At 44.0% G+C, this 72,089-nt stretch overlaps 1 protein-coding gene and 1 non-coding gene across 2 annotated transcripts; both read left to right on the top strand.

Moving 5' to 3' along the window:
- Positions 1-49,233: 49,233 nt before the first annotated feature.
- LOC120991472 (dnaJ homolog subfamily A member 4-like) lies at positions 49,234-65,799 on the top strand. The gene is made up of 8 exons (XM_040420279.1): positions 49,234-49,377; positions 49,579-49,714; positions 52,357-52,537; positions 52,637-52,741; positions 58,053-58,280; positions 63,542-63,772; positions 64,694-64,794; positions 65,383-65,799. The coding sequence occupies exons 2-8, from the start codon at positions 49,583-49,585 to the stop codon at positions 65,593-65,595; spliced, it is 1,191 nt and encodes a 396-aa protein (XP_040276213.1). The 5' UTR covers positions 49,234-49,377; positions 49,579-49,582; the 3' UTR covers positions 65,596-65,799.
- Positions 65,800-70,488: 4,689 nt separating this feature from the next.
- TRNAP-UGG lies at positions 70,489-70,560 on the top strand. The gene has a single exon. It is a non-coding gene; the product is annotated as a tRNA-Pro (tRNA).
- The last annotated feature ends 1,529 nt before the right edge of the window (positions 70,561-72,089 follow it).

Genomic DNA, 72,089 nt, shown 5'->3' with positions numbered 1-72,089 from the left:
CGCCCCTGTAAGGCTTCATTCAGACGTCCGGATGCGTTTTGCGGATCCGATCCATCTATCAGTGCATCCGTAAAAATCATGCGGACATCTGAATGGAGCTTTACAGGGGGGTAATCAATGACAGGGGGGTGATCAGGGAGTCTATATGGGGTGATAACCACAGTCATTGATCACGCCCCTGTAAGGCTTCATTCAGACGTCCGGATGCATTTTGCGGATCCGATCCATCTATCAGTGCATCCGTAAAAATCATGCGGACATCTGAATGGAGCTTTACAGGGGGGTAATCAATGACAGGGGGGTAATCAATGACAGGGGGGTGATCAGGGAGTCTATATGGGGTGATAACCACAGTCATTGATCACGCCCCTGTAAGGCTTCATTCAGACGTCCGGATGCATTTTGCGGATCCGATCCATCTATCAGTGCATCCGTAAAAATCATGCGGACATCTGAATGGAGCTTTACAGGGGGGTAATCAATGACAGGGGGGTAATCAATGACAGGGGGGTAATCAATGACAGAGGGTGATCAGGGAGTCTATATGGGGTGATCACCACAGTCATTGATCACGCCCCTGTAAGGCTTCATTCAGACGCCCGTATGCGTTTTGCGGATCCGATCCATCCATCAGTGGATCCGTAAAAATCATGCGGACATCTGAATGGAGCTTTACAGGGGGTTGATCAATGACAGGGGTGTAATCAATGACAGGGGGGTGATCAGGGAGTCTATATGGGGTGATCAGGGGCTAATAAGGGGTTAATAAGTGACGGGGGGGGGGTGTAGTGTAGTGTAGTGGTGCTTGGTGGGACTTTACTGAGCTACCTGTGTCCTCTGGTGGTCGATCCAAACAAAGGGGACCACCAGAGGACCAGGTAGCAGGTATATTAGACGCTGTTATCAAAACAGCGTCTAATATACCTGTTAGGGGTTAAAAAAAACACATCTCCAGCCTGCCAGCGAACGATCGCCGCTGGCAGGCTGGAGATCAACTCTCTTACCTTCCGTTCCTGTGAGCGCGCGCGCCTGTGTGCGCGCGTTCACAGGAAATCTCGCGTCTCGCGAGAGGACGCACCGGCGCGTCCACCCAGAAGAGCAGGGCCGCCGCAAAGACGCAATCCTGCGTACGGCGGTCCTGAGGTGGTTAAACAAAGCTGTCAATACAATGAATCAGCAATGTCTTGAAGGCTTGCAACAGCAGAGTCAGCAAGGAGGAAGCTTAGCCTCTTAGCATGATTGCTTTTAGCTGCACTGGAAAAATGGGCTGGACCTTGCTTATGGAATCCCTGAGCAGGTAAGGTAGGTGTAACGGATCACCTGGCACCCCGACCGGGTACCTCCGTTGAATGGATGCTCCTAGTGCTTTCCGAGGACTCCAAGCACTCCACTTGACACCGTACGCACTGCAGACCCCACGAACCGCCGAAGCTTGGTTGAGGTCTCACCGTCTCCTACCCACCCTGGACCTACGACAAGGCTCCAGGCTCCAGTGGGTGGACCTCTCCTAAAACCAGAGAGCAGGAACAGCCCTTAAAAGAGCTAGTAGTTATAGCCAGGGGAGTATACACGTATAGCAATCCCCACACACATGAGACGAGGCTCTATGTTGAAGGTGAAACAGGAACTGACTGTACTTCACGTACAGCCTCTTTTATTCACAAACCAAAAACATAGTACTGCCCACAGGGGTTTGAAATACAACCAATCAATATGTTACAACACATACAATGTAAGTACAGCAACCAATCGTTCACGCCCCCAGAGGACCAGAAGGGAGACTGCTACACAGGACAGATACAACATATCCCCACAATGCATCATGGTTTCCTCCCCTCTGTCCCGGAGACAACTGAGGAGCAATCCAATTAGCTCTCAGGACAAAGGGAGATCGCCAATACACATGTAGATACAACAGGACAGACATCACCATTTAAACACACAATGGGACACAATGTCACACCCTCCCAGCAAACACAGACATTAACATATCCCAGATAGCTCCAGTCTGAGGGCATATCATTAGGTGAATGCCGCTCAGAATACACAAATACAATACAATTAGCTATCTGGGTCCCCTCACATAGCAATCATACTCTATAACTTTAAAACCATACATTCCATCTCCATAAAATTACATATTTAAACTCAGCATACATCAAATATAACCACTTCCAAAAATCACACAAGTCCCTCCAGCGGATCAAAAGTTAAGTGGAAGTCCTTTATGACCGACCGCAAGCACAATTTCCTGCCCAAAACAGTTCCATAGATTTGGGCTGTGCGGTCGGTCAATTTCATGCAGAAAAACGACTAAGTCCCATCTTCGAACGGGACTTAGTCTCTGGAGCTGAAAGTTCAGTATGGAAGAAGGTAAGGGTCAGCGGTGTTCGTGTATTTGCGCATCCGATTTTAGTTCCACAGAATCTTTAGTATACACTGCTGACCGCGTTCGGTCCTATTAACAGTCCAGACATGCGGCATAGTTCTGTTACACTGTTCTTGAAGGGTAATATGTCCCGGGCCCATAGTCGTAGGGCAAGAGGCTGGTAAACAGGCCTCTCCAAAACCCAGTGGCGAGGTTGGTTTCGCTACACATCTCCCCCTCCCAGGGAAGACTAACCAGATACCTGACCTCACGGTCAGTACCTGAGTTAGTCTGGCCGTCCAACCACAACCCAATACTGGACCTGTTGAATCTTGGGGCCTGGCTCTGTTCTGTATGTCCCCAGCTGTTGAGTGGGCATCTGCTACTCCTCGCTTCCTTGTGGTTCTCCAGCTTGGAGCTGTAGGTACTTGGTGGGCAGAGGCCGACTGCGCTCTGCCCAGATGCCAGCTCTTCCGCTGGGGTAGCCTGTGGAAAGTCAGCCCCTGGAGAAGAGGATAGAGGAGGGCAGAGGCCGACTGCGCTCTGCCCAGATGCCAGCTCTTCCGCTGGGATGTGGTCAGGGAATCCTATCCCCAGGACCTTGTTGCAGATCGGCTGTGGAGAGGAGGAATCGCTTACCTCCTCCTCCTGGCATTCCTGCAGGGTTGGTGGGGGATCTGAACCGGCCGTCCAGCATCCCGGTAGGCCTGGTGCAGAGACCGCGGTCCCATCTGCACCATCGGAGTTAGGGGTGCTGTCCCCCTGTGGTTGGGGAGAGAGATCAGTGGGTATCGCAGGCTCATCCCCTGCCCCCAGAACTCGGTTGGGAAGTACCTGGGAAGGGGAGGGCTCGCTTACCTCCTCCTCCTGGTATCCCTGCGGAGATGGCTGGAGATCTGGACCGACCGTCCAGCATCTCTGTAGGACTGGTAGAGAGACCTCGGTCCCATCTCCACCTGCCATTTGTGGGTTCTTCCAGGACCAGTCTGTGAGGTCCCTCAACATTTGCAAGTAAGGACCACCTGCGTCCACACCTGGCAACTCCGGCTGCTGTTGAGGGTCCGGGCCAGCTGCCCAGCATCCCGGTGGAGAGACCTCGGTCCCGTCTCCACCTGCCTGTTGTGGTTCCTCACAGGACCAGTCTATGAGGACCCCTACCTCTGTATCTGGTACTGAAGCAGGGGATACTTCAGTCGGGTCTTCCCAGCTGTAGGGTTGTAGGTCTGGGACTGCCACCCAGCTCTCTGGCAGTGTATATTGGGACCGAATTGAGCTGAAGAAGTATTGGTAGTCCTGCTCCAGCTCCCACTCCTTTGTCACTAGAGATGCCAGGTCTTGTCTCACCTCTCTCGCTGTAGCCCAATCATGCATAGCCTCCCTGTAGTCATAGATATCCCAGAACCGGGACCCTCCAGCATCTCCGAACTCCGGTTCTGCAAAGGCCTCAAACAACAGGCCAGAGCCATCATAATTCTCACCCTCGGGTCTGTCGTGCTCAGCCATCCAGGGGGAGTGCCGAATCACATACCACCAGAGTGCCTGGTAGGCGTCATCTAGCCAAAGCTCCTTCCATACCAGGCTTTCCAGTTCTGTCACCCACTCATTCAGGGGCTTCTCTCCCAGAAGGGGCATTCGCAGGGCCACTCGCATCCGCAACTGCTGTTCCTCACTGGGGAGACACTCGCCCCACCGCCGCTGGGCATTTTCCAGGGCATCATACCAGACGCCTTTCCGGACTGCATCCCTCCAGTCCGGGTCATCCTCATCCTCGTAGTGGAACGCTGTTCGAAGACTAGCCGATTCCATCCTGCTGTAGCCAGGGGCGCTGTACGGATACTAGCGTTACCCTCAATTTAGTAAATCCACGAACGGTGTCTCCGAGCTGCTTCTCCTCACACTAGGACGCCATCCCACTGCTTGCCACCAATGTAACTCTTTCAAAGTACTTCGTTTCAAAAGTGCATAATTCGTGCTCATTCACCGGCCGTTAGTGAGTTTCCACGTGTTCCCGGGTTCCGTTTTCACCCGAATGAGTAAACTCACGAATTGCTGCTTCCTTTCTTCTATTCGCTAGAATTCTGCCGAAAGTTGCTTTGCTGGGTAGTTGAAATCCCGTTGCTTGCCACCAATTGTAACGGATCACCTGGCACCCCGACTGAGTACCTCCGTTGACGATGCTCCTAGCGTTTTTCCTGAGGACTCCAAGCACTCCACTTGACACCGTACGCACTGCAGACCCCACGAACCGCCGAAGCTTGGTTGAGGTCTCACCGTCTCCTACCCACCCTGGACCTACGACAAGGCTCCAGTGGGTGGACCTCTCCTAAAACCAGAGAGCAGGAACAGCCCTTAGGCTGGGTTCACACGAGCGTGTCCGGATTAGTTCCGGATGCGTCCCGGTGTGTTGCGGCAAACCCGCGCGAGTAGGAATGCAATTGCAGTCAGTTTTGACTGCGATTGCGTTCCGATGTTCAGTTTTTATCGTGCGTGTGCAATGTGTTTTGCACGCGCGTGATAAAAAACCGACTGTGGTACCCAGACCCGAACTTCTTCACAGAAGTTCAGGTTTGGGTTCGGTGTTGTGTAGATGTTATTATTTTCCCTTATAACATGGTTATAAGGGAAAATAATAGCATTCTGAATACAGAATGCTTAGTAGGTGATCAGTTGAGGGTTAAAAAAAATAAAAAAAATTAACTCACCTTCTCCGTTTGTTCGCGTAAGTCCCGGTCTCTTCTTTACTTCTCAAAAGATGAACTATGGGCTAAAGGACCTTTGATGACGTCAGATCACATGCTCCAATCACAGGGTCCATCACCGCGGTGATGGACCATGTGATTGGAGCATGTGATCTTACGTCATCAAAGGTCCTTTAGCCCATAGTTTATCTTTTGAGAAGTAAAGAAGAGACCGGGACTTAGGCGAACAAACGGAGAAGGTGAGTTAATTTTTTTTATTTTTTTTAACCCTCAACTGATCACCTACTAAGCATTCTGTATTCAGAATGCTATTATTTTCCCTTATAACCATGTTATAAGGGAAAATAATACAGTGTATAGACAGTCACCTAGCTACCGTGAGTGAAAATCGCACCGCATCCGCACTTGCTTGCGGATGCATGCGATTTTCACGCAACCCCATTCACTTCTATGGGGCCTGCGTTGCGTGAAAAATGCAGAATATAGAGCATGCTGCGATTTTCACGCAACGCATAAGTGATGCGTGAAAATCATCGCTCATCTGAACAGCCCCATTGAAATGAATGGGTCCAGATTCAGTGCGGGTGCAATGCGTTCACCTACCGCATTGCACCCGCGCGGAAATCTCGCCCGTGTGAACGCAGCCTTAAAAGAGCTAGTAGTTATAGCCAGGGGAGTATACACGTATAGCAATCCCCACACACATGAGACGAGGCTCTATGTTGAAGGTGAAACAGGAACTGACTGTACTTCACGTACAGCCTCTTTTATTCACAAACCAAAAACATAGTACTGCCCACAGGGGTTTGAAATACAACCAATCAATATGTTACAACACATACAATGTAAGTACAGCAACCAATCGTTCACGCCCCCAGAGGACCAGAAGGGAGACTGCTACACAGGACAGATACAACATATCCCCACAATGCATCATGGTTTCCTCCCCTCCGTCCCAGAGACAACTGAGGAGCAATCCAATTAGCTCTCAGGACAAAGGGAGATCGCCAATACACATGTAGATACAACAGGACAGACATCACCATTTAAACACACAATGGGACACAATGTCACACCCTCCCAGCAAACACAGACATTAACATATCCCAGATAGCTCCAGTCTGAGGGCATATCATTAGGTGAATGCCGCTCAGAATACACAAATACAATACAATTAGCTATCTGGGTCCCCTCACATAGCAATCATACTCTATAACTTTAAAACCATACATTCCATCTCCATAAAATTACATATTTAAACTCAGCATACATCAAATATAACCACTTCCAAAAATCACACAAATCCCTCCAGCGGATCAAAAGTTAAGTGGAAGTCCTTTATGACCGACCGCAAGCACAATTTCCTGCCCAAAACAGTTCCATAGATTTGGGCTGTGCGGTCGGTCAATTTCATGCAGAAAAACGACTAAGTCCCATCTTCGAACGGGACTTAGTCTCTGGAGCTGAAAGTTCAATATGGAAGAAGGTAAGGGTCAGCGGTGTTCGTGTATTTGCGCATCCGATTTTAGTTCCACAGAATCTTTAGTATACACTGCTGACCGCGTTCGGTCCTATTAACAGTCCAGACATTCGGCATAGTTCTGTTACACTGTTCTTGAAGGGTAATATGTCCCGGGCCCATAGTCGTAGGGCAAGAGGCTGGTAAACAGGCCTCTCCAAAACCCAGTGGCGAGGTTGGTTTCGCCACAGTAGGTGCAGAGGTGCTAAGGAGATTCTGTACTAGCAGAGAGCGTTGATTGGACAGACAGGCGCATTCTAATTCTCCCTAGTCCAAAAATCCATAAAAGGTGACTCCCTCGGCTGACGCACACAAAAAATCTACCCTTACCTGTTGATGTGTACCCTTACCTGTTGGCGTGCACGGATCCACACCTGACTAAAGAATGAAGCAATATGGCTGCTGCCAGGGAGGAAAACAGCAAGGGCCCATTGTGATGTCATCATCCGTATGGGCTGAGGGGTTCCATTGTGACACGCTCATAGGGGCTGTGATATTGATTTTCTGGAGACTGCCATTTGCTAATGATGCACAGGATGATGCACAGTTGCTAATGAAATTCGGAACTAGCGCATTTTCATTTTCCTTAGTCCACAAAAATGAAAAAAGATATGGTATCCCATTGGAAATGGTGAGGTGCAGACACTAAACTGATCTGAACCTGCATTGCAGTGGCCAAAAAGCAACAACCAGAAACAGCTCAGCACCCTCTGTAGACGCTTCTTCCGACTCCTGTGTTAAGACAGCAGGTGCATAGGGGAACTTTCTAAGTTCAAATGGTTATACCATCACAAACAGGTAAGAAGGCTTGTGGACAGTGTTCCAATCTACACATAAGCGCCTTTATTAATCAAACACAAAAATGCACCCTTGCCTGTTGATATGCACATATCCACACCTGACTGAAGAATGAAGCAATATGGCAGCTGCCAGGGAGGAAAACTGCAAGGGTCCATTGTGATGCTATTATCTGTATATGCTGAGAGATTCTATCGTGACACGCTCAGGGTTTCCTCTATTGAAGTTTTCATGGGGGCTGTCATATTGATTTTCTGGAGGCTGCCATTTTGATTTGCAGTTATAGGGGATTAGCTCTGAACCCAGACCTACCCCTATTTTCTAGATCTGGCAAGTGTGGTAGTGTTATGGGATTTGGGCCGGAAAAAAGTCAGCAGCATGCTGCGGTATTTTTTCCAATCAAATACTGAATAAGGGACGGAACCAAAGAAATCCTGATGCATACTGAACCGATTGCTTTCCATTCAGAAAGCATTAGGACAAAACTGATGCGTTTTTTTTTCGGTATTGAGACCCTTTACCGGATTTCAATACCGGAAAAGAATAACGCTAGTGTGAAAGTACCCTTAGCTGTCTTGCTATATTGTGTTTCAGAGCACAGTCAGTTCAATGTATCTTTATTTCTGTTTGCTGTGATTTATCTGCTTTCATCCTGTATGCCATTACCATCTCGTGTGAGACTCCCATCTCTTTCCTCCATAACCATCATCATTTGATTACTGACACCCATTAGTGAGCTTATTTCCATACATTGTTGTCTGCCACTGTTGATATGTGCTTCTTATATGTTTCTTGCAACTGTCTGATTGTTGTGCTGTTTAGCATTACTGTTAGTCCTAAAGAGGTAGCTGAGAACCAAGAAACACTGTTAGAATTTTGGGAAAGGCAACAGCTACAGTTGAAGTTTAGTGCTGTGGTCTTGTGAACAAAAGGTGTCAAAAACATACAGTACATATGTTTAGTTGCCAGGTACTCAAAGAGACCTGCAAGCTAAGAGAAGTACCAAACTTATTGGCCCAGATTTACTAATGTGTCTGCACCAAATATCTTTCTAAAAAGTGGTGCAATTTAGCACATCTAGGGTTTATAGACTTTTTTGCGACATGTTTCAAATAGGGGTTGGACTTAGTGAAAAGTGGGCAGAGCTTCATGGGAAAGGGGGGCTTAAGATGTGAAATTTTGCACCAAAATTTAGTCACAATTCTGGTGTAAAAATCTGCCTCAAAGTAAGCCAACCAATAGCTGATACAGTCAGAGCAAAGTGACTATCCCTGCACCAGATGTATCATTCAGCCTGAGTCTAGGCAGCCTGTATAAGCTTCCACCATCTACAGATTTAGTAAATCTGAGCCACTGTACTGACGCTTTGTAGCAGACAAAAACACCAGGAGCACTGAAGCTGGTAATCTTTTAGCAGAAGTATTTGAACAGAAATAGAAATAACTGCTCAAATGAATGCAATAAAAATGAAAATTATGGCAGGTAGATAATCCTGTGTAATCCACGATATATAGTACCCTGTAAAGACCTTTAAATCAGACTACACATCTACCTGTCCGACCAACTATAGTGCAAAAACAAATAGGGGGTAGAGTTTGGCCACCTTACATAGTGTTCAGGTGTCAATTAAAATTTTTACCAGTCCATTTAGCTCACTGGACAAATGTCCCATCTCTGTAACGGTACCTTGAGCTGCATGTGAGAACAACATTACATTCTGTTTCCTCTTCAAAATGTGTTATGCTGCTGCAATTTTTGCGAATCCTTATATACTGACTTCGGGGTATATTGGTTAACCAAGTGCATAAGTGACAGCTATCTAAAGGTATATAGCTATTGCTATCTGTTGGTTTGTGGAACGTCTTAGTTTGTATTCTCCCATTTTCAATAAATATAGTTAAGTCTAAGAAATTAATCTCTTTTTGGCTCCAATTACAAGTAAAATGCAAATAAAAGTCATTTTTATTTAATTTGTCTAAAAATTGTATCAACGTGGTCTCTCCACCCTTCCAAATAAAAACAATATCATCTATGAATCTCCGCCAAAGGACCAGACCCGCACCGAGTTCACCAGATGGAAAGATGGTACACTCCTCCCATCTCCCAACATAAAGGTTAGCAAAACTTGCTGCGAATCGGGTCCCCATCGCGGTCCCCCATGTCTGGAGGTAAAAATAATTTTCGTATTTAAAATAGTTGTGTGTTAAAATAAATGTTATACACTGTCCTATAAAATCAATTTGTGTCTCAGGGAGGTCTCCCTCTTTTTTTAGGAAATACTCTGCCTCCTCCCGTCCTTTGGTGTTTTCTATAATCGTATATAATGATGTTACATCCATCGTTCCTATTACATATCCATCCTCCCACTGCACTTTCTCTAATAATTGGAGGATGTGTTTAGTATCTTTTATATGCGCCGGTAGTTTTAGTACACACTTCTGAAGTAGGACATCCACATATTTAGAGAGATTCGCGATTAGACCCTCTATTCCCGAGACTATTAGTCTCCCCGGGGGGTTGGCTTGACACTTATGGATCTTGGGCAAGTAATAGAACATCGGTATCCTTGGATTTTGGTTGTTTATATATTTAGATTCTTCAGGTGACAAAATTCCACTCTTTTTCCCTTTTTTCACAAGTATATCGAGTTTACTTCTATAACTTTCTGTTGGGTTGGGTTTTTTCATCTTTTAATAATATCATGGTTTCCTCGTGGTATGCTTCTTGATCCAAAATCACTATCCCCCTCCCTTGTCTGCGGGTCTATTGACAATTTCATTATTTTTCTGGAGAGTAGAAATAGCTGCTTTTTCTTTATTTGTTAAATTTTGGGGTCCCCTTTTCCTTTTCAAATTTATTTTCCTTAAGTCGCGTAAAACTAACATTTGGAATGTGGTGAAGGCCTCTGAGTATTCTCCTAAAGGGTTAAAATAAGATTTTGGTTTCAAAGTGGTGTGAGTATAGTTGTCCATTTCCTTGTCTATCTGTTTCATTGATCCACTTTGTCTAGTATCTTCCTCTTTATTTTTCTGTATTTTTCTTTTATTATTATTTTTTTGAGGTGTCTTTTTATTTTTTGTTTATTATTTTTGTCCTTTCCACGTTCCTTCTTTAAAAAATATCTCTTTAATGCTAGTTTGCGAATAAATTTTTTCAAACCTATAAAGGCATTAAAAGGGTTAAATTTTGATGTCGGGGCAAATTTGAGGCCTTTTTTCACTAACGAAACCTCATAACTTTTTAGGCTATATTTGCTTAAATTAAAAATGTCCTGCCCCACTATCTTTTTAATCGTATTTGTTGCTTTCTTTAAGAGTCCCCTACCCCTCCTGTCTCTCTTTGTTTTTTTCTTTTTTTGGACGTCTGTGGTTGAAATTTATTTTTATTTTTATTGTCTTTTTTATTATTGATCTCTTGGCGGTATCCCTTTTCCCATCCTTCATTGTTTGTTTCATCCCTATTTTAGTATTAATTTTTGCTTTTACTTCTTGCTTCTGAGGATTCATATTTCTTCTCATGGCTGAACTATAACTAATGTTATTTAACCCACTCTTTGATGTCTCTGTTGTGTCCATACACTCAGCCCTTTGTACCGAGGTATTTATGTCATTCACTATTGGGTTGTGATCATTGGGTTCTGGTTCTTCTGAGTCTATTGTTTCCTAATTGAGCGAGCACAATACTTCATATTTGTTCCTAGTCACTATACTTCCGTTTCTTTGAATTTGTATTAAAGGTGATAATGATATTGGATTTCGCTCATTTATCAATAGTGCTTCTGTGGTTGTACCCTCTATACTTTCTTCATATATTGATATTTCAAATGATCGGATCTCTGTTTCCTCACATATGGTATCATCTATAGTTTCATACTGGCTCTCCTGTATTCTGGATGTTGTTTCTTGGTCATGTGGGTTATGATGTATTTCTATGTTAATATTTTCCTGTGTTTCTTTTGTTTTTTGTATATTCTGATCCCTCTGAAATTTTTTATTTTTTGTACCTCTAATTTCTTCCTCTTTTATCCTAATCCTTCTTTTTATTGAATTTGAAATCCTAGTTATTTCGGGATGATCTTTATAGGGACGTATGATATGAAATAACCGCATAATTTCCAAATAGTTTTTTCTTCTGTCTTCTTTAAAAGGAATGAGCATTAAACGAATGGACATTGAAGGCAATTGAATTGCAGACTGCAAAGGGAGCGTCGGTGAACCAAACGGTTACCATGGGAACAGAATGCTTATATACTCCGCAGGACACCAGTGCTTGAACATCCCTGACGAAGGAGCCTGTAGGCCCCGAAACGCGTAGGATGAGAATTGTCCCACGGAGGTATAAGTAGGAACGAGTGTGACGTCACACACTTCCCGTGTACACAGCGGCTCCTGCGCGCGCGTCTGCCACCGTCCAGGGCGGCACGTGAAACAGCAGTTTAGCCGAAGTTTTGAACATCCCGCAACAAGCTCCCGGCGCATGCCCGCATAGAAGGACAAGGAATTACAACATTGTAAGGTAGGAAACTATGCGATCATACATGCGATTTTAAAAGGAACTTGTGAGGAAGGATACACATTGCCTGAAGTTGTTAATAAGAGCCTGCGCGGATATACTATTAACATTATATATATATTTCTATTACATTGCCAGCCCTATCAGGGGGACTGGAACTTATATCCAGCAGCGGCATCCTGCTAGTGTTAGCAGGAGACACATAGGATTTGTACAGACGGGAGCGCAGAGGTGTATTTTTATAATACTAATAATATTACAGTTAATGTTAATTGCCAGGCCACACCTGAACTGCACTTTTGTTTCAAGTGGCAAGTCGAAGTGTGGCTCGGTGTAATGCTGTGGGTGTGGAGTCCATGTGTCACAAAACAAAGCCTGCAGGCTTTCAAGCCTATACAGTGAACTGGTCTTCATTGCAGGGGATGCACCAGGCAGCTATTTTTGGGGTAATCTCAGTACAATGACAGCTGACCCAGGTGAGTAAAGAGAGACAGGTGTGTAGCACCAACGAGGACAGGCAGAATCGTGTAATCGGGAAGTCAGGGTTAGGGCAGGCAGAGTTTGTCAATCCGATAAACAGACCAAGGATTGGTAGGTAGCACAGGGTCAGCATGATAAGCAGGCAGAGGTCAGGGCAGCAGGCAGAACAGATACAATAAATGAACAGACTTTTTGCTCATGTACCATAAGGGAGAGTGCCTTAAATACCCAAGGAAGATTAGCAAGGACTGGTAACAGAGTTGGAGAAACTACACACACCCTACAGGTACAGAAATGTATACAGGAAGGGAGGAGGCTGCAGAGGTCTAGAATGAAGTAGACACAGCTAACACAGCTCTTGCAGCCGTGCTAACCAGGAGGGAGAAGAAAGATGGAGATGAGCACAGATCGCCAGAGTAGCTTGGTGGATGCACAAGTGAGCACTGGCTGTGCCCACTGGGGGCAGGGTGATGCCAATCAGCACGGACTGAAGTGCTACACTCAGCAATTAGTAGTAATCAAGGTACTGTCTCTTTGACTCAAGCTAATAGCATCCGAAAGGATATAAGAAAATCTGCATTTTTTAAATAATGTAAAATGATTTGCTTACTTCTATCTCTTATGTGTATGCGTACAGAAAATACAAAACCTAGAAAATAACAAAAATATGACTTGCTTAACCTGTGGCAGCCAATGACTGCATGATTTTAAAGGTAAGACCTTCACTGTTGGCCACCACGGCTTGGCTGGCTTTTGACCGCATGTGGCAGCCGCAGCGTCTAAATCCAGTCTAAATCTATGTGAACCTACGAGAATTTAAGAAAAATAAAAAATTAAATATTTTACATTACAAATGTCCTGAAATGCCAAACTGATTTTTGTTTTGTTATTCTTAGTTCAGGAGAAAACTGTACTTGTCAGACTCCCACGAGATTTGGGTCACTCTTGGCCATGCATTATTATTGCATATGTAATTAAACTAATTTAGAGCAGCTGTAGCCTTTTATAAAATTGTATCTCATTGCTATCTCATCTCTATAAAAGACAAGTGGAGTAACAGAAATATGCACAGAATGCTTAGAGGTAAGGTTAGATAATGCTTATGTCTATAAATGATACACATACAGTATGGTACTTTTTATAGTAGACTCCATTGGTGCTCCATGTGCCATCATATAGCGTCTTCATGAGGTACTGTGTTCTCCCCTAGAAGCAATTAGAAGTATTGATTTTACAATTGTATCGCATTGCTCTATAGAAAACAGGGACAGTAACAGAAATATGCACAGAATGCTTAAAGGTAAGGATAGATGATGTATACGTCTATAAATGCTACACATACAATATAGTACTTTTTATTGCTCAGCACATAGCAAAGCCTTCTGCACAGACCCTGTTGGTACTCCGTGTCCCATCATACAAAGTCTCCATGAGGTAATCAGTTTACAATTGTATCTCAATGCTAAAAGGCAGGGGCAGTAACAGAAATATGCACGGAATGCTTAAAGAAAAGGTTAGATTACATATATGCCTACAAATGCTACACATACAATGTAGTATTTTTCACACCTCAACACATAGCTAAGCCCTGTGCACAGACTCAGTTGGCACTCCGTGAACCATCATATAGTGTCTCCTTGCGGTGTCTAATGCTTTAAGAAGTACTAATGTGTGGTTTAAAGTATGCCAAAATGTATTTTTGCACAGATTGTGTAGATGAGAGCCATACTTTGGGGTCAATTTAACATGGGAGGAACTTTTTAAATCAGTTTTCCAGGAGTCTGTATTGCTATAATTAAATGGCGCACACCATTTGACAAATTTAGTGTATCTTAAAGTGTAACACTTCTTGAGATGTTACTCGACCTTCTATGCCATCCATTTACTGGAATATGACAATATTTGACACTTTTCAAAAAGTCTCAGTTAATAATATTCTCTTAAATCACCTTAAAAGGATAACCACACAGACCTCACCCATTTTTTTAGTAGAGTACAAATGCTAAATATATCTTTTATTTTGGAGAAAATAAGTCCAAAAAGTCTCAAAGCCCACGATTTTTTTTGAAGCAAGACGTTTCGAGTGCAGGGATTTCCATCTTTGTGTGTCTGTGTATAAAATTGAGGGCAAGCAAAAGTATAGTATGGGCTGACTAAAAAATTAATATTAATAAAACTTTCTGTGGCACTTAAAATACCAAATATATTCTATTACCTTTTTGAATCTTGAGTTATTCCATTTACAGTGCTCCTTGTTACTTTACTGCATGCCTTCTAAATACTATTATTCATTTCCAACCAGCATTGTTGTTTGAATCTATCTCTTTAGTAATATCGTATGAGACATCAAAGAAAAAATATACATGAATATTCTCCATTGAACAAGTATACCATATTATTGCTCTCAGCCGTCTGTGAAATAGTGTCATTTGACATGAAGTGTCATTGGTCACTTACTTTACAACATCTTGACCAAAAGACTGATATTTCTGTCGATGGACGTCACAGTCAAATACTGATGGACCTTAGCTGGATGAAACAGTCACAACAGGAAAATATTTTTCCTTTTTACAAAGTGACATTATCATTGCACTTTATTGCACTTGCCATATGGATGACAAAATATTACAAGGTATGGTAGAGTACAATATGGTAGTACAATTCTTTCCTGCCCCTAGATTAAGCTACACACAACAAAGATAATCCATCACGGTGATAAAATGTCTTTCATTTATAAAATAAGCCTCATTGTAAAATAGGAGGTTTTACTTCCAGAGAGGCTATCGGTTGTAGTCCAGAGATGGACAATCATTGGTGTGGTGTGCAGATGACCGATGATAACCATCCGCTTATGCTGATGGAACAACCTGTCGTTTGCTTAACTGGTGGTGCATGACGTGTTGTACAGATCCATAATCTCACACTCTTAGGTGGTCATTTATTAAGGCCAGCGTATTAGACGCCGGTCTTAATAACCCCTTGCGTCGACCTCTAAATAACTGTGGCGCATCCACCACCAGTCTAAGCCATCTGCCTTGCTGGCTTAAATTTAGAATATTTTCTATATCTAAAACAGGCATAGAAAATGATAAATGAGAAGGGCCTGCTGGCCAGTCCCCTTCCCCACTCATGCCACGCCCAATTTATTAGACCTAGCGTGAGTGGGGAAAAGTCCCAGATTGTGGCGCAAATAACCTTTGCGCTGCAATCTGCGCCAGATATATGCCAGAAAATGTATATCTGATAGTTAATAACCCCCGTTAGTTTGCTAAGTGACCTGACTGTAATTCCATAGGACCCCATGGGACCTTTGCTAAAATGCTCTGTAACAAAATCAAATGTACAATTATGTGTAATGGTCAAATTATTACTATATTATTATTTTAAAAATAAATGTTTTTACTCTACTCTCACTTTCTTATTCTCTATGCACCATGTATGATTTATAGGCATAATTTCTATTCAATTATTTCTCCAGATAAATTTACTTCTAGAAAACAGATATTTATTATACGGTATACCTAACACAAGACCAGCCATGCTGCCTTTGTTTGTTGTGGGATCTCTAACAGCATTGTGTGCCAGTTCTATCATTGGCTTCTTTACTAACACATTTATCATACTGAATCACAGCATGGATATACTCAAGGGAAGAAACATCAACCCAAGAGAGCTGATCCTTTCCATACTTGGATTGTTCAATCTATTGTATCAGTGCACCCTCATTGCCAATGATATTGTTCTTTTCCTGTGGAGTGACCTGTACTTCTCAGACAAGGTCCACAAGACACTCTCTTTCATTCTTCTCTTCATAATCTTCTCCAGTTTTTGGTTCACTGTGTGTCTTTGCGGATTTTATTATTTTAATATTGTCTCATTTAAAAATCACTTCTTGTCACAGCTGAAACAGAGAATGTCAGATGTAGTCAACTGGATGCTTATGCTGTCCGTCCTAATATCCTTGACCATCAGCATCCCTATACCATGGAACATTTCTAGAAGTGACAACAGTCAAACGTCAACCAATGTCACCAATGTCTCCAGTTCTGTGGATGAATGGAAAACTGAAATCAGCCCACAATATTTACTGATTGCCAGCATATTTGGTTGCTGCTTTCCACTTATTCTTGTCGCTGTTGCCAATGCCTTTGTATTAAAAGTACTTTGTTCAAATGTAAGACTTTTACAAAAAAACTCGAGTGGTATAAGTGTCCAGAGTGTAGAAGCTAGCATCTCTGCTGCAAGAACAATCACTTGTATACTTTTACTTTATTTATGTCTCTATGTTTCAGTCATCTTACTGCTTCTTAATATTGTAATTTTAGGCAGCACATGGTTTCCTCTATGTGTGACGGTCATATACAGCTACTCTCCTGTACAGTCCATAATTCTGATTTTTGGTAGTCCTAAACTCAGAGGAGCATATATGAAACTTTTTATTCGTTCATGAAACCTGTCAAGTTATTGTCACTCTTCTAAAGTTATCATCACCCTTTCAGTTTTAGTAATTTAATACCAGTGACTAGATGCTCCTGCCAAAATGACTATTCCTGATAAAAAAAAAAAGCATAATTGAAAATTATCCTCTGCCTGTGTTCAGTTTTTCAGAATATGTAAAATTTGTCAGAAGTGACTGAAGTGAAGCATTGCTTATCTTTTGAGTGCAGTGAAACTATTCCAGGAGCATTTGTGGCTTCTGAGCCTTCCATGTAGCACCTAATATGTACTGCATTGGGCTATCATTACGCAGGCTCAGAAGAGTCAAAATGGCCGCCAGTTACAAACTGTGACAGAAGTAAAATATGATGGGTCATCTCAAATGTTTTTTTGCTTTGATTTCTCCTGGGAGTGGGAAAGGGGGAAGGAAGTGTAAGACAAAAATTAAGATAAAACAATGCTAAAAAAAAATGCTCACCAACTACCCTTGCAGTATGACTAAAGGCATGAGCACAGTTAATGAATATCCATGACCTATCCTCAGGATAGGTCATCAATATCAGACTGGTGGGGGCACCCCCGCAGATCAACTGTTGCAAGAGAAGGCTGCTCGCCATTGACATTTCAGCAGTGAGCAGGTGTAATTACAAGAAGCCGTCCCATTCCCTTCTATGGGACAGTTCCTTTCCATTCAAGTGTATAGGAAGGAGTCGTCCCATAGAAGTGAACGGAACGGCTTGTAATTACACCTGCTCACCGCTGCGATGTTGACGGCGACCAGGTAAACAATGAAGGGAAAGCAGCACTTGCACGAGCGCAGCCTTCTCTTCAAACAGTTGAACTGCTGAAGCAACCTGCTCCGGGAGCAGCTTTCAACCAAACAAGGACACAAGCATCCTGCACCTGAGTTGCCATCACAGTTCTGCAGCTTAGGGAGCAACCACTGTACGTCTCCTGAGTATGCAGCAATAGCTAATAGCCAATGTGCACTGCTGTGCACTCTCTGTCGGACTCTGTCGATAAGTAGTTATTCCACAAAACTTTCAGAGGAAAATATCTCTGCAAATACAAAGTTTGATGGAGGGTGCCACAATTTATAAGTAACTGTCAGAAATAAAAACCCTATGAAATTGGAGGTATATGGACTACAGCAGAGCCCTCACGGATTTTCTGACAGCCCTAACACAACAGAGACACGATATCGCTGTGCCTGAGTCCTAAACAATAATGAGCCAGATTTATACTTTTTAGAAAGTGTAATCTTAGGCGGCCTAAAGGTTCGCCAAATTTACCACAGTGACCCATGCAGGATGATAAATTTGGTGCACTGCTAGACACTTTTGTCTAACTTTATACCACCTGTTTGTTGGCTTGCTTTCAGGGAGAATTTTGTTCCAAAAGTTTGGTGCAGAATTGTGCATTTAAGCCATAATTCTTATCATTATTATTTTGGCTTACGAGTGTCGTAACTAGGTCTAAAATTAAAAGCTACACACTGTGGCAAAAATACGTCAAATTCTGGCACTAATAATGCCATAGAGAAGCGGCCACAACTGTAAATGTGGGCCAATGAGACTTTTTAAAGTAGTTAACTGAAACAGAAGTAGGACCTAATTAGACTGCTTCCTGACGGCTGTTCCATGTGTACTGTCTTGATGGTGGACGTGCAAATATGAACACAGTAGTTTAACCCCTTGAGGACCCTGACATTTTTCCCCTTAAGCACCAGGTAATTTTTAGCAAATCTGACATGTGTCACTTTATGTGGTGATAAACTTTAAAATGCTTTTACTTATCTAGTCTATTCTGAGATAGTTTTGTCGTCACATATTGTACTTCATGACAGTGGTAAATTTGAGTCAAAATATTTCATTTTTATTTATAAAAAAAAAAATGTACAAAAAAATTTGAAAAATTAAAATTATCAAATTTCCAAATTTATATTTCTCTACTTTTAAAATAGATAGTAATATCTAAAGAAAAACAGTTATTACTTTACATTTCCCATATGTCTACTTCATGTTTGGATTATTTTGAAAATTACATTTTATTTTTTTGGGACGTTAGAAGGCTTAGAAGTTTAGAAGCAAATCTCTTTAAGAACATTTTCAAATCCCAGGACCAGTTCAATTATGAAGTCACTTTGTGGGGCTTACATATTAGAAACCACCCACAAATCATCCCATTTTAGAAACTACACCCCTCAAGCTATTCAAAACTGATTTTACAAGCTTTGTTAACACTTTAGGTGTTGTCACTATCTTTCCTGTGACAAGGGTCAGAAGTTCTAAGAGACTGGCTGCACGTGATGTGATCTGACAGCCTCTATGGTTTCACTTTTCTGTGTTGTTACTGGGTATGACCACATCTCTGGTCTCAGGTGTAGCTTAAGTGGTCATTCTTACTCCTCTATTTAGTCTGGCCTCACCCATCATGCTATGCGGTTGATAGCTTCTTTCAGGTTGTGAAGGGCTAGTGACTGGTTCTCTTCTGAGTTCCTTCTCGTCTGCATACTTTGGAGTTAAGTGTCTTTTTCCTTATTTCTTGTTCGTGGTTTTCCCCTACCTTTTAGTATTAGGCCTGAGGGAGTCTCCTGTTCCTTCAGCTGGGAAGGAACAGGTCATCTCTTGTCCTGACACTATTTCCAGGGCACTTTAGGGTTAGATAGGGCCCTAGGTTCCAACGTATGAACATGCCTACCATCAAGGTCATACTTAGAGTAGTCAGATCTTGGTTTAGGGATTCACTAGAGATTAGTTTAGGGATTCACTAGGTGGTGACCTTTTCCCCTTTCCCTAGTTTCCAGGCCAACCATAATTTTCTCTTTATAAGACACACTTTTTCCCCCCAAAAGTGGGGGGGAGGGGGAATGGCAGTGCGTCTTATAAAGCGAATGCTGCCATTTTTACTCTGGTGACGCTGATACATCGCCGGCCGCTATGCTGCACAGTGCGGTCTGCGATGTATCAGTGGGGAGGGAGGGCGTGCTGGAGACCAGCAACTGCTGTTGGAATCACGGTGGGGCCCAGTGCAGTCACTGTACTCTATTACACCGGGCCCCTCTTACAGCAGTCTTTATATGTAAAGTGTAGTCATGGGAGCTTTGTTAAAGTATCGCAATCCTCTGCAGTAGCGCAATCCTCTGTAGTAGTCACTATCAAACTTCCATAGCAGGCAGGCCGGCCGGCAGCATAACGTCACTCACTCCGTCACACGCCTGCTTCTCCCACTTTATTAATGAAGCAGGTGGAGCAGGTGCGTGATGGAGTGAGTGAAGTTTCGCTGCCGGCCAGCCTGCCTGCTTTGATAGTGAGTACTACAGAGGATTGCGCTACTGCATAGGATTGCGATACTTTAACAAAGCTCTCATGACTACACTTTACATATAAAGAGTGCTGTGAGCGGGGCCCGGTGTAATAGAGTACAGTGGCTGCACAGGGCCCCGCCACGATTCCAACAGCAGTTGACGGCCTCCACCCCCTGTATCGGGAGTCACTATTTACACAGGGACACTGTTATGGGGGGGATCTGTGGGTGACAAATATATAGCATAAGATGCTATATATGTGTCATCCACAGATCCCCCAATAACAGCGACATCCACAGTTACCCCCATAGCAGTGTCATCCACAGATCCCCCATAACAGTGTTTTCCATAGATCCCCCCATAACAGTGTCATCCACAGAACCCTCCCATAACAGCGTCATCCATAGTTCCCCCATAGCAGTGTCATCCACAGATCCCCCATAGCAGTGTCATCCACAGATCCCCCATAACAGTGTTATCCACAGATCCCCCCATAACAGTGTCATCCACAGATCCCCCCATAACAGTGTCGTCCACAGATCCCCCATAACAGTGTCATCCACAAATCCCCCCATAACAGTGTCATCCACAGATATCCCCATAACAGTGTCATCCACAGATGCCCATAACAGTGTGTCATCCCCATATCCCCATAACAGTGCATAATACACAGATCCCCTCCATAACAGTGACATCCTCAGATCCCAGATCCTAATAGAATATGCCTATTCTTGTCCGCAGGAATAGGACATGTTCTATTTTTTTCGGGAACGGAAATGCGGGTGGCCCCATAGAAATGAATGGGTCCGCAATTCCACAACGAAATTGCGGACGTGTGAATGGGGCCTAAATCAGAGATATAAGGTGGTAAAACTACAGGGTACATCATGGATGAAATTAAATTAATACTCCATGGATGAGTAGAAGATTTTAAAACACTCCTGCATGCACAGGCCAGGTTTTTCAGGGTAAGTTTCGCAGTGGTGTTGTGGAAATTTTATTATGCAGACATTTTACTTTAGGATGTGTGTGTGTTTTTATAAATTGTCATCTGTCTCCCTGTGTCTGATTTAGCCAAGGAGCGCTCTAGCAGAGGGTACTTTGGCTGAATCGGGACCAGTGGCAAAACCGTCAGTATGAAAACCTTCCCGTGGGCTTGGAGACATATCTGCCTTTAAGACATGCATATCTGCCTTGTCGGTATACTAGTACCGTATACTGACAATAGCCGTAGCAATGCCTCGCAGATAATTTCAAACCTATGGGAACCAGTAGAATGATCTTTATTAGATACTGATCACCTTTGAGCAGTATTGAACGAGGTCCATGCTGACAGTGATGGGGGGTGGGCGGCAACCTGGCTGATCAGACAATGGACATGACTCATCCTTCCTTATACAGGGATGGGGCGTGTGCATTGTCTGCCTAGCCACATTGATTGCCCCGCCCTGTCCTTTGACATCACTTCCTGCATGTTATAACTTCCTGTATCCTTGTCTTGGGCCAGCCCCTTTTACACCTTTTGTTAGTAAATAAAAGGTGAGCAGACTGAGAAGGGCTGGAGGAGTTTGCTCAGAATTTTCAACCAAGATGGTAACATGGGTGTCTCTCTCTGACTGGGGCTGAGAGAAGGGATTCACCTTTTTCCTTACACAAACTTTGATGCGAGTGGATTACAACTATTAATATTACCACAACAGTTGGCGACCACGAATTAGAAAGCTAATTTTTTTCCCCGTTATCAGCAGAACTTAAAGGAGACACAGCTTAATTTTCAAAAAGCAAAAAAGGCCGGCATAAGGTAATATCCTTTTCCTTACTCTCATTTTTGAGAAAGTTTTGCTCTTTGTGAATTTAAATCTGTGTACTCCAATCTGCTGATATCAGGAAAGAAATCTACTTAAAAGAACCTTTTGGTGTATATGGTTGTTGTCTGCTGCGTCAAGGGGTGTGAGGATAAGGTAGGTTGATTGTACAGAGGTTGTATGATGAGATTGTATGATGAGTAGTACAGGGTATTGTGTTTTTTTGTAACTTCTTAACTTTTATGTTACTTTGATTTTGTAAGAGGCAATTTTATAGAGGCAGCAATTGGTTTTAGTGTTTGTACATTAGAGACAGCATTTAGAGAGTATTTTTATATTGTTAACCTGTAAATCACCCACAGAGTGGAGGTTTTGCTCTGGTTTCAAGGGGAAGAGAACAGGAAATATAGAAACTGTTTTTATTGCTGGATATTGCAGACACTATCTTGATTTCCTCTGTGTGATGACCATGTGCTTGTCGGCCATCTTAGTCAGTTTACTATGGAAAGCGATTGATTGTTTTTGCCTGAAATGTTAGTTTTGTCCAGAATAGTTATCTTGTCTTTTTGTAACCTTTCTATGTACAGTTTGATTTTGTTTTGATACGTTTTGTGCTGGATATCAGTTGAGTGTTCGGTTATGTTATAGCTCAGTGACCAGTCTGATACAGGAATCGTGTGAGCATTAGTGGCAGTTTAGTGGTGAAATCGTCCTATAGTTGATGATTCTGCTTAATGTTTGTATATCTGTGGCTGTTACACTGAATTGTAGACTTGTTTGGCATAATTAATACGGGTACTACAGTGTAGAAAGGTTCTGTGCCAAAAGTATTGGGACAACTCCTAGAAATTGGTACTAGTGTTTTGTTTTTTTGTAGCAACCATTGTGGTGTTTGTTTTTGTGCAATGGAAAGTATTTTTAAAGAAGTAGCAAAGTTGAAGGACACGGCGGCCATTCTTCAGGCTATGCAGGGATCTACTGATCCATGGCTGCAGGCCCAGAATTGTGTAGCAAACCTGATCGGTACCAAAAAATGGCGCAAAAGGAAAGGCAAGTATGCTCTGATTTTTGCTGCTGGGTGGATAGCGGATAAATATCAGGAGTCTTGTAGGCTGAAGCTGAGTTTAGAAGGAGAAGTGGAAGATTTAAAAGTGGAAATTGTTAAATTGAGAACTCTTGTCCAGCAGGCAGCTGAAGCTAGCGCTAATTATGAATGTACTGTGAGGTGTAATACTGAGCTGCGCAAGGAGAATGAATGTTTATCTGAAAGCCTGACGCAAGCACAGGGTGCTGTAAAGGAATTGTCGGAGTCATTGAAACAACCGTTAGAGAGTAATGTGTCTGGGATTAGAGGCAATGTATGCACTGTAAGCATGGAGAAGTCTGAGGACTGTGGTTCAGATAGTGGAACTGACTCAGGGATGGAGATGGACAATGTGTCTGACCCTGGAGTTGGAAGTATCAACACAAGGCCAGAAGATTCCTCAGATGAGTCCGTGGTAAGTGGACTCAATACAGATTGTAGTCTGGGGTCTAGTCATGCTAGGATGGTTAATGTGCGCCAAATCAAATCGCCATGTGCCCAGACATGGTATTATGCAGGGAGGCAAGCTATCCTTTGTTTTGCATGCAGGGAATACAGGCACATTGCACGATATTGTAACGTTGCTAATGGCAACAGACACAGGTATGTTAAGTACCCCAGAACCACACCTAGAAGTGAAGTGGTTTATTCAGCAAGGTGGGGTGATGGTCCCAGACATGCTTCTTTGCAAAGGCAGAGAACCCAGGAACAGCCAAGGTCTTTGAAAAAACGGTTTTGGGACATTGAAATGTTAAATCCTGCTTCTCTGGTAAAATGAATCTGAAGCTGTTTGGGGCTGGGCAAATTAACATTTCAATTATTGGGTGGGTAGGAATTTCTCCTGTACGGTTTCAGGGGAACCCTCCAGGATATTGATTTGTTAATTCAGTCCTATACAATTGTATGTGTTCCTAAGGTTTTAGTTTTTGTATGCGTTTTGGGTTAAGGTAAAATTAACTTTTTACTGAATCTCAATGTATGTAGCAGGACTGTCTGTAACTGAAGTTTGTTATGTTTGTTTTTCTCTCCTGTTTACAGGTCTTCTTATTTTACTAATCCATTTTAAATTTTTTCGGTTTTTATTGAAGTTTCTTTCAGTTTTTTCTTATTTACCAACCCATTTTTATTTTTTAGCCTATTATAAATTTTTTTCCTTTTTATTAATTTTTTGGGTTTTTCATATTTTGGCGCTTTTCTCTTTCTTTTTTCTTTCTTTCCCTCTCTCTTTTCTCTGCAGATTTGGTTAGGAGTACTGGGGGTCTCATGATATTGTGTGGGAACTACTGTCTGAATTCAAGGGTTGCTGCTGAGTGAGAGGTTTTTGATCAGTCACTGCAAAAAGGGCTTTGTGTGCTGTTCAGCTTGACTATATAGAATCATATCGGCAAAGGAAAGTGAGTTGATGAGCATTTTTTTAAGGAGACAAGGTGATATATATCACCTGGGCATACCAATAGCTGTGTGAGTAACCCCATTCCCCACAGGAGTACTGTGTGTTTGTTTCCTGTGCACCCCTCGTCCCCACAGAAGGTACTGTGTGTTCTCTGTGCACCCCTCGTCCCCACAGAAGGTACTGTGTGTTCTCTGTGCACCCCTTTTTCCACTCCAGGTCAATTGGAAGCCCTATCCTGTGGTCAGGTCACTATTCAGAGCCAAAACCAAGGCTGGTATATCTCATCAGGAGTCTCAGAGGGCCGCCGTGTGTCGGCGAGAGCCCTTTTCCTCACACTGATTACTCCTTTTCCTGAGGTCTAACTAGGGTGAACAGAGTCCGTGTGTCGGTGCCAGAAACCCTGGGGCACCTCAGAGGCAAACGAAGGGGAGTAACAGCCGCCCAGCGTGTGTCGCAGGGCAGTCCTTGCGTAAGTCGCGGGATAATTCCTAGCGTAGGTCGCGGGAAAATTCCTTGCGTAGGTCGCGGGAAACTGGAGATGGACGCATCTACTTTTAGAAGGCTCGAGCATGAGTTTAGGGTAATTTGGGGAACAGAAGGGTACCACTTCTGACTATAGGATAGCCAAGCAGTACATGAAATCCATCTATGGAGGAGGAGTTTTTAAGCCCCTCAAAGATTGGCACCAATGGACTGTAGGTTCAGAGTGGACCATCCCCAAAGAAGGGACCTTTGAGGTCTGGATTTGGAAAAAGTTTGTCCGTAAATTCCCCACTAGACTCCAAAGCCATGGTTCCCTCCAGAAGGCAGAACTGTGGCTGCACGAATCGATCGAGCTCCAGCAACAGGGCATTCAAAAGTCCCAGACAGTGCGAACTAACACTGTCATGTACTCCCGTCCCGCAAAGACTGCAGAGTCCAAGAGAAGCACCCTATCTCTTTCTCCTTTTCTCTTTCTCTATCTCTCTCTCTCTCTCTCTCTCTCTCATCCCTTTGTCATCTCTCCATCTAACCTTGAGACGATGCACCATGTTTAATCCAGCTTCTTTTCGTCCTGGTTTTAAGGACGATGAGAAGGGGGGAAAGTGGTGCAGAAAACAACGATCTTCAAACTTTCTAACCTCTCAAATGTCAATCCTTTTCTTTGCTGGTACTTGGGTCCGATTTTTGCAAAGAAGGTAAAAATCACGGCCGATCCATGGCCTGAATGTTCCACTGTAACCCTTTTATTCCATCAGGTATGTCCCCAGGCAGCCCCACGGGTTATCACCCGATGTCCACCACAGGGTTTGGGAGTTCTCTTCCAGACCGAGACTCAATAACCAGTGTTCATTCTAGTCAACCAGGTGATTGGGTCGTGCTAAAGAAACATCTGAGGACGGGACTAGAGCCGAGATATCTTGGGCCATTCCAGGTGCTGCTGATGACGCCAACCTCTCTGAAGTTCGAAGGACGAGACAACTGGATCCACACCGATCACTGCAAGAAGCTGCTCAACTAAGTCAAAGAATGAAGAGTATCACTTTTGTTTATTTGTTACAAGGAGGCATTTGTTGATAGACGATACATTATTAATATTAGCTCTGGCTCCTGCTCCTTGCTTATTAATCCTGTATGGGTGTCTGGGCAGCTAGGCGACCCGTAGATGTGGGATCCTCCGGTTGTGAGGAAGGTTATGCCTGGCTAGCAGACACCATTGACAAGGGTCAGGCCCATACTGACAGGAGCAGGACAGAGGCGGAGCTATGACTAGTGAGGGTCAGATTTTTTTTTTAAAGCTTTGGGAGGTCTTGGGGCTCACTGGTTTTCCCTTGGATCCGGGCGAAAGGAAATGGGACATGTACTTATGTTTTTTGTTTCTATTCCTTCTATACGCCGGAGTGAGATGTTCCTGATGTCTAAATCGACTGAGTTACCGAAGCCCGAACAGACAAGACGCCCTGAAGACCAATCCATGGACCAGATGCAGAGGATCCCAAACCAGCCGGCGACCAACGCGACGTGTCAAGATTGACTTTCCATCATATGTTAGGTTTTACAAGACTGTTTTTTTCAAAGAAGAAGATCGAGATCCGTCAAGGGACATTGGGGAGCATATGACAAAGAGGAGGGACTGTTGTGGAAATTTTATTATGCGGACATTTTACTTTAGGATGTGTGTGTGTTTTTATAAATTGTCATCTGTCTCCCTGTGTCTGATTTAGCCAAGGAGCGCTCTAGCAGAGGGTACTTTGGCTGAATCGGGACCAGTGGCAAAACAGTCAGTATGAAAACCTTCCCGTGGGCTTGGAGACATATCTGCCTTTAAGACATGCCTGTCCTGTCCTTTGACATCACTTCCTGCATGTTATAACTTCCTGTATCCTTGTCTTGGGCCAGCCCCTTTTACACCTTTTGTTAGTAAATAAAAGGTGAGCAGACTGACCGGGGCGGGAGGAGTTTGCTCAGAATTTTCAACCAAGATGGTAACATGGGTGTCTCTCTCTGACTGGGGCTGAGAGAAGGGATTCACCTTTTTCCTTACACAAACTTTGATGCGAGTGGATTACAACTATTAATATTTACCACCACAGTGGTAAATGGTGTCTTTCCTTATCCTCCTTTTGTAACACACCCTGCATCTTTTTTGGGTCCTTCCCCTCTTTGCTGCCTGGGAGACTTGACCTGGAAAATGTTGCCCAGGTACACCATGGGAACCATGACTTCCTGAAGTACTGGGACCCTCCCCGGCCTGGCTTTGAAAAATTAGGGCCTTGATAACCACCTCTTGGAACTGAAGGAAAGTTCCTGTGTGGCCTGCAGATTGAAATAGCACGTACGCATTGCACATCTGTACAATGTGTATGGCCAGCTTTTTGTACCACACTTTTGTTTTTCGTGTGGCACTGTAGGGATTCAGAAGTTGATCTGAAATATCTACCCCTCCCATGTGCCTGTTGTAGTCCAGGATACTGTTATGTATTGGGGGTCACTATTTACACAGGGACACTGTTATGGGGGGATCTGTGGATGACAAATATATAGCATAAGATGCTATATACCGTCTTTCCCCGAAAATAAGACATCCCCCGAAAATAAGACCTACCTCTAGTTTTGCCTATCCCTGTAATATAAGGCATCCCCCCGAAAATAAGGCCTCCCCAATAATAAAGCACCCCCCGAAAATAAGGCCTCCCCGATTATAAAGCACCCCCCGAAAATAAGGCCTTCCCGATTATAAAGCACCCCCCGAAAATAATGCCTCCCCGATTATAAAGCATCCCACCCCAGAATGTAAGGACCCCGATACCCTACCGTAAGGAGTCTTATTCCTCTGCACCCTACAGGTGCCGCCACGCAGCTCACTGATTGGACGTTGGCCGCAGAGCCCGCGCCGCAGACAGGACAAGCTTCCGCCTTCTTCCTCCCGCTGCTCGCTCTGCCCTGACAACTTGGCTGGCACGGACACACAGGGGACGGGGTGACAGGTGGGGGGGGGGGAGGAATATGTGAACGAAGGTGGGGGATGTCTGGTGAAGATGGGGGAGGGACTAAAAACGGTACCGTAATTAAAATGGCACAGGGGTATCAGGGTGGGGAGGGGGATCATTTAAAATGACACAGGGTGATCAGAGGGGGGAATCAAAATGACAGGGTGATCAGAGAAGGGAATCAAAATGGCACAGGGGTATCAGGGTGGGGAGGGGGATCATTTAAAATTACACAGGGGGATCAGAGGGGGGAATCAAAATGACACAGGAGGATCAGAAGGGGGTACTAAAATGCTATAGTAATCCCCCCCCTCTGATTCTCCTGTACCATTTTGATTCCCCCTTCTGATCCCCCTGTGCCATTTTAAGTGATCACCCTCCCCACCCTGATACCCCTGTGCCATTTTAAGTGATCCCCCTCCCCACCCTGATACCCCTGTGCCATTTTAAGTGATCCCCCTCCCCACCCTGATACCCCTGTGCCATTTTAAGTGATCCCCCTCTCCTCCCTGATACCCCTGTGCCATTTTAAGTGATCCCCCTCCCCACCCTGATACCCCTGTGCCATTTTAAGTGATCCCCCTCCCCACCCTGATACCCCTGTGCCATTTTAAGTGATCCCCCTCCCCACCCTGATACCCCTGTGCCATTTTAAGTGATCCCCACCCTGATACCCCTGTGCCATTTTAAGTGATCCCCCTCCCCACCCTGATACCCCTGTGCCATTTTAAGTGATCCCCCTCCCCACCCCGATACCCCTGTGTCATTTTAAGTGATCCCCCTCCCCACCCTGATACCCCTGTGCCATTTTAAGTGATCCCCCTCCCCACCCTGATACCCCTGTGCCATTTTAAGTGATCCCCCTCCCCACCCCGATACCCCTGTGCCATTTTAAGTGATCCCCCTCCCCACCCTGATACCCCTGTGCCATTTTAAGTGATCCCCCTCCCCACCCTGATACCCCTGTGCCATTTTAAGTGATCCCCCTCCCCACCCTGATACCCCTGTGCCATTTTCTTTTTTTTTACCCCTAGACATGAGCGCAAAAAGAAAGAGCTACTCCATAGAGTATAAGAAAGGAATCGTGGAAGACTCTTGGGGCCAAAATCTTACTGCTTTCTGCAAAGAGAAGATGTTGAGTATCCGATTGGTCCGAAAATGGCGAGCAGAGTATGGTAACCTCATTGAACATGTGGAGAAGGGAAATGCTAAAAAGCGCAAGTGTGGATCAGGTCGGCAACCATTATTTTACGAGCTGGAAGATCTCATCTGTGAATGGGTTGTTGACAGGAGAGCAAAGGCTTTGGTTGTGAATAGGGCTCAGATTCAAGAATTTGCCCTTGCAATGGCACCACAGTTTGACATAGCCCCCGAAGACTTCAAAGCATTACAACACTGGCTGGATAATTTCCTTCAGCGAAGTGAACTGTCTTTAAGAAGATCCACAACATTGTTTAGGCTGGAAGATGCTCAAGTTATTAAGCAAGCACTTGCATTCAAGTCATTTATTGATGATGCTGACTTCTCTAAATACAATCTTTCCAACATGATTGCTATGGATGAAACTGCAGTGTTTATGGGCCAATCATCTCAAACAACAATTGAACAGCGGGGTGCCTCCTCAGTGTACATTCCCTCCACTGCTTACGAAAGTGCACGTGTTACCTGTATTTTGGCAATTCGTCTTGATGGCACTAAAATCCCACCTTTAATCATTTCTAAGGGCAAGAAGGAAAATATTGAACGTGTTTCAGGCATTTTTATTCTTGAAACTGAAAAAGCCTGGGCCACACAAGCCGTTATAAGGAAGTGGGTCGATTTAATGCTGCCACTTGTTTTGCGGGGTGGCCAAAGAGGTCTGCTAGTCTGGGATGCAGCCAGCACTCACCGCGCTAAAGACATGAAGAAATTTCTTCACGAAAGAAAAATAGATCAAATAATGATTCCTGCAGGAATGACGGCCTATCTCCAGACTCTTGATATTGCAATAAACAAGCCATTCAAGGACAATTTGCGCTTAGAAATTAATGACTACATTGAAAATAGAATGGAGAGAAATCAGCGTGGAAACTTTGTGAAACCTAAACTGCAAGAGGTTGTGACTTGGGTGAAGAATTCATGGGAGAAAATCACTGACAGTTGCATTGCAAATGCACTACGAGCAGGCTACCTTGACAAGAAGTACTCATTTAAGGACAGACCAGGAAATTCAGGGTTTGGATTGTTATGATGATGTTCCAGAAGATGATGACATGACTGTCATTGAATAAATCTTACTTTGTGTTCATACCGGTATCAGTATCAGTAAATGTACCATAGATTGTTGTACATGGAAATAATGGTACTGTAGTAACAAGAAATTCTTGATACCGTAGGATTCACAGTTTGTCTGGTTATGCTGGTTTGTGATGACAACTACTACCGTACCGTATACAGATACGTAATAAAAAATTTTTGTTCAACAATAAATGTGTACCGTATTTTTCTTCATGGAAAAATAAGACATCCCCTGAAAATAAGACCTAGTGAATCTTTGGGAGCAAAAATTAATATAAGACACTGTCTTATTTTCGGGGAAACAGGGTATGTGTCATCCACAGATCCCCCCCATAACAGCGTCATCCACAGTTCCCCCCATAACAGTGTCATCCACAGATCCCCCCCATAACAGTGTTATCCACAGATCCCCCCATAACAGTGTCATCCACAGATCCCCCCATGAGTGTCATCCACAGATGCCCCATAACAGTTTCATCCACAGATATCCCCATAACAGTGTCATTCACAGATGCCCATAAAAGTGCGTCATCCACATATCCCCTCCATAACAGTGTCATCCTCAGATCTCCTCCATAACAGTGTCATCCACAGATCCCCCATAATAGTGTCATCCACAGACCATCATTTGTTCAAAACCCACTAAAAGCACACCTTTTGGTTCAAAATATACAGTCAGGTCCATAAATATTGGGACATCAACACAATTCTAACATTTTTGGCTCTATACACCACCACAATGGATTTGAAATGAAACAAACAAGATGTGATTTAACTGCAGACTGTCAGCTTTAATTTGAGGGTATTTACATCCAAATCAGGTTAACAGTGTAGGAATTACAACAGTTTGCATATGTGCCTCCCACTTGTTAAGGAACCAAAAGTAATGGGACAATTGGCTTCTCAGCTGTTCCATGGCCAGGTGTGTGTTATTCCCTCATTATCCCAATTACAATGAGCAGATAAAAGGTCCAGAGTTCATTGCATAACATTCCACTTCTTTCCCTTAAAAAACATCAAGGGTTAACAGCCAAACAAAACTCAAAATCTATTACCCTGAATCTGGAGTTTACAGAAACACCCCATATATGCTCAAAAACTGATGTAAAGGCTCACAGCAGGCTTCAGCGGAAGGGAGTGTGCGCACCTTGGTGTGTGCGACCTTGGTGTGCGCACCCCTGACGTGCGTTTCGCTCAGCCCCTTTTGAAGAAGCTGAGCGAAACGCGCGTCAGGGGTGCGCACACCAAGGTCCCAAGGTCGGTCCCCATCTATATATATGTGTTGTATATGCCGGTTGTTACTTTTTATGTGCTGGATGCATGTGATATCGTAGTATGTCTGGTGTTGTGGATAATTTATCCACACGCTGCGTCCATTGATTCTTACGGTTCAGCTGGCTTGCAAGTACCTGCATTATTATTTGAGTTTCACCTCTCCTTCTGGCCTGTGGGTGAGAGCCCATCTCGTTTAGCTACTTAGCTCACACAGGCCATCACGAGAGTTGCACTCAGGGGATATATTGATCATTGTGTTACCTTGGTGGGGCGCTGATCCGCAGTGTTGCCACATTACTGCTATTATGTATTATTATTGTCTATTTTTTGTCCTTTATGTGACTAATTAATAAAACATTTTGCTATTTATGTACATGTGTGTTCTTGTTTATCGGTTCTATGAGTTGGCGCTCACATATGATTTTCTCATTATTATTGAGGAGTTTTTCGGTTATAACTTCCTGATCACATGGACTGTCTATCACGAGTCACCGCTGCAAGTCACGTTGGACGCCGCAAGTCACGTTGGTACCGCAAGACTACACGGGACGCCGGTAGCAGGTACACGCAAGACAGGAGACATCCGACATACCATCCAGTGGTAAGACTCTTGAATTACGGTGTTCAAAGGGAAGTGCTTACTGACTATATGGTGATCTAGCATATGGTCACCTAGTTGGCCTATTTGATACGGACTGATTTTCATACTCATCCATCTCACTTATCGCTGCAGTGGTACGCCTCTGCTCACCTATATGGGACACTCGATTACAGTTTATGTCGACCAGATTACTGTCTTCTATTTAGGTGACATTCAGATATTTTTGGTGCTATAGTCAGCATTTTGGATGTGTCATATATAATTATCCATGTCAGCTATATTTTAGACATCTTTTTTTATATGTGAATTTTATTATATGTCATTTTTATCAATCTCTGATATTTTATTAGTGTTTAATAAACAATACTGTCTATTTACCTGCTACCCTAGGCTCCTTGATATTTGAGTGCCCCTCCACTTTTACATTTATTATTTCTTGGTTTTTGGGTAACCCTTGAGGAGAGCACCTTCCCATATGGATCTCTTAGGTGAGCTGCCATCTTCTATAACAGACATGTATGTCCATGTTTTGTGGCTGCTCACATACACTGCGTGCAGAATTATTAGGCAAATGAGTATTTTGACCACATCATCCTCTTTATGCATGTTGTCTTACTCCAAGCTGTATAGGCTCGAAAGCCTACTACCAATTAAGCATATTAGGTGATGTGCATCTCTGTAATGAGAAGGGGTGTGGTCTAATGACATCAACACCCTATATTAGGTGTGCATAATTATTAGGCAACTTCCTTTCCTTTGGCAAAATGGGTCAAAAGAAGGACTTGACAGGCTCAGAAAAGTCAAAAATAGTGAGATATCTTGCAGAGGGATGCAGCACTCTTAAAATTGCAAAGCTTCTGAAGCGTGATCATCGAACAATCAAGCGTTTCATTCAAAATAGTGAACAGGGTCGCAAGAAGCGTGTGGAAAAACCAAGGCGCAAAATAACTGCCCATGAACTGAGAAAAGTCAAGCGTGCAGCTGCCAAGATGCCACTTGCCACCAGTTTGGCCATATTTCAGAGCTGCAACATCACTGGAGTGCCCAAAAGCACAAGGTGTGCAATACTCAGAGACATGGCCAAGGTAAGAAAGGCTGAAAGACGACCACCACTGAACAAGACACACAAGCTGAAACGTCAAGACTGGGCCAAGAAATATCTCAAGACTGATTTTTATAAGGTTTTATGGACTGATGAAATGAGAGTGAGTCTTGATGGGCCAGACGGATGGGCCCGTGGCAGGATTGGTAAAGGGCAGAGAGCTCCAGTCCGACTCAGACGCCAGCAAGGTGGAGGTGGAGTACTGTTTTGGGCTGGTATCATCAAAGATGAGCTTGTGGGGCCTTTTCGGGTTGAGGATGGAGTCAAGCTCAACTCCCAGTCCTACTGCCAGTTTCTGGAAGACACCTTCTTCAAGCAGTGGTACAGGAAGAAGTCTGCATCCTTCAAGAAAAACATGATTTTCATGCAGGACAATGCTCCATCACACGCGTCCAAGTACTCCACAGCGTGGCTGGCAAGAAAGGGTATAAAAGAAGAAAATCTAATGACATGGAATCCTTGTTCACCTGATCTGAACCCCATTGAGAACCTGTGGTCCATCATCAAATGTGAGATTTACAAGGAGGGAAAACAGTACACCTCTCTGAACAGTGTCTGGGAGGCTGTGGTTGCTGCTACAAGCAATGTTGATGGTGAACAGATCAAAACACTGACAGAATCCATGGATGGCAGGCTTTTGAGTGTCCTTGCAAAGAAAGGTGGCTATATTGGTCACTGATTTGTTTTTGTTTTGTTTTTGAATGTCAGAAATGTATATTTGTGAATGTTGAGATGTTATATTGGTTTCACTGGTAAAAATAAATAATTGAAATGGGTATATATTTGTTTTTTGTTAAGTTGCCTAATAATTATGCACAGTAATAGTCACCTGCACACACAGATATCCCCCTAAAATAGCTAAAACTAAAAACAAACTAAAAACTACTTCCAAAAATATTCAGCTTTGATATTAATTCGTTTTTTGGGTTCATTGAGAACATGGTTGTTGTTCAATAATAAAATTAATCCTCAAAAATACAACTTGCCTAATAATTCTGCACTCCCTGTATATCTTTCACATATTCCCCCATTAGATAGGGGAACAAGAAGTGTAAATAGACATTTATGGTATATACTGTATGTTCACTAAGCCATAAATCTAGTATTTCAGTTGGTAATACCCCTTCAAGTTTTATATTTGGTCCTTAGAATTGGTTCAGTCTGACAATGTGGCCCCCAACCAGAAAAGGTTGTGCACTCCTGCTCTAAGGGAATTCAAAATTATGATAATCTTAAAAAACTCATATCACCCCTTTCCCAATTTTATGTATAAAAATAAATAAAAAATACAATAGAAATTACCATATCTGAAAATGTCCAAAGTATTAGGTTAAATCACAATATACACCGTTTTAGGTGCTCCCTAAAAACACATCTTTTTAGGATGGCCTATCACATCCCCTGATCTAACGCTCCATATATAGCCCATTTATCATTTCCTGAACCTGATCCTCCACCAAACTCTCCACCGCACCAATACAGCCAGAAGCATTTCATATATCGGCTGATGACTGGCTCATGCAACTTTATATCTGCTCCCCTATTTTCCCACGATGGCTGGACCATTGTACAAAACTATAGCTTACCCCGCCAAAAAAAAAAAGCCCTCACATACAGTTGCAAGAAAAAGTATGTGAACCCTTTGGAATGATATGGATTTCTGCACAAATTGGTCATAAAATGTGATCTGATCTTCATCTAAGTCACAACAATAGACAATGTGAGAGAAGGATTTATTATTTTACGCATATATGGTTAGAACGTTCTGTGGTGCACGTTTTTTGTCCGCTGGATGGCCGCAAACCATATGTATGAGAAGGTCAATAATGGAGGGGGAAGAGGGGATTACATTACAGTCTTCAAATACACCTATAGACTCAGTGAAACCACTCCTATCAGGTTAAGGAGCCAATAGTCTCTTCTTAAGGAACACCCCTTTTGTGATGTCATGTCTGCTATTTAAGTGAATGTACTGGGAATAAAGGGGCTCTTCTACCATGGCTCAAGGAAGATGAGAAGATGCTTTTATGAAACCACCTAGTTTGTCTGGTCTCATTATAAAGCTGTATGGCATGCACATACTTATACTTCTAATTGATTTGGCACCACACGAAGAAGAGGGAGAAGCGCATGAATTGCGCTAACAAAATGGCGCCGAGCGTGGGGCAGACAGCTTGCGTAACTTCCGATTCAAACGCCACGAGAGCGACTTAAACTGAACCATCAGACGAGATCACATGCCGGCAAGGTAAGAAAGCTTTATTTCTTACAAATCTCCTCTGTAACTTCCGCTTTTGTGGGTTCTCAAGAGTTGAATTGGTGTTATCGCGATAAAAGGGTTCAAGTTATAGCTGATCTGTCCGTTAGAAAGAACCTGTTGAAATATTCCTTCTTTGTGTGGTAGAACATGCTGGAACTAAACGGAAGTTGTTAGACGGCTGAGCCGAAAATCCTGTGACGTAGAATTGGTTCCCAGCCAAGATTCTGACGAGAACTTGAGGAAAGGGTTAATACCAATTGTCATAGGCAATTGGAAGTTGTTAAGATTTTGTATCCCGGTAAATTGACTAGGGGTCTTCACTTTGAGAGATTGTGGGTTCAATACTATTATATCATTTGAGCTTTGTGCAACTGCGCTTAAGTTTGTGGGTTCGGTGGCGATTACTTATAGTAATCGGATTCCGTTTGAGCTTTGTGCAACTACGCTTAAGTTTGCGGGTTTGATAAGTAGCAATTGTTTGAGCTTCGTGCAACTACAATAATGGGAAATTCTAATGTTACAGGACAGAGTAAAGAGATATTAACAGCGACTCAGTTGATGCGAGAGAAAGAGAAGGAAAAGATTCAGTTAGAAATAAAAGTTGAAAGCATTCTGTCATACTAAGTAGCAGCGATTTCCGGTATTATCCGGAAATATGCAGTTTTGTGTAAAAGTTCCCCCTAGATGTTGCAAATGTAGTAGGAGATAGATTAAATTAAAGTTTGTGGAAAACTGTAGATGGAAAGTTGAAAGTAATTGATAGTAAAATGGAGGATTTGGGTGTGATAGGGAACAAGGAACAGAGAACAAAGAAGTTTGCCATGTGGTATCCCTTCCCCCCCCCCCCCCCCACATGTGTTGCTTTCATGGGAAAAAAAAAAAAAAAGGGGGTAATCCTGGGTCTTGTGGTCCATCAAAGACTACCTATTGCTTTTTCTGTCAGCCCCTCCTCTACACCATGTACTGGAATGTGCTAATCAGCACCACCCACTGTGCCTTCTGCTCCCTCTAGCCCTTCCCCATCCCCCAAAAACTCTTTCCTTAGGCCTTATGGGGGCTGGGAGTGTGTGTGCGAGTAACATGTTGTTTGTTTGTGGATCTCAGAGACAGGACACAATTTCTATCATAGTTTCCAACACTGGATTATATCCAGTGATGTCTGAAAATAACCCTTCCCAATTGTATGTCCCATCAGTTAAAAATGTACCTGCAGTAATTGCCCCTATGATGCCTACTAGAAATATTCCAGGCCAGTCTACTCAATATAGATTGCACCCATTCTAAGTCCTTATTCAAATATGAGTGAAAGTGTAGGGATATCTGCATCATTATATGATGTATGACATATACTACACCCAGCAGTAACATCAATTTTGCCATGATGAATAGAATTCCCAATTCAGAGAACTTACTTATGCTGCTTCATAGAAAAATAGTTAAAATATGGAGAGTTTTCTCATATTATTTATGAGATTTGGAAAATTGAGTCCAACATAGAGCTGGGGATTTAATGCATAGTGAAGATAAGTGAGTCTAGGAGGAAGTGTCTAGATCATCAGTCAGTCACAATGTCATCAGGACACAGAGTGTGGAGAAAGTTTTCACTAGACTCCAGGAAAGTTGGGTGGATTTGGATTTTTGAGCTTATTTTATCTATGCATGAGAAAATCCTAAGTGCTGCCTTTGTGTATGATCTTGAGAATCATCTAGAAAGGTCTAGTGTTGGCTAGGCTTGAGAGAAGTTAATTTTGTCCCTATTTTGTCATATTGTTAAAGTTAAATCAAACAAAGACCTAAGGCGGGGGTGGCTGCCTATCAGTCCTCCCCACAAGGGGGGAGGAAGACTTTGTATGTACTTGCCCACTTCCTCGCCTGTGGGAGGAAGACAAATGTTCAGCCCCTTCAAATGAAACACCCATAGGGAATTAACAACCCAGAATCAAATACTGGATCCCTATTATTTATACAGTCCTTAGGATCTAATTACATTGCCTCATAGCAAACATGTTCCATGATCTCTCATGACTGAGGGTAGTATCACATGTGTAGGAGCATCTAGTAATGCAATTCCTACTCCTCTCACCAATTAATCACCGTCTTAAGGGTGTGCAAAATTAGATCCGATCACTCTGCTGCATCTGGAAGGGGGGAGGCTGGGAGTAGTAAATACAAATACTTTTTCCCACCTCTGTAAATAAAAATATAAAAATTCAAATTCAAATTTAATGTCTCTAATTAATAACCACATTTTTGAGTTTCTGGTAGATCATTTCAGGTTCCTGGAAGATGGATCACCTCAGACAGGATATGCTGTTCCTACTTAATCTGATGTTGTCAAGAAAGAACCACTCCGTCCAGCAATGGTAGTGCAGGAGACAGAGCTGAAGACACTCGCTGAGGTTGGTAAGATGTCTGAGGGTAAGACTACTAACATCCAGGTATGCCTTCGGTATCACTCATTATTATGGTCTAATCTAGTGAAGCAGAGATTTTGTTGGATCCATGGCTAAGCCCATCAATAATGAATGCTGAGTGTATGAAAGATGTTTGATGCCCTGATACTGCCTGAGAAGGTAGAGGTTACATTATTACCTGAAGTCTACGCTAAGTGGAAATCTGTGTGATAAAGGATGGCTTAAGGCCAGTGGACTTCCAAAAAGTTTGCCTTTTTCAGATAAAGGCTACAGAGGCTGAAAGGAAACATCAAAGGATAAAGGTAGAAGTGATAATAGGACTCTGGAGAGTTGGTAATAAACTCTTCCTTCAGAGGGCACTCTACCTAAAGAGGATGGATTTAGAACATGGGCAAATCGAGAGAGAGAAGGTGTGATTGGGTTCTGTGGTGGATGACTCCTGGGTTCAACAATGCTGCCACTAGGTTAGTTGAAGGTGAATGCTGTAATAATGATGGGAGAACTATGGGAGTTCCAGGAAGGCATATGCCAAGGTCATCTTACCCATTTCAGAGACTGCGGATTGACTACATTCAGAACAAAGGTGGAACAGTGTGAATATGTCTGTGTCTATATTGATCTCTTTCCAGGATATTCGGAGATTTGGCCTGTAGCAAAGGCTACAGCTAAAAGATACTGACTGAGGTGAGAGTACCTATCCCTGGGGTTTTTTCTTCCTCCGATATACATCTAACCGGAAGATAGGCCTAAGTCCTTATGAAGTACTCTTTGGGAATGCTCCTGGTTTAGGTGTCTATTTCCCCAATAGTTCCAGATGCAGCATAGTAGTTTTCCAAAATGATGTTGTCTGTTGCACAAATTATTGTCTAATGTGTACTTCCAAGTTTTAGTTGTTTCCTAGAATCCAGACTGTAGAGAAGCGATTCATTCTTTGCAATCAGGAGATTGGATAGTGGTTAAACAAGAGACGTGCGGAAAGTCCTAGAGCTACAGTTTGAAGATCTACATCAAGTCCTGATAACCGCCGCCACTGCTGTCGAATTGCAAGGAGAAACTGATCGTATTGCAATCAAGTGCCAGGACTATAAGAGCCATAATGTTGTTTCATGCCTTATTGTTTGTTCATATTGTACAAAGGGGAAATCACAGTCAAATCAAATTCCAACGGTGATATATTATCAAGATGAGACAGGAACAACTAAGTTGACTTTTGCAGTATAGTGGACTGTAAGACAGATGACAGATAGGACACTTGGTTTTGGTCTGATAAGTACATCTGTGTGACGGGGACTGACCCAGTCTATGGTAATTGTGTTTAAATATGACCATACCAACTGTGGATATTGGAAATTAACAGAATGGAGTACCAATCTGAAGTGTTGTGAATATAAACTAGTGGAAACTACCTCTAGAGTCAGTAAAGGTGAAGGTTTGTCGCAAAGAATGACTATCCTGAAGGGAACCCCACCAAACAGCTGTAAACATGATGAGTGTAATCCTCTGTTCCTGTCCATTAGAAATCCTATCCAACAGGATTCGGGGATATATGTGTTAGGAGCATGTGTAAGTGACAAAGATCCTCTAGGCAAATCTAGAATGTTGGTAAGAGAGAAACCTCAAAGTTCAGTTGCATCTGTGGTTCCTACATCCTTACCTATAGTTGGCATTAAATATTTGGCCAAATTTAAAATATAATGACAAACTGACCTTAGAGACAGGATTTATACAGGAAAGCCCTTTGGTGTTTTCCCTCCAGGATATTGTTCTTACATAATTCAGCTGAAGAAGACAAGTAGTGACTCTAACGTTTACTCTGACAGTTGGTTTATCAACCAAAATGATTAAAACGCAGATATCTGGTGATTGTGTGGAGATTTGAAACTCCGACCCAGGATGCAGGTGGAATGAAGTGGTCAATGTACCCTGATCAAGTCCTGATCGGGTACTGATGCCATTTGTTCTATTCTCACCTCCTGAGTGGGATCAAATCAGAAAACAATGTCTGGTCACGACTAAGGAGGTCACTCCCTACATCCTTTGACTCACGTTTATACATGGATGCCATAGGATTCGGTAGAAGAGTTTCTGACTAGTTTAAAGCAAAAAGTCAGATAGTTGCAGGATTTGAGTCATTAACTCCCATGATTAGTAAAAAAAAAAAAAAAAAATTTTTTTTGATTGGATTAACATATCTATTGTCATCAACAGAGATTTGTGAATTATATCTGTGATGCTGTTAAGGGAATGGTGGAACAACTGAGCTCTTTTCCAGTGATGACTCTACAGAACCGACTGGTCCTTGACAGCAGAAAAAGGAGGGGTCTACAAGAACGGCTGCATCTACACTCCGGACAACACTGCCCCTGATGGAAGGATCACCAAGGATCTGAAGAAACTGATGGAAGGATCACCAAGGATCTGAAGAAACTGATGGAAGGATCACCAAGGATCTGAAGAAACTGATGAACTTTATCAAATGAACTGATGGGAAAAATTCTGAAATTAATATCATGGCCAGAATAATGTTTTGGGAACTGGTTCAGCGACTACAATGTTATTAGAATTTGGTTTTAACAGGCTGTCATATAGTTCTACATTTTAGGAAAATCGTTTTTGAAAATGTATAATACATCCATGCCCACACTATGTATATGTGCTGTGCCCCTGTCAAAGACACAGATTATTCCATCCTTAAGTAAATAAAACCTTGTTGATGGTTGCGGGGTAAATAGGACAAGGTGAAGGCAAACCCGAAAGGGAGTTGAGGGGACCTGGTGAAGCAATAAGGAAAGTCCAGCTCTTCGTTGGGAGAGTACCTCACTTTGCCTGTTCACCTCTGGTCTATTTCCCGCAAAAGGAGGGATTTGTGAGAGAAGGATTTATTATTTTACGCATATATGGTTAGAACGTTCTGTGGTGCACGTTTTTGTCCGCTGGATGGCCGCAAACCATATGTATGAGAAGGTCAATAATGGAGGGGGAAGAGGGGATTACATTACAGTCTTCAAATACACCTATAGACTCAGTGAAACCACTCCTATCAGGTTAAGGAGCCAATAGTCTCTTCTTAAGGAACACCCCTTTTGTGATGTCATGTCTGCTATTTAAGTGAATGTACTGGGAATAAAGGGGCTCTTCTACCATGGCTCAAGGAAGATGAGAAGATGCTTTCATGAAACCACCTAGTTTGTCTGGTCTCATTATAAAGCTGTATGGCATGCACATACTTATACTTCTAATTGATTTGGCACCACACGAAGAAGAGGGAGAAACGCATGAATTGCGCTAACAACAATCACAGTCTGCTTAAACTAATAACACACAAAGAATTAAATGTTACCATGTTTTTATTGAACTCACCATGTAAACATTCACAGTGCAGGTGAAAAAAGTATGTGAACCCCTAGACTAATGACATCTCCAAGAGCAAATTGGAGTGAGGTGTCAGCCAACTGGAGTCCAATCAATGAGATGAGATTGGAGGTGTTGGTTACAGCTGCCCTGCCCTATAAAAAACACATGAGTTCTGGGTTTACTTTTCACAAGAAGCATTGCCTGATGTGAATGATGCCTCGCACAAAAGAGCTCTCAGAAGACTACAGGTGTACTGTAGATTTTATTATTTTCCCTTATAACATGGTTATAAGGGAAAATAATAGCATTCTTAATACAGAATGCTTAGTAAAATGTCCATTGAGGGGTTAATTTTTTTTTAACTTATCCTTAATCCACTTGTTCGCGCAGCCCGGCTTCTCTTCATTCTTCTTCGAGGAAAAGGACCTTTGGTTACGTCACTGCGCTCATCACATGGTCCATCACCATGGCACTGCATCCGCACTTGCTTGCAATTTTCACGCGGCCCCATTCACTTCTATGGGGCCTGCGTCGCGTGAAAAACGCACAATATAGAGCATTCTGCAATTTTCACGCAATGCACAAGTGATGCCTGAAAATCACCGCTCATGTGCACAGCCCAATAGAAATGAGTGGGTCCGGATTCAGTGCGGGTGCAATGCGTTCACCTCACGCATTGCACCCGCGCGGAAAACTTGCCCGGGTGAAAGACGCCTTAGGTCTAAGGGCTTGTTCACATGGCCGTTGTGCTCCCGTGGCGTTTCCGCAATACATGGGGCACCGGCCATGTGCATTCTGCATCACGGATACGGACCTATTCACTTGAATGGGTCCACAAATCCGGAGATGCAGTGCAGAACGGAAGCACGGAATGGAGCTCCACTGAAGCACTACGGAGTGCTTCCGTGGGGTTCAGATCCATGCTTCCGTTCCGCAAAATAATAGAACTTGTTCTATCTTTTTGCGGAACGGACGGATCACAAACCCAGTCAAGTTGAATGGGTCTGGATCTGTCTTGGCCGCCGAACGGACGTTGCCCGTGTCCACAATGAACAGAACGGAACCACAACAGCTGTATGCAAGTGGCGGGCCGCAATGCATGAACATCCACCGTGGGGCAGCCGCAGCGGATCGCGGACCCATTCACTTTAATAGGTCCGCGATCCGGCCATTCCGCAAAAAGATAGGACATGTTCTATCTTTTTGCGGGAACAGAAGTACAGGACGAAACCCCACGGAAGTACTCCGTAGTGCTTCCATAGGGTTCTGTTCCGCATCTCCGGATTTGCGGACCCATTGAAGTCAATGGGTCCGCATCCGTGATGCGGAATGCACACGGAACAGTGCCCGTGTATTGCGGATAAGCAAATGTGGTCCGCAATACGGCCACAGAGCGCACAAGTTCGTGTGCAATAAGCCTAAGAGTAAGGCAAATTTATCAAGTAAGGCTACTTTCCCACTTGCGTGATCAGCAAAAACGCTTCCGTTTTTGATAATAGAACCGATATAAACAATATCAATGACGGATCTGGCATTAAAACCATTATAAGTGAATGGTTGCCGGATCCGTTTTCTATTGTGTCCGAGAAAACAGATCCAGCACCATTGACTTACATTGTGGGTCATGACGGATCTATATTGCTCCGCATCCCACGCCGGACAGAAAACTGCTGCTTGCAGTGGTTTTCTCTCCAGTATAGGAACGCAACCAAACGGAACGTATTCTGGTGCACTTGTTCTCTTCAGTTCAGCTTTATCCCCATTGACATTGAATGGGGACAAAACGTAAGCGTTTTTCTCCGATATTAACCACCTCAGCCCCCAGTGCTTAAACACCCTGAAAGACCAGGCCACTTTTTCCACTTCTGACCTACACTACTTTCACCGTTTATTGCTCGGTCATGCAACTTACCACCCAAATGAATTTTACCTCCTTTTCTTCTCACTAATAGAGCTTTCATTTGGTGGTATTTCATTGCTGCTGACATTTTTACTTTTTTTGTTATTAATCGAAATTTAACGATTTTTTTTGCAAAAAAATGAAATTTTTCACTTTCAGTTGTAAAATTTTGCAAAAAAAACGAGATCCATATAGAAATTTTGCTCTAAATTTATTGTTCTACATGTCTGTGATAAAACAAAAATGTTTGGGTAAAAAAAAATGGTTTGGGTAAAAGTTATAGCGTTTACAAACTATGGTACAAAAATGTGAATTTCCGCTTTTTGAAGCAGCTCTGACTTTCTGAGCACCTGTCATGTTTCCTGAGGTTCTACAATGCCCAGACAGTACAAACACCCCACAAATGACCCCATTTCGGAAAGTAGACACCCTAAGGTATTCGCTGATGGGCATAGTGAGTTCATAGAACTTTTTATTTTTTGTCACAAGTTAGCGGAAAATGGTGATTTTTATTTATTTTTTCTTACAAAGTCTCATATTCCACTAACTTGTGACAAAAAATAAAAACTTCCATGAACTCACTATGCCCATCAGCGAATACCTTGGGGTGTCTTCTTTCCAAAATGGGGTCACTTGTGGGGTAGTTATACTGCCCTGGCATTCTAGGGGCCCAAATGTGTGGTAAGGAGTTTGAAATCAAATTCTGTAAAAAATGACCAGTGAAATCCGAAAGGTGCTCTTTGGAATATGGGCCCCTTTGCCCACCTAGGCTGCAAAAAAGTGTCACACATCTGGTATCTCCGTATTCAGGAGAAGTTGGGGAATGTGTTTTGGGGTGTCATTTTACATATACCCATGCTGGGTGAGAGAAATATCTTGGCAAAAGACAACTTTTCCCATTTTTTTATACAAAGTTGGCATTTGACCAAGATATTTATCTCACCCAGCATGGGTATATGTAAAATGACACCCCAAAACACATTCCCCAACTTCTCCTGAATACGGAGATACCAGATGTGTGACACTTTTTTGCAGCCTAGGTGGGCAAAGGGGCCCATATTCCAAAGAGCACCTTTCGGATTTCACTGGTCATTTTTTACAGAATTTGATTTCAAACTCCTTACCACACATTTGGGCCCCTAGAATGCCAGGGCAGTATAACTACCCCACAAGTGACCCCATTTTGGAAAGAAGACACCCCAAGGTATTCGCTGATGGGCATAGTGAGTTCATGGAAGTTTTTATTTTTTGTCACAAGTTAGTGGAATATGAGACTTTGTAAGAAAAAAAAAAAAAAATCATCATTTTCCACTAACTTGTGACAAAAAATAAAAAATTCTAGGAACTCGCCATGCCCCTCATGGAATACCTTGGGGTGTCTTCTTTCCAAAATGGGGTCACTTGTGGGGTAGTTATACTGCCCTGGCACTCTAGGGGCCCAAATGTGTGGTAAGGAGTTTGAAATCAAATTCTGTAAAAAATGACCAGTGAAATCCGAAAGGTGCTCTTTGGAATATGGGCCCCTTTGCCCACCTAGGCTGCAAAAAAGTGTCACACATCTGGTATCTCCGTATTCAGGAGAAGTTAGGGAATGTGTTTTGGGGTGTCATTTTACATATACCCATGCTGGGTGAGATAAATATCTTGGTCAAATGCCAACTTTGTATAAAAAAATGGGAAAAGTTGTCTTTTGCCAAGATATTTCTCTCACCCAGCATGGGTATATGTAAAAAGACACCCCAAAACACATTCCCCAACTTCTCCTGAATACGGAGATACCAGATGTGTGACACTTTTTTGCAGCCTAGGTGGGCAAAGGGGCCCATATTCCAAAGAGCACCTTTCGGATTTCACTGGTCATTTTTTACAGAATTTGATTTCAAACTCCTTACCACACATTTGGGCCCCTAGAATGCCAGGGCAGTATAACTACCCCACAAGTGACCCCATTTTGGAAAGAAGACACCCCAAGGTATTTCGTGATGGGCATAGTGAGTTCATGGAAGTTTTTATTTTTTGTCACAAGTTAGTGGAATATGAGACTTTGTAAGGGAAAAAAATAAAAATAAAAAAATCATTATTTTCCGCTAACTTGTGACAAAAAATATAAAATTCTAGGAACTCGCCATGCCCCTCACGGAATACCTTGGGGTGTCTTCTTTCCAAAATGGGGTCACTTGTGGGGTAGTTATACTGCCCTGGCATTTTCCAGGGGCCCTAATGTGTGGTAAGTAGGTAAATGACCTGTGAAATCCTAAAGGTGCTCTTTGGAATGTGGGCCCCTTTGCCCACCTAGGCTGCAAAAAAGTGTCACACATGTGGTATCTCCGTATTCAGGAGAAGTTGGGCAATGTGTTTTGGGGTGTCTTTTTACATATACCCATGCTGGGTGAAAGAAATATCTCGGCAAAAGACAACTTTTCCCATTTTTTTATACAAAGTTGGCATTTGACCAAGATATTTATCTCACCCAGCATGGGTATATGTAAAATGACACCCCAAAACACATTGCCCAACTTCTCCTGAATACGGCGATACCACATGTGTGACACTTTTTTGCAGCCTAGATGCGCAAAGGGGCCCACATTCATTTTATGAGGGCATTTTTAGATATTTGGATCCCAGACTTCTTCTCACGCTTTAGGACCCCTAGAATGCCAGGGCAGTATAAATACCCCACATGTGACCCCATTTTGGAAAGAAGACACCCCAAGGTATTCAATGAGGGGCATGGCGAGTTCATAGAAATTTTTTTTTTGGCACAAGTTAGCAGAAATTTATATATTTTTTTTTTTTCTCACAAAGTCTCCCTTTCCGCTAACTTGGGACAAAAATTTCAATCTTTCATGGACTCAATATGCCCCTCACGGAATACCTTGGGGTGTCTTCTTTCCGAAATGGGGTCACATGTGGGGTATTTATACTGCCCTGGCATTCTAGGGGCCCTAAAGCGTGAGAAGAAGTCTTGAATATAAATGTCTAAAAAATTTTACGCATTTGGATTCCGTGAGGGGTATGGTGAGTTCATGTGAGATTTTATTTTTTGACACAAGTTAGTGGAATATGAGACTTTGTAAGAAAAAAATATATAATTTCCGCTAACTTGGGCCAAAAAAATGTCTGAATGGAGCCTTACAGGGGGGTGATCAATGACAGGGGGGTGATCAATGACAGGGGGGTGATCAGAGAGTCTATATGGGGTGATCACCCCCCTGTCATTGATCACCCGCCTGTAAGGCTCCATTCAGATGTCCGTATGTGTTTTGCGGATCCGATCCATGTATCCGTGAATCCGTAAAAATCATACGGACATCTGAATGCAGCCTGACAGGGGGGGTGATCAATAACAGGGGGGGTGATCAATGACAGGGGGGTGATCAGGGAGTCTATATGGGGTGATCACCCCCCTGGAAGGCTCCAGGGAGACGCCTGTATGTGTTTTGCGGATCCGATCCATCTATCAGTGGATCCGTAAAAATCATGCGGACGTCTGAATGGAGCTTTACAGGGGTGTGATCAATGACAGGGGGGTAACAAATGACAGGGGGGTGATGAGGGAGTCTATATGGGGTGATCACCACAGTCATTGATCACGCCCCTGTAAGGCTCCATTCAGACGTCCGTATGCGTTTTGCGGATCCGATCCATCTATCAGTGGATCCGTAAAAATCATGCAGACATCTGAATGGAGCTTTACAGGGGTGTGATCAATGACAGGGGGGTAATCAATGACAGGGGGGTGATGAGGGAGTCTATATGGGGTGATCACCACAGTCATTGATCACGCCCCTGTAAGGCTCCATTCAGACGTCCGTATGCGTTTTGCGGATCCGATCCATCTATCAGTGGATCCGTAAAAATCTTGCGGACATCTGAATGGAGCTTTACAGGGGTGTGATCAATGACAGGGGGGTAATCAATGACAGGGGGGTGATGAGGGAGTCTATATGGGGTGATCACCACAGTCATTGATCACGCCCCTGTAAGGCTCCATTCAGACGTCCGTATGCGTTTTGCGGATCCGATCCATCTATCAGTGGATCCGTAAAAATCATGCGGACGTCTGAATGGAGCTTTACAGGGGTGTGATCAATGACAGGGGGGTAATCAATGACAGGGGGGTGATGAGGGAGTCTATATTGGGTGATCACCACAGTCATTGATCACGCCCCTGTAAGGCTACTTTCACACTAGCGTTCGGAGCGGATCCGTCTGATGTTTCATCAGACGGATCCGCTCCGATAATGCAGACGTTCGCATCCGTTCAGAACGGATGCGTCTGCATTAAAACTTAGAAAATTTTCTAAGTGTGAAAGTTGTCTGAGCGGATCCGTTCAGACTTTACATTGTAAGTCAATGGGGAACGGATCCGCTTGAAGATTGAGCCATATGGTGTCATCTTCAAGTGGATCCGCCCCCATTGACTCACATTGTAAGTCTGGACGGATCCGCTCGCCTCCGCACGGCCAGGCGGACACCCGAACGCTGCAAGCAGCGTTCAGGTGTCCGCTCACTGAGCGGAGCGGAGGCTGAACGCTGGCAGGCGGATGCATTCTCAGTGGATCCGCCTCCACTGAGAATGCATTGGGGCCAGACGGATGCGTTCGGGGCCGCTCGTGAGCCCCTTCAAACGGTGCGCACGAGCGGACACCCGAACGCTAGTGTGAAAGTAGCCTAAGGCTCCATTCAGACGCCCGTATGCGTTTTGCGGATCCGATCCATCTATCAGTGGATCCGTAAAAATCATGCGGACGTCTGAATGGAGCTTTACAGGGGTGTGATCAATGACAGGGGGGTAATCAATGACAGGGGGGTGATGAGGGAGTCTATATGGGGTGATCACCACATTCATTGATCACGCCCTGTAAGGCTCCATTCGGACGTCCGTATGCGTTTTGCGGATCCGATCCATCTATCAGTGGATCCGTAAAAATCATGCGGACATCTGAATGGAGCTTTACAGGGGGGTGATCAATGACAGGGGGGTAATCAATGACAGGGGGGTGATCAGGGAGTCTATATGGGGTGATCAAGGGTGATCAAGGGGTTAATAAGTGACGGGGGGGGGGGTGTAGTGTAGTGGTGCTTGGTGCAACATATTACTGAGCTACCTGTGTCCTCTGGTGGTCGATCCAAACAAAGGGGACCACCAGAGGACCAGGTAGCAGGTATATTAGACGCTGTTATCAAAACAGCGTCTAATATACCTGTTAGGGGTTAAAAAAATCACATCTCCAGCCTGCCAGCGAACGATCGCCGCTGGCAGGCTGGAGATCCACTCTCTTACCTTCCGTTCCTGTGAACGCGCGCGCCTGTGTGCGCGCGTTCACAGGAAATCTCGCGTCTCGCGAGAGGACGCGCCGGCGCGTCCACCCAGAAGAGCAGGGCCGCCGCAAAGACGCAATCCTGCGTACGGCGGTCCTGAGGAGGTTAAGATCCTCTGACTGATCTCAATACTGGAAAAGAAAAACGCAGATGTTAAAGGGGCCTAACATGAAACATAAAGTTCTCCAACGCAGACTCAAGCCAAACTGACTTCACATATTCCCCTCATGATAAATCCCCCCTACAATGTGCAGTGACTGCGACCCCAGATTCGCCAAGAAACCCAGCAAGGTCGCTGCACACTGCGAATTGCGCTTTAATCCCATTCATTTCTGGCTGTGCCAGTGCGCCGTACCCTAATGGGATAGGCGGAATTATTTTCCTCATACATTTATATCAGAATACACACGTGCGTGCAAGGCCTGTATCCCAATATATAGTATATCTGAACTAGAAGTCTGCACGTGGCGCTCCCGGTAAAAGATGGGCACAGATGTTCTGCATGGACACCTCCAATAGACAGAAGCTCCCTCCATAAGAAATTCCATATTTCTATAAGGTCCACACAATATACACTCAAGCCCCTCTGACGTCCATTACATAAGGCACTGACACTAATAATAAGAGCTGACACAGTCCAGCACAGAACGTTCCAGTAACGCAGCCTCCTGACTGACTGACTGACTTTTCCCGCCTCCCTTACTACGTCACCGCTCATCCGGCCACTCACAGAGTGCGGAGCGAACCTCGTTACCAGGACAACCGAGGAGCTTTCTGGAAAGCCGGAGAAGCCGTAGCACCCTAGACAGATGGCTCGAGAAACTTCTGGCTGGGAGGGGGCGTGGTCACTGCCCTCTCTATATAGTACGGGCGGTCGCTGGAAGCCAATGAGACACTTGCGACAAATTCCAGAATAAGCGCACGGGGCACGAGAGCCGCTGAGCCCTTGTTTTCGGGTGCGACGTTTGTCTGTTGTCTGTGTTACTCAGGACTCTGAGGTAATTTTCCGGGCTGGCTGTGAAGTTTTGATACACCCTGGTGGTGGTGGGGATGGATGACCTTCCTGGGACTCCTTGTATCTCTCCCTAATGTTATGCCTTACCTCAGGTCCCCACTGGCTGTAAATCCTGGGGTTGTGGGGGCAGCACAAGGTATTCTGGACTTGTCCTCAATTATTCCTGTCTATGTCTTAAGCAGCGGAGATGGTGAAGGAGACCGGATACTATGAAACCCTTGGGGTAAAGCCAGATGCCACCCCCGATGAAATCAAAAAGGCATACAGAAAGCTGGCGCTGAAGTACCACCCGGACAAGAACCCCAACGAGGGGGAGAAGGTAACGCATTGTGCTGGGCTTGTGAATGCCCTAAACTATTAGTGGGGTCTCAGCCCTGTGCTTAGTGGCTACATGTCTGTCCGCAATGTCTGCTGACGTTAATTGGGGTTAAACGCCCCCAGTACATAATAACCTAAAAGAACCGATCCTTACCAGGTAACGTGCCCATCGGGTAATAGTATAAAAGAACCATTCCTTACCAGGTAACGTGCCCATCGGGTAATAGTATAAAAGAACCGATCCTTACCAGGTAACTTGCCCATCGGGTAATAGTATAAAAGAACCGATCCTTACCAGGTAACGTGCCCATCGGGTAATAGTATAAAAGAACCATTCCTTACCAGGTAACGTCCCTATCGGGTAATAGTATAAAAGAACCGATCCTTACCAGGTAACTTGCCCATCGGGTAATAGTATAAAAGAACCGATCCTTACCAGGTAACGTGCCCATCGGGTAATAGTATAAAAGAACCATTCCTTACCAGGTAACGTGCCCATCGGGTAATAGTATAAAAGAACCATTCCTTACCAGGTAACGCCCCCATCGGGTAATAATATAATGAACCATTCCTTACCAGGTAACGCCCCAATCGGGTAATAGTATAAAATAACCATTCCTTACAGGTGATGCCCCCATTGGGTAATAGTATAAAAGAACCATTCCTTACCAGGTAACGTGCCCATCAGGTAATAATATAATGAACCATTCCTTACCAGGTAACGTGCCCATCGGGTAATAGTATAAAAGAACCATTCCTTACCAGGTAACGTGCCCATCGGGTAATAGTATAAAAGAACCATTCCTTACCAGGTAACGCCCCCATCGGGTAATAATATAATGAACCATTCCTTACCAGGTAACGCCCCAATCGGGTAATAGTATAAAATAACCATTCCTTACCAGGTAACGCCCCCATCGGGTAATAGTATAAAAAAGAACCATTCCTTACCAGGTAACGCCCCCATCGGGTAATAATATAATGAACCATTCCTTACCAGGTAACGCCCCAATCGGGTAATAGTATAAAATAACCATTCCTTACAGGTGATGCCCCCATTGGGTAATAGTATAAAAAAGAACCATTCCTTACCAGGTAACGCCCCAATCGGGTAATAGTATAAAAGAACCATTCCTTACCAGGTAACGCCCCCATCGGGTAATAATATAATGAACCATTCCTTACCAGGTAACGCCCCAATCGGGTAATAGTATAAAATAACCATTCCTTACCAGGTAACGCCCCCATCGGGTAATAATATAATGAACCATTCCTTACCAGGTAACGCCCCAATCGGGTAATAGTATAAAATAACCATTCCTTACAGGTGATGCCTTCATTGGGTAATAGTATAAAAGAACCATTCCTTACCAGGTAACGTGCCCATCAGGTAATAATATAATGAACCATTCCTTACCAGGTAACGTGCCCATCGGGTAATAGTATAAAAGAACCATTCCTTACCAGGTAACGTGCCCATCGGGTAATAGTATAAAAGAACCATTCCTTACCAGGTAACGCCCCCATCGGGTAATAGTATAAAAGAACCAATCCTTACCAGGTAACGCCCCCATCGGGTAATAGTATAAAAGAACCATTCCTTACCAGGTAACGCCCCCATCGGGTAATAGTATAAAAGAACCATTCCTTACCAGGTGATGCCCCCATTGGGTAATAGTATAAAAGAACCATTCCTTACCAGGTAACGCCCCCATTGGGTAATAGTATAAAAGAACCGATCCTTACCAGGTAACGCCCCCATCGGGTAATTGTAAAGAACCATTCCTTACCAGGTAACGCCCCCATTGGGTAATAGTATAAAAAAGATCCATTCCTTACCAGGTGATGCCCCCATTGGGTAATAGTATAAAAGAACCATTCCTTACCAGGTGATGCCCCCATTGGGTAATAGTATAAAAGAACCAATATAAATCTGCCCCTCCTGCTCTATCACATGCTGCCTGCAGATCGAGGTGCATTTTGTGGTGACAGGTCCTCTTTAAAGGGATCGTCCTATGATCAAGGGGTTTTGCCGATCCATTCAAAGCCTATGAGACTGACTCAGAGTACCAAGTTCTGCTATCTCCGTCAGCCCCATATACTTTGGATGGAGCAGTCGGGCACGAGATTGACCATTCTTCACTGAAATGTCTTGAACAGGAGACGTGGAATCCTCATTGCTGGATCCCGGCGATCAGACCCTCATCATACATTTATCACCTACCCTTTGTTGGATAACCCCCCAATGCCCAGACCCCTCATATAGGTTATACTTACCCTGCTCCTCGGCACCTGCGTCGCTCCTGATCCCCACACGGCCGCCGCTGCATCTCCCTGTCGCGCAGATCAAAACATCCAGCGGGGGGGGGGGAAAGGGCAGCCAATAGCAGGCCACAACGGGGAAAAGCCTCCCTAGCATCGTGGGTGACGTGGATAACCCCTTTAATGTTAAAAACAAGGGAACCCGCCCGTTCTTGTGACAGGGCTGTCAGGTGATGGTGCTAGTATCTGTACTGAGAACATGTTTGCTCCTGTAGGCACCATATGAATGTGCCAAAATATCACAAAATAGACTGGGATTATTCTGTGCTCTGCCACCCAGTTTGTACATGGCATGTAACTAGTGCTCTTTATTTCTTCTAGTTTAAGCTCATCTCTCAAGCCTATGAGGTGCTGTCCGACCCTAAGAAGAGAGACCTCTATGACCAAGGTGGAGAACAGGCTATTAAAGAAGGAGGACTAAGTGGGGGAAACTTTTCTTCTCCCATGGACATCTTCGACATGTTCTTTGCCGGAGGAGGACGAATGAACAGAGAGAAGAGAGGTAATCCTAAATTGAAGCTGGTATTCCTGTTAGCATTTATTGTCTATTGTCATGTTCATTTCGGGCTTTTGTTGAAGACTTTTGCTTGTTTCTTTTTAGGTAAAAATGTCGTCCACCAGTTATCTATATCTCTAGAAGAGCTCTATAATGGTGGAAGTCGGAAGCTGGCATTACAGAAGAACGTCATCTGCGACAAGTGTGAAGGTAAGTCCTATGTTAGGAGCTATTACATGGGAGGAGAAGGACTGGTAAGTGTCCCAGGTGATGAAGAAGACTTCTCTCAGTCATAACCATTATTATGTGTTTCCAAGAGAATCCTGGGTTTCCTATTGAAAATCACAGCCTCATAGTGCTGCCACATGTACTGGGTTATCCTGTTTGTGAAGCCAAAACTGGGAGTGGATACAAAAAAGTAGTATCTGTCCTTTATACTTAATCACCTGATTTTGGCTTCAAAAACCTTATAAAAACCTGAACAACTGGCAGTACCCTAAAGGGCCACGCCACTTTTTCCCGCAATGCAGAATTCAATTTGCGAGTGGAAAAATCTGTAATGTTTAACCACCTCCGGACCGCTGTACGCACAGACGCGTCCTGGAGGTGGTTGATTCATTCCGCCTGGACGCATATACGCGTCATCTCGCGAGACGCGAGATTTCCTGTGAACGCGCGCACACAGGCGCGCGCGCTCACAGGAACGGAAGGTAAGAGAGTTGATCTCCAGCCTGCCAGCGGCGATCGTTCGCTGGCAGGCTGGAGATGTGTTTTTTTTTAACCCTAACAGGTATATTAGACGCTGTTTTGATAACAGCGTCTAATATACCTGCTACCTGGTCCTCTGGTGGTCCCCTTTGTTTGGATCGACCACCAGAGGACACAGGTAGCTCAGTAAAGTCCCACCAAGCACCACTACACTACACTACACCCCCCCCCCGTCACTTATTAACCCCTTATTCACCCTTGATCACCCCTGATCACCCCATATAGACTCCCTGATCACCCCCCTGTCATTGATTACCCCCCTGTCATTGATCAACCCCCTGTAAAGCTCCATTCAGACGTCCGCATGATTTTTACGGATCCACTGATAGATGGATCGGATCCGCAAAACGCATCCGGACGTCTGAATGAAGCCTTACAGGGGCGTGATCAATGACTGTGGTTATCACCCCATATAGACTCCCTGATCACCCCCCTGTCATTGATTACACCCCTGTCATTGATTACCCCCCTGTAAAGCTCCATTCAGACGTCCGCATGATTTTTACGGATCCACTGATAGATGGATCCGATCAGCAAAACGCATCCGGACGTCTGAATGAAGCTTTACAGGGGCATGATCAATGACTGTGGTGATCACCCCATATAGACTCCCTGATCACCCCCCTGTAAAGCTCCATTCAGATGTCCGCATGATTTTTACGGATGCACTGATAGATGGATCCGATCCGCAAAACGCATCCGGACGTCTGAATGAAGCTTTACAGGGGCATGATCAATGACTGTGGTGATCACCCCATATCGACTCCCTGATCACCCCCCTGTAAAGCTCCATTCAGATGTCCGCATGATTTTTACGGATGCACTGATAGATGGATCCGATCCGCAAAACGCATCCGGACGTCTGAATGAAGCTTTACAGGGGCATGATCAATGACTGTGGTGATCACCCCATATAGACTCCCTGATCACCCCCCTGTAAAGCTCCATTCAGATGTCCGCATGATTTTTACGGATGCACTGATAGATGGATCCGATCCGCAAAACGCATCCGGACGTCTGAATGAAGCTTTACAGGGGCATGATCAATGACTGTGGTGATCACCCCATATAGACTCCCTGATCACCCCCCTGTAAAGCTCCATTCAGATGTCCGCATGATTTTTACGGATGCACTGATAGATGGATCCGATCCGCAAAACGCATCTGGACGTCTGAATGAAGCCTTACAGGGGCGTGATCAATGACTGTGGTTATTACCCCATATAGACTCCCTGATCACCCCCCTGTCATTGATTACACCCCTGTCATTGATCACCCCCCTGTAAAGCTCCATTCAGATGTCCGCATGATTTTTACGGATGCACTGATAGATGGATCGGATCCGCAAAACGCATCCGGACGTCTGAATGAAGCCTTACAGGGGCATGATCAATGACTGTGGTGATCACCCCATATAGACTCCCTGATCACCCCCCTGTCATTGATTACCCCCCTGTCATTGATTACCCCCCTGTAAAGCTCCATTCAGACGTCCGCATGATTTTTACGGATCCACTGATAGATGGATCGGATCCGCAAAACGCATCCGGACGTCTGAATGAAGCCTTACAGGGGCATGATCAATGACTGTGGTGATCACCCCATATAGACTCCCTGATCACCCCCCTGTCATTGGTTACCCCCCTGTAAAGCTCCATTCAGATGTCCGCATGATTTTTACGGATGCACTGATAGATGGATCGGATCCGCAAAACGCATACGGACGTCTGAATGAAGCCTTACATGGGCGTGATCAATGACTGTGGTTATCACCCCATATAGACTCCCTGATCACCCCCCTGTCATTGATCAACCCCCTGTCATTGATCACCCCCCCTGTCATTGATCACCACCCCTGTCATTGATCACCACCCCTGTCATTGATCACCACCCCTGTAAGGCTCCATTCAGACATTTTTTTGGCCCAAGTTAGCGGAATTTTTATTTTTTTTTCTTACAAAGTCTCATATTCCACTAACTTGTGTCAAAAAATAAAATCTCACATGAACTCACCATACCCCTCACGGAATCCAAATGCGTAAAATTTTTTAGACATGTATATTCCAGACTTCTTCTCACGCTTTAGGGCCCCTAGAATGCCATGGCAGTATAAATACCCCACATGTGACCCCATTTCGGAAAGAAGACACCCCCAGGTATTCCGTGAGGGGCATATTGAGTCCATGAAAGATTGAAATTTTTGTCCCAAGTTAGCGGAACGGGAGACTTTGTGAGAAAAAAATAAAAAATATCAATTTCCGCTAACTTGTGCCAAAAAAAAAAATTTCTATGAACTCGCCATGCCCCTCATTGAATACCTTGGGGTGTCTTCTTTCCAAAATGGGGTCACATGTGGGGTATTTATACTGCCCTGGCATTCTAGGGGCCCCAAAGCGTGAGAAGAAGTCTGGTATCCAAATGTCTAAAAATGCCCTCCTAAAAGGAATTTGGGCACCTTTGCGCATCTAGGCTGCAAAAAAGTGTCACACATCTGGTATCGCCGTACTCAGGAGAAGTTGGGGAATGTGTTTTGGGGTGTCATTTTACATATACCCATGCTGGGTGAGAGAAATATCTTGGTCAAATGCCAACTTTGTATAAAAAAATGGGAAAAGTTGTCTTTTGCCAAGATATTTCTCTCACCCAGCAAGGGTATATGTAAAATGACACCCCAAAACACATTCCCCACCTTCTCCTGAATACAGCGATACCACATGTGTGACACTTTTTTGCAGCCTAGGTGGGCAAAGGGGCCCATATTCCAAAGAGCACCTTTAGGATTTCACAGGTCATTTACCTACCTAACACACATTAGGGCCCCTGGAAAATGCCAGGGCAGTATAACTACCACACAAGTGACCCCATTTTGGAAAGAAGACACTCCAAGGTATTCCGTGAGGGGCATGGCGAGTTCCTAGAATTTTTTATTTTTTGTCATAAGTTAGTGGAAAATGCTGATTTTTTTTTTAATTTTTTTTTTTTATACAAAGTCTCATATTCCACTAACTTGTGACAAAAAATAAAAACTTCCATGAACTCACTATGCCCATCAGCGAATACCTTGGGGTCTCTTCTTTCCAAAATGGGGTCACTTGTGGGGTAGTTATACTGCCCTGGCATTCTAGGGGCCCAAATGTGTGGTAAGGAGTTTGAAATCAAATTCAGTAAAAAATGACGAGTGAAATCCGAAAGGTGCTCTTTGGAATATGGGCCCCTTTGCCCACCTAGGCTGCAAAAAAGTGTCACACATCTGGTATCTCCGTACTCAGGAGAAGGTGGGGAATGTGTTTTGGGGTGTCATTTTATATATACCCATGCTGGGTGAGAGAAATATCTTGGCAAAAGACAACTTTTCCCATTTTTTTATACAAAGTTGTCATTTGACCAAGATATTTATCTCACCCAGCATGGGTATATGTAAAAAGACACCCCAAAACACATTCCTCAACTTCTCCTGAGTACGGGGATACCAGATGTGTGACACTTTTTTGCAGCCTAGGTGGGCAAAGGGGCCCATATTCCAAAGAGCACCTTTCGGATTTCACAGGTCATTTTTTACTGAATTTGATTTCAAACTCCTTACCACACATTTGGGCCCCTAGAATGCCAGGGCAGTATAACTACCCCACAAGTGACCCCATTTTGGAAAGAAGAGACCCCAAGGTATTCGCTGACGGGCATAGTGAGTTCATGGAAGTTTTTATTTTTTGTCACAAGTTAGTGGAATATGAGACTTTGTAAGAAAAAAAAAAAAAAAAAAAAAAATCATCATTTTCCGCTAACTTGTGACAAAAAATAAAAAGTTCTATGAACTCACTATGCCCATCAGCGAATACCTTAGGGTGTGTACTTTCAGAAATGGGGTCATTTGTGGGGTGTTTGTACTGTCTGGGCATTGTAGAACCTCAGGAAACATGACAGGTGCTCAGAAAGTCAGAGCTGCTTCAAAAAGCGGAAATTCACATTTTTGTACCATAGTTTGTAAACGCTATAACTTTTACCCAAACCATTTTTTTTCTACCCAAACATTTTTTTTTTATCAAAGACATGTAGAACTATAAATTTAGAGCAAAATTTCTATATGGATGTCGTTTTTTTTGCAAAATTTTACAACTGAAAGTGAAAAATGTCATTTTTTTGCAAAAAAATCGTTAAATTTCGATTAATAACAAAAAAAGTAAAAATGTCAGCAGCAATGAAATACCACCAAATGAAAGCTCTATTAGTGAGAAGAAAAGGAGGTAAAATTCATTTGGGTGGTAAGTTGCATGACCGAGCAATAAACGGTGAAAGTAGTGTAGGTCAGAAGTGTAAAAAGTGGCCTGGTCTTTCAGGGTGTTTAAGCACTGGGGGCTGAGGTGGTTAAATTACGACGTAAATTTCCCTTTCACATCAAAGAGCAACATTTTGGCAAGGAATACTTTCCAAAATCTGTATGTAAATCCGCTGTGTACACATGTGCTGATCATGGCTACTTTTAAAATATTATAGATAGATAATACCATATTGGATATTTGCATTACTATTAAGATGGGGCTGAAATGCAGGTCACAATGTAGTTTCCATTTCTTATGGTGCAAAGTTAGCCTGGAGCCTTACAGCTGCAGCAAAATTTCCAACCCGTGATACTGCAATATGTATTGCTGGTATAGAAGTCACTGAGTGGCAGTCTCTGATACTGCACTGTCTTCTGTATGAGCTTATTTCGACTATTTTTTGAGCCCATGCTCATGTATTCTACTTTGCTTTTCAGGCCGTGGTGGCAAGAAAGGAGCAGTAGAGAAATGTTCAGCCTGCAAAGGTCGTGGTGTCCAAATTCATGTCCAGCAGATTGGACCAGGGATGGTCCAGCAGATACAGACAATGTGTTCAGAATGCCGTGGGGAGGGGGAGCGCATTAACCCCAAAGATCGTTGCAAACAGTGTAATGGAAACAAGGTTGTTCGTGAGAAGAAGATCCTGGAAGTTCACATAAAGAAAGGTCAGTAAAAGATAAATGCCTTTTTATATATACTGTTAAGAGCAATGTTTACCACTCAATCTATCTGAATTCTGGCTTACATTCTGTGTGCCACCTTTATTAACCCCTTAGCACTCTTTGACGTGTATACTCGTCATGGAGCACTGCTACTTGGCGCTCCATGACGAGTATACACGTCATGGCATTAAAGTGTCACCATGTCTGCAGACATGGTGACAGCGCTGAGACCCCGGCTGTTACACACAGCCAGGGATCTCAGCTAACCGGCCCAGTACCATTGAGGGCGGTCCCGGCCTGCCGGCTGAAAGTTTCTGATCCCCACAGTCAGATCAGTACCTTGTTAAATATGTGTGTGTGTGAGCTCCCTCCCTCCCACATCTGGCTGGCCGTTGTGGGAGGGGCGAATGGTTGCCATGGCAACCGGACGCCTTCACAGGCTTCCGGCTTGCCATGGTATAGCTGATCAGGCTCCCGGATCCGTTTTCCGTTTATTTTTTTTATTTTTTTTCAGTAGTGGTTCCGTTCCGTTTTTCCGTATGGCATATACAGTAATTACATAGAAAAAATTGGGCTGGGCATAACATTTTCAATAGATAGTTCCGCAAAAACGGAAACGGATACAGAAGACATACGGAGTACATTCCGTATGTGTTTTGTTTTTTTGCGAACCCATTGACTGGAATGGAGCCACGGAACGTGATTTGCGGGCAATAATAGGACATGATCTATCTTTAAACGGAAATAAGGAATACGCATACAGTGTACTTTTTTTTTTTTTTTTTTTTTTTTTTTTGGCTGAACATGATTGCTGAACATGATTATGGGGGTGGCCATCTTGCCGGATCTGTTAACCACTTCCAGACCTAATTTTGCAAATCTGACATATGTCACTTTATGTGGTAATAACTTTGGAATGCTTTTACTTATCCAAGGCTTTTAGAGATTGTTTTCTCGTGACACATTGTACTTAATGATAATGGTAAATTTGAGTCAATATATTTCACCTTTATTTATAAAAAAAAATGCAAAAGTTAACGAAAATTTGACTCTCTGCTTTTAGGATAGTGATGCCTCATAAAATACTGATTAATTAACATTCACCATATGTCTACTTTATGTTGGCATCATTTTAGTAATGTCATTTTTTTTAATTTTTTTTTTTAGGACGTTAGAAGGTTTAGAATTTTAAAAGCAATTTCCTAAACCAATCAAGGACCAGTTCAGTTCCGAAGTCAATTTAAGGAGTTCACATAATAGAAACTGCCCATAAATACCCCATTTTAGAAACTACACCCCTCAAACTATTAAAAACTGGTTTTTAAAACTGTTAACCCTTTAAGTATTCCACAGGAATTAAAGCAAAATAGAGTGTTTTTTTTTTTGTTTTTTTTGCAGATTTTTCATTTCAATCAATCTTTTCCTGTAACACATTAAGGGTTAACAACAAAGCAAACCTCAACATTTATTGCCCTGATTCTGCAGTTTACACCCCATATTTGGTTGTATACCGCTGTTTAGGCACACAACAGGGCACAGAAGGCAAGAAGCGCCATATGGTTTTTGGAGGGCAGATTTTGCTAGAATGGTCTTAGGGCATTATGTTGCATTTGAAGAGACCCTGAGGTACCCCCGCAGTGAAAACCCCCAAAAAGTGGCCACATTTTGTAAACTACACCACCCAAGGAATTTTTAAGGGGTGTAGCGAGCACTTTCAACAGGCATTTCATAGAAGTTATAACCCTTGGCTGTGAAAATGAAACATTATTTTTTGCGGGACAAGCTGTAGTTTTTATTGGCACCATTTTGGGGTACATTTGGCTTTTTATCATTTTTTGGGGGGGTGAACTCACAAAAAAGCTGTTTGGTGTCATTTTTAGATATTTTTTTACACCGTTCACTTGATAGGTAGATCATGTGATGTTTTTAAAGAGCCAGTCATCACAGACGCGGCAATACCAAATATGTCAATTTTTATTTATTTTTTTCCTATTGATTTCCCCAGTAACTGGGGCTGACATAGTAGCCTCAGTGCAGGGCTGCACTCTCCCGGCCCCAACGGTCACATGACTGCCGGGACAGGAAGCACACATTGTTTCCTGATCTGTATACACAGTTCTCGTTGATCGCTGTATACACAGCGCTCTAGAAGGCAGGGACAACAGGAATGTTCCCTGCCTTCTCTCTGGGGTGCCCTGCTGTCACTGACAGTGGGCCCCCGGCTTGGCAGCTGCATGATTAGCGTGCAGCTGCCATCTCTGAAAGGACGTTCCAAAACGTCCATTCAGAGATAAACCAGGACGTTTAGGCCCCTTTCACACGGGCGAGTTTTCCGCGCGGGTTGAACGCATTTCATCCGCACTGTATCCGGACCCATTCATTTCTATGGGGCTGTGCACATGAGCGGCGATTTTCACGCATCACTTGTGCGTTGCGTGAAAATCGCAGCAAGCTCTATTTTGTGCGTTTTTCACGCAACGCAGGCCCCATAGAAGTGAATGGGGCTGCGTGAAAATCGCAAGCATCTGCAAGCAAGTGCGGATGCGGGGCGATTTTTCACGCACTGTTGCTAGGAGACTATCGGGATGGGGACCCGATCTTTATTATTTTCCCTTATAACATGGTTATAAGGGAAAATAATAGCATTCTGAATACAGAATGCATAGTACAATAGGGCTGGAGGGGTTAAAAAAAAATAAAAAATTGAACTCACCTTAATCCACTTGTCTTCTTCTTTGAGGAATAGAACCTTTGATGACGTCACTACGCTCATCACATGGTCCGTCACATGATCCATCACCATGGTAAAAGATCATGTGATGGACCATGTGATGAGGGCAGTGACGTCATCAAAGGTCCTATTCCTCAAAGAAGAAGAAGACAGAAGAGATGCCGGCTGTGAGAACAAGTGGATTAAGGTGAGTTAAATTTTATTTTTTTTAACCCCTCCAGCCCTATTGTACTATGCATTCTGTATTCAGACTGCTATTATTTTCCCTTATAACCATGTTATAAGGGGAAATAATACAATCTACAGAACACCGATCCCAAGCCCGAACTTCTGTGAAGAAGTTCGGGTCTGGGTACCATTCAGTTTTTTATCACGCACGTGCAAAACGCATTGCACCCGCGCGATAAAAACTGAACAACGGAACGCAATCAGTCAAAACTGACTGCAATTGCGTACCCACTCACGCGGGTTTGCCGCAACGCATCTGGACCTTATCTGGACACGCTTGTGTGAAAGAGGCCTTATAGTCAACTAGACATTAAGCCTGTTACAATAACTGGCGCTAGAACAGTAGTGCATAAACATTAGTAGGAACAGTCTATATTAAATGGCAAGGGAACTTGACCACACTGACTGGTGGCTGAGACTGGCGGCTATGGCTGAGACTGCTGGCACTGACTGGTTGCAGTGGCTGAGATTTGTGTCAGAGATTGCTGGCTGTGGCTGAGACTACTGGTTGTAGCTGTGGCTGAGATTGCTGGCTGTGGCTTGTGGCTGAGAGTGCGGGCTCTGGCTGAGACTGCTGGCACTGACTGGTGGCTGTGACTGCTGGCTGCGGCTTGTGGCTGACGCTGCTGGCACTGAGTGCTGGCTGTAGCTGAGACTGCTGGCACTGACTGGTGGCTTGTGGCAATGACTGATGGTTGAGATGACTGGTGGCTGACACTGCTGGCATTGTGACTGTTGGCTGTGGCTTTACGACTGGCACTGACTGCTGGTAGCGACTGGTAGGTCAGACTGCTGACAGGGGCTCCTCTATATAGCTGATAGTGCTGTGACTGACGAACAGAAATGGCATCTGGGACTAACGAACAAAAATGGTGGCGCTCCGACCTGCTTGCCGGCACGCAGGTGTGGGCGGTGCAGGCGACATGTGGAGCGCCGTGTCCTGATTGCTCGGCGCGCTGGTGTGAGCGGTGCAGAGGGCGTGTTATTAGGGTTATTCCTGCAGTATAGAAATTTTATTCCGGCAGTATAGAAGTGCGCAGTCATAGGGGTCGGGTATGGGATATGGCCGGCACACGCAGGCTATGTTTGTGTTCAAGCATTAACTATATTCATTGGTGGCGCATGGCCACAGTTCCTCCCTTCTACTCCTTTCTGCTCTCATCGGTGGCCAGCGGCAGCCGCACACAGCGGAGAGGGAGGGACTCCCTCCTTCACTGACTGTGCCAGCTCATAACATGGTGCACATCCTGTAAGGGGGGGCTGCGAGCTCTGCCATCTTGAAAGGGAGGTGGGCATTAACCCTTCAACCATTGGGCCGCTGCCAGGGCAGAGCAGCGGCCCGATTGTTAGACCCTTCCAGACAGCGGTTCCTAAGGACCGTGGCATGGAAGGGCTTAACCGGTTATGGAGCGCTGTGTGTGTTTGTGTAGCGCTGTGTCCTGATTGCATGCCCAGTGCAAAACTGGTGACACACAGACACAGCGCACTGACACAGGGATTTTATTATGTAAGATAGGCGGTCGGGAAGTGGTTAAAGGGGTTGTTCAGAGCTGAACCGGGATATATCCCCATATTCACCCCTCCAGCCCCTCTTACATGAGCTTTGCGCAGAGCAAGGGCTTTTTTGTTTGTTTTTACACTGCTAGGCAGAGGCTTCCGCTGATGGGCGGGCTTTAGCTCTGGCCTAGCTGGTTTACAGGCTAGGGCTGCGCTAAAGCTGCCCATTAGTGCCATTTATGTCACCAGGCTCAATGCTAGGTGGAAGCCTCCACCCATGGAGAGGCCGATACATCACTGGATCTCCAGAAAAAGCCTTTCCCTGCACGATTCAGCACAAAGCAAAGGAGAGCATCGGAACATGAAATGCTCCAATGCTCGTATCAGGGGGGGCTGCCTGGGTGAGAATTGGGGAGATGTCCAGGTTCAGCTCTGAACCCGGACAACCCCCTTTAAGAACCGATCAGGCAAGATTGCCGCCTCCATAATTATGTTTAGGAAACAGAATTTAGAAAAAATCAACAATTAGAAAATGAAAAGAAATATAGGTCACACATTCCCACTGCGCTTTGTCCGACAAGTTGGTGGGATTTAGCAGGAAGTGATTGTGGCTTACCTGGTGTTAGAATTTTGCTGTAAAATCTGTCTCACAGTAAACTGACTAATAGCCCCAGATTTCATCCAGCATCGGCCGCTGTGACACATCAAGCACCTCTTTAGACTGTCTGGATTTAGCTTCTACTTTTAGTCTATAGTTCTTGCATTGGCAGGTCACGTGATCTAAATTAATCAATTGTGTGCTTTGCAGGCATGAAAGATGGACAGAAAATAGTTTTCCATGGGGAAGGAGATCAAGAACCAGGTCTAGAGCCAGGAGATGTTGTTATTGTGTTGGATCAGAGGGATCATGAATTGTATCAAAGGCAAGATGCCAACTTAATAATGAAGATGGAAATTTCACTAGTAGAGGCTTTGTGCGGGTTCAAGAGAACAATCGAGACAATGGATGGACGAACTCTCCTCATCACATCTTTACCAGGTTTGTAGGAGCTGGTGTTACTACCATTTAAAGTGGACCTGTCAGGTTACAAGGCTGCGCTATGTAAGGGCAGCATAATACCGCTACGGATTTGTACTTCTGGAGTCAAAATGGCGAAAAAGATGTGCCGTTCAGCTACTAGGAGCAGAGGGAGCATGTATACAGCAGACCCATAAACTGTGTGCCCTTCCAGTAGCCAGACAGCGCTGTTTACTGTTACTGGTATTACAGACCTTTTACTATCAGATGTTGCCATCACATAGGACCGTATATTAAGCTGACAATCCTATAACGGGGGCACATGCACTGTTGTATAAACAGCACCCACGTTCTATTCGTATCATACAAGGTGACAGGTTTCAGCATCAGCTTTCTAATAAAAAGGTGTATTCCCATCGGAGACCATGGGGGCATATCACTAGCACCTATATCAAGAACGGAGAAAGTGGAGACTGGAGGACCCCGGGTCCGGCCAACAAGTCCTCTCCCCATAGAAGTGACTGAGAGCGCACCGCTTGAGCGGCCATCGCTCCCATTAATTTCTGTGGGGCCGATGAAAATAGCCAAGCTCGGCTATTTTCAGCAGCCCCATAGAAATGAATGGAGGGCAGCTGCGCATGTGTGGTGCAGCGGGACTTTGCCGTCTGCCTTTACAAAATAGGTGCGGGTCTCAGAGGTGGGACCTGCACATATCAGAAAATGGGGGCATATCCTAGCAATATGCCCCCATTGTCTGAGATGAGAATACCCCTTTTAAAGGTATTCTAGAATTTGGGCTCCCCATTCCCGATAACTCCAATAAAGTGAATGGGAAGTATGAACACCGCAGTGCATGCTCGCTGGGCTCTCTCATCTCCCATCCTTATTAACTTGTGAAATTGATATTTTACATTGAAGGTAATAAAATATTTTTGGTCATAGGTGAAGTCGTAAAAGATGGACACCTGAAATGCATTCAGAATGAAGGAATGCCCTTGCAGCGAGATCCGTTCGAGAAAGGTCTTTTGATCATCCAGTTCTCGGTGCGTTATTGTGCACAGTCCTAACAGGGAATAGGCCGCAGCAGTTTTAGCCACCATTACCAGTCTGTTTGAAAACCGCGCTGATTTGCAGTATAACTGTGTAGAGTTGGCCGCTATGTGAGGCCTAATTCATGAATTGTTTTAGGAGAAGTCTGCAGTGGGGTGTTCGCCTGTGTGAGTCAACTGCCATCATTGATTATTCTGAAATGTGTACATGAAAGCTCAGCGAAACACACACGTCCCATACTCCACACTGCTGTGAATTCAGCAACTGAAATCCTACTGAGAATACAGGGGTTAACATTTGTGAACCGGTAAAGGAGGTGGGGCTTAGCAATCATTGTCCTGCTGCCGACAGGATAAAGGGGGAGGCTCCTGCTGCAGCCAGGTGTCAGACACAGGACAATAATTCGGGGGGGGCTTAAGATTTCTTCATTTAGTTATTAAGTTGTAATTGTAATATGAGGCAAAATAGGATCAAAGTAAAAAAATGAGATGAATGGAGGAAGTGCTGAGAAATACTAATTTGTATATAACATGGTAATGATGGCCACATGTCTAACCCGTTAATGTTTTTCTTCCTTTCAGGTGACTTTCCCAGAAAACCATTGGCTCCCGACCGACAAGCTCCGGCTTCTAGAAGCTTTGCTTCCACCCAGGGAAGACCTAATGGTCACCGATGACATGGAAGTTGTAGAACTTGTTGAATTTGATCCGAGGGAACACAATAAACCATACAGAGGGGAGGCGTACTATGAGGATGAAAGGCCTAGAGGAGGAGTTCAGTGCCAGACATCCTAATACCCTATAGTATGGCCAAAAGGGACTGTCCTGTGTTCTTGTGCTCCTAGGTCACACGAAGGCACATTTGACTACTGGATCTTGTGTTTAACGCAAACTTCAGTTACCGTTTGTTTTTGTTTTTTTCAGTTACTACGAGTTAATGGTAAAAAAAAAAAAAACTCTGCTGTATTTATATACACCTCTACCTGGAAAATACTTGCGATTTTTGCACATACGTGTTTTAGATGTTCAGATCTGTTGTGTGTGTCTTTTTTTTTATTTTATTTATTTTTAAATAAATTATGAATGTTAAAAGGTTTATTTTCATTATTTACGGTACGGTGTTATATATTAAAGGAGTTTGTCCAGGGATAAAAATATTGGTGGCGCAGAGTTAAAGATCATAACTGATACCTTGCTGCTGCTATTCTGATGCGGTCTGCTCCGTGATCCACCGCAGCCAGTGACTGGTAGAGATCAGCAGGGACGTGGGCAGCATCAGAACGGGGATATGTGTGGAGTGAATATCCCTTAGTTTTAACACACTAGTTTACATACAGCAGTGGTCTTGCACCGGTTTGTTACTGTCATTTAAAAGGGGCAGGACAGAGTACTGGCTTCTGTGATACATTAAGGGCAACATTTTACACTGTCCCAACAAAGGTATTGCTAGAGCGTAGTATGATATTAGCCTAAGGCTACATGCACGCGACCGTTGTTTTGGTCCGCATATGAGGCATAGTTTTGGCGGCTCGGATGCGGATCCATTCACTTTAATGGGGCCGCAAAAGATGCGGACAGCACTCCGTGTGCTGTCCGCAACCGTTGCTCCGTTCCTTGGTCCGCAAAAAAAATCTAACCTGTCCTATTTCTTGTCTGTTTTGCGGACAAGAATAGTCAGTTATAGCAATGGCTGTCCGTGCCATTCTGTAAATTGCGGAACGCACACAAACGCAATCCGTGTTTTGCGGACTGCAAAACACACAACTGTCGTGTGCATTTAGCCTTATACTGTCCTTTGCAAGCGCAGCAGAAAACCATCAGCTGTATGTAAACCAGCATGGCCACTGTTAAGGGTTGTTCATCTGATATCAGTACCATAGGCGCATGCACAGGATTCTAGAAGAGCCTTCGGAGCAGAACCCAAAGGCCTGAGACAATCATGTCCTTTGACGTGGGAGAATCGTTGGCATATTGACTGTGGGGTTCTGCAGTGTTCACAGGGGGTAATTAAAGCATAGCTAGACCTAGATTATCTGAAATTGGAGTTCTTCCAGTATTAGGAGTAAAGCAAGCAAGTTTCATAGATTAGATTATATTGAAAAGAACCTCTCTCCAGAAGAGTGCTATAATTGGGCAATGCCACCAGATATGTGACATTGTATTAGTGACATCACAATTCTTTAGAACATAAATGAGGCCAATGTGGCTCCAGCACAATAAGTGCAAGGAGTAGAAGAGACGGGACATCTCATTGCACACATCCAATGCTCTAGATGAACATATTTCCATTTAATCCGTGACTGACAGATTTCAGTGTATGTGTATATACAAAGCAGCCTGTCAATCACTGCCCTTAGGAGCAAGCAGAGCGCCCTCCTCAGGTGTGTATGTTCAGACAGCGCAGGTTTCAGAACAGATTCTCTGCCGAAAACCAACAGAATCTGCACTGAAGCCTCCTCCCATTGTTTTCAGTTCATGCTGCTGGACCCCTTGCAAAGCCGCAGCAGGAACCTGGTCGCGGTTTAGTTCCATTCAGTGGAGCGGGTCCGCATGAAAACCCAGAGCAGAGCGATACACCGTGAGGGGGCATTCACATGACCGTATTTTCAGTCCACACCTGATCCTCATTTTTTTGCAGATAGGATGCAGGCCCATTCATTTAAATGGGGTCGCAAAAGATGTGGACGACACGTCATGTGCTGTCCGCGGCCCCGCAAAACGGATAGTCATTTCTTAACAAACGGCAGGACCTGCTGATTCTCAAAATGCAGAACGCACACAGCCCACTTGAAGAGGCGGTGGACCACCTCACAGAATACCGAGCACATTCTCCACCATTCTGGAACTCTTATAGCATGGGGGCTCCATGGGGTATGGGGTCCCCGTTCTTGTGAATGGTGGGGGTCCCAGTCAGGCCCGTACCAATATGATAGCTATCCCCTATGCTGTGAATAGGTGATAACTTTACACCACCAGAATCCCCCTTTCAGTGTACTAGCTGACTGCTCTATCAATTGAGTTCTTAAGCCAATAGCGGCGTTCCCTTAGAAAGGAATTGATGTGGGTGCAACGCAGCGTTTTTCTGCACGCTTGAATTTTTTGGCATGTTTTTGCAGTAAAAATGCCAGCCCCAGATGTTAGCTGAAAGTCTATGGGAAATATAAAAGGTAGGCCACAAAGGTATTTTTTTGCTCTTGGTATTTTAAATTAAGTGGCATTTATATTATTTTTATTTTTTTTGTCTTTCTGCTTCTTTTCAACAATACTATACATGCATGACATCTCTTTTAGAGGGAAAAATGCCATGAAGAAAACACTGGCGGGCAAACACTGTTTACAAAGAACAACCAAAAACGCCACAAAAAAGTGAAAACACCAGTCAGAATGTGTGTAGGGACCCTGAACGTATTAAAACCGCCCGATCCTGGTGACGCTCCACCACACTTGTGCCGTAGCCTCTCTGCCCGGACATCACGTGTTGATGAAGTCGGAGCTAGCTCTGCCGAGTAGGGCGGGCGTACTAACAACGTGAAGAGCGTGACCAGTCAATGTCTATTGGGGAGCGGACTGTTCGGGTTATAAGTTGTTGATAGCAATTTAAACATTATCCTGGTTAGAATGACATCATGGTTAGAGTGACATCATGACGCTGGTTTAGGCCTCATTCACATGACCATATCCATTTTGCAGTCCACAAATCGGGGATCTGCAAAATACTGTTGCAGTCCATATACCATCCACATTTTTTTGCGGGCCCATTGACTTTTTGAGGCATTTTGCTGACATATTCTACCTTTTTGTGGAACAGACATACAGATTAAGGGCTCGTTCACACGACCGTGCCATTTTTTGCGGTCCACCAATTGGGGATACGCAAAACACGGATGGCGCCCGTGTGCCTTCCGCAATTTGCGGAACGGAACAGGAGGCCTATTATAGAAATGCCTACTCTTGTCCGCAAAACAGACAAGAATAGGGAAGGACTCGTAATTTTTGCGGGGCAACGGATGCGGACAGCACACAGAGTTCTGTCCGCATCTTTTGTGGACCCATTGAAATGAATGGTTCTGTATACGGCCCGTATACGGAATGCAAAATACGTCCGTTTTGCGGACAAGAATAGGAATTTCTATAATAGGCAAATTGCGGAAGACACACGGGTTCCATCCGTGTTTTGCATATCTCCGTTTTGCGGATCCGCAATTTGCAGACCGCAAAAAACAGCATGGTCATGTGAACGAGCCCTAAGAAAGCACATGGATGATCTGTGTGCTTTCCGCGTCCTTATGTCAGTTCCGCAAAAAGATAGAACATGTCCTATACTTCGCCACAAAATGCGGACCCAAGTCAATAGGTGCTCAAAAAATGCAGAGGCAGCATGGAGGTCATCCGTATTTTGCAGATCCACAATTTGCAGACCTTAAAATACATTCAGTCGTGTGTATGAGACCTTAATCACTAAAACACTACTGGCCGATTCCGTTTAAAGAGGTCTTCCCACCGCAGACGGCGATGGAATATCCTCAGGTTATGTTTCTGTTTAGTGGAGATCCAACTTCTGGGAAATCATAATCCGCAATAATTACAGCACCGAAATCCTCTTCAACCTAAAAATGCGCACATGCGGATTTCAGTGTGTATTCTTCTGCCACATGTTAAGGCACCCTTAGTTGCCATGTAGAGCTGGGTACTTAAATGAACAGTGTAGTATCCAGCAGATGTGCGCATGATGAGGTCATCACCCATGGCATCAGATGGGCTTGATTATGCCACACGCAGTGTTCCGTCTATGCAAATGCCCACTCTCCGTTATGATTTGGACCAGGCTACTTGCCCTAGTCAACAGCTGGCAGCATTGTGAGATAGAGATGTGATCAAGCCCTTAGATTTAAAGGGGTATTGCCTTCAGTGACATTGATGGCATATCGCTAGGTACCACCTCCTCACTTGTCACCCATTCTTATGTAGAGAACGGGCCCCCCGATCCAAAGAAGGGCACGCAGCATGCTCTCCATTCATCGCTATGGGCTTTTTTCGGAAATTCCATAGCAGCCAATGGAGAATGCACCGCGCAAGCCCAGCCACCACTGGTACTGCCAGCACTCAGCTATTTTTATAAATCCCATAGCCTTCATTGGAGGGTGGCTGCTCTCAGTTCACCTCTAGGGTCCCTTTTTGGAGGAGAGGTGGGACCCACACCTATCTGTCACTGATGGCATATCCCAGCGTCTTTAATAGTGGTAAAATATTTGTCAGAGACAACTTTTTTTGGGGGGAGGGGGGGTACCCTGGCCATGATTACAGGAAGTTTTGTCCTGTCACTGCCAGACAGCCATCAGGGTAGATGTAGTATTGCATGGTGCCCTTTAATAGGATTGTGCAGATTTACCAGTGCAGTAACCGCTCTGACCACTAGAGGGCGCTCCCACGTGGACGAGCCTTTCTATATATGCCATAACAGAATATAGAGATTTCCCGTTTCATTCCTTGTCCATGTTACAGTAATAATGAAGGATGAGGAGAGTGCTGGCAGTCTGATGATAGAGCTATACCTCCTGTATATCTGCTGCTCTGGCTAGAATATTATTAGAAATTGCTGCCGTTTTGTAGTAGACAGACAGTGAACAAGCCGCAGTCTTCCTGCAGTACTTACCTGATAATGTTACTGAGCAGCCTTCTCCACACAGCGGCTCGTTGGTCTAGGGGTATGATTCTCGCTTTGGGTGCGAGAGGTCCCGGGTTCAAATCCCGGACGAGCCCTCTTTTGCACAGTTTTAATTTTTTTAGTTACTAAACAATGTTTTTTATTTATTATTGTATATAGTTCATTATATTAACATAAAGTATGTTTCTTTGCTACAGAATAAGACAGAACCTTTTAACTCCAATAGCTCTGCAGTATTAACAAATGTGTCAAATTTCTTGAGCAACTGGCATACAAAACGTGCAAATTTTGACACAACACCAGTTCTGCACCAAAATTTATGCCACCCTCGGCATGGGTGGGGAAGTGGGCGTGGTTAGGTAGGTTAAATAGCTTATGCCAGATTTATCACCGCCACTTCTCAAAAGGCGCCAAAAAAATGCAAAATCACTCCGGTGTAAGGATGGGGTATGAAAACCGAAGCAGCGTTTCAAGACAAAGGTGTAACACCTTTGGAAATTTTTGTTTTAGGATTTTTCCTCCCAGCCTTCCGAGAGCCACAACGTTTTACATTTTCCGTTCACATATGAGGGCTTCGTTTTTGCGGGACAAGTTCTATTTTTTTATTTAATTTATAATATCTTGTTTGTATCGGAAAACAGGAAAACAATTCTTTGTGGAGTGAAATTTAAAAATAAAGAACACAATTCTGCCACGTTTTCTAGGGTCACTTTTTAGGGCATTCACTATGGGATTAAAATGACATCATCATAATTTGGTTAATACAATTATGGTGACAACAAATTTGTTCTGTAGTCCTCCCATAGTATAATGCACCTCTTTGTCCTCCCATAGTATAATGTGCCCCTGTAGTTCTCCCATAGTATAATGTGCCTCTGTAGTCCTCCCATAGTATAATGTGCCTCTGTAGTTCCCATAGTATAATGTGCCTCTGTAGTTCTCCCATAGTATATTGCACCTCTGTAGTCCTCCCATAGTATAATGCACCTCTGTAGTCCTCCCATAGTATAATGCACCTCTGTAGTCCTCCCATAGTATAATGTGCCCCTGTAGTTCTCCCATAGTATAATGTGCCTCTGTAGTTCCCATAGTATAATGTGCCTCTGTAGTCCTCCCATAGTATAATGTGCCTCTGTAGTCCTCCCATAGTATAATGTACCTCTGTAGTCCTCCCATAGTATAATGCACCTCTGTAGTCCTCCCATAGTATAATGCACCTCTGTAGTCCTCCCATAGTATAATGTGCCCCTGTAGTTCTCCCATAGTATAATGTGCCTCTGTAGTTCCCATAGTATAATGTGCCTCTGTAGTCCTCCCATAGTATAATGTACCTCTGTAGTCCTCCCATAGTATAATGCACCTCTGTAGTTCCCATATAGTATAATGTGCCTCTGTAGTCCTCCCATAGTATAATGCGCCTCTGTAGTCCTCCCATAGTATAATGCGCCTCTGTAGTTCCCATATAGTATAATGTGCCTCTGTAGTCCTCCCATAGTATAATGCACCTCTGTAGTTCCCATATAGTATAATGTGCCTCTGTAGTCCTCCCATAGTATAATGCGCCTCTGTAGTCCTCCCATAGTATAATGTGCCTCTTTAGTCTTCCCATAGTATAATGTGCCTC

This window comes from Bufo bufo, chromosome 2 (assembly GCF_905171765.1).
Source record: "Bufo bufo chromosome 2, aBufBuf1.1, whole genome shotgun sequence".
NCBI lineage: Eukaryota > Metazoa > Chordata > Amphibia > Anura > Bufonidae > Bufo > Bufo bufo.
Note: the sequence above shows the minus strand (reverse complement) of the source record. Positions and strands in the feature narration are given on the sequence as shown.

Excerpts from the sequence above, each read along its gene's own strand:
- LOC120991472 (XM_040420279.1), top strand. The coding sequence starts at position 49,583 with ATGGTGAAGGAGACCGGATACTATGAAACCCTTGGGGTAAAGCCAGAT. Across the intron at positions 52,538-52,636 it reads AATGAACAGAGAGAAGAGAG|GTAAAAATGTCGTCCACCAG; the intron begins GTAATCCTAAAT and ends GTTTCTTTTTAG. Across the intron at positions 52,742-58,052 it reads CATCTGCGACAAGTGTGAAG|GCCGTGGTGGCAAGAAAGGA; the intron begins GTAAGTCCTATG and ends TTTGCTTTTCAG.